The following is a 72089-nucleotide window of genomic DNA, read 5'->3' as shown; positions in this document are numbered from 1 at the left end:
CTTCTCCATAAAATTTTTTCAGTTACATACATGACTCCCTAACTCCTCCTCTCAGCCCATTCCCAGGCTTGGGAATCACTATCTGATATCAGTTCTTATTTTCCCCTTGTAGGTTTCTGTTTTTTATTGTTTCAAAGAGGTAACAATTCACTTCCATTTATCACTTTCTTCGCTAGTGATCCTATTTATGCTTAGAATATGCTCTGCTTTATTCCAAGGAACTCAAGAATTCCCTCTTCCATGTTTCTTTCTTTTCCAACATGCCAACAGACAAAATTCAGACTGTATAATAGTTATTTATTAAGTATATATATACAGATTTATTTAATGAGCTTCCATAATTTCTTCTGTATCATATCTTTGAATGTGACCGTCCCTTGATTCACCATCATAAAATGTTAGTGATTTGACAAATTCACAGTCCATAGTTGGTAGGGCAGCTCTCTTGAGCAGCTCTCTTACAAATGTTGACTCAGGAAGTTCCACTCTCTCAGATTCTTTGCTTACAGTGATGGGACAATGGAGAGAATGTATGAAAGATAGTGAAGGATCTTTAAGAAGCCAGGTCTGGGAAGTGACACAAATGGCTTCTGTCCATGTTCTATTTATCACCTCATATTGGTGCAATCTAGCTGATCTAACTTCAGGAGACACTATGAACTGTAGCATTTCCATGTGCCCAAAAGAAGGAAATAAGGTTAATGAGCATCCAGCCAATCCGCCTTTCTGGCCACTCAATATCCTTTCATTCATCTTCCAATGCATGAAACACATTCACCTCCATCACTATCCCAAAACTTTTAATCACTAACTGCATCAACTTGAAATCCAGGCTCTCAGGTTGCCATGTAGTCCTTCCCGTCTGATCAAGATGTGATGTCCCAGGCTCTGGAGACCTATTGAGCTAAAAAGACTAGGAAGTGACCCTCACCTAAACACATATCTAATTACAGTGGTGGAGTAGGGATAAGATAACCACAATCAATACTTCCATTTAGGAGACTAAGAAACACAGCAGTTGCTCATTTGAACCAATTTTGAAATCCCACTGGGCAGACACTGCCCTGGGGAGAGGGAAAATCTTGATTAGGCTCAATTATGTTTTCTGGGGAGAACTCCACTATCCAATGTTCTCAACCTCTGGAAGCCTCCTCCTTATCCATTACTTTCCTTGACTACATTGGGCTTGGGTATTGAGCAGCAAACCCTGTTTAGGGAATGTACAGATTTAAAAGCCTGCCTACTGCTGCAAATTTGGGGATCTGCAAGTTGTTTTAAATCCTAATATCAGAAATGTTTTTTATTGTACTTTTTTAGTTTCATTGGCAAATAATTTCTTCAAAAATTTAATACTTTTGGGGGCTTCTGGATAGCTCAGTTGGTTAATTAAGCAACTGACTTCAGCTCAGGTCATGATCTCATGGTTGGTGAGTTCAAGCCCCACATCAGGCTCTGTGCTGACAGCACATTCTGTGTCCCCCTCTCTCTCTGCCCCTCCCTGGCTTGAGCTCGGTCTACCTGTCTCAAAAATAAATAAATCTTGAAAAAAATTTTAATACTTTTCAATCTCTTTCCAATCAATTCCATGTGCCGGTGGCCACACCAATAGTTTTTTCTAGACATGATTTTGCAGTCTGACTTGTGTTGTTGCTTCACCCTATGATTTCCTTTTTCCTTAATGACAGCCACCTTGAATCTATCTTGAGCAAATTAAGGACATACTCATAATCTGATCTTTCCATGAGTCCCTTTATCCAACCATCAAGTTGTACTTAACTGTTTTCATTCACAACTTTTAGTAAGGCTAGCTCTGATTGTTTAGGGTTTAGACATTAGGACTTTCAGGCTTTTAAGGCCCTGAATTTCTATTCTCTCTTTCTCTTTCTTTCTTATCATTTCTACTTATCAGTTAGCCAATTTTCTCCTGGGATCATCTCTTTTTTTAACTATACTTTGCCAAATGAGCCAATAGTCTCCCAAAACACTGCCAACATTTGGTTTTCCAAATTCTTCCTGTAGAGTTTCCAAGCCCAATTGGCACATGGTCTGTCTTGTAAGGAAAAGCAGGTAACAAATGTACTGAAAATTTTGCCACCATATAACGTAGCTACCCAGTAACTATTTCTTCACTATCCAGAGCCAATAGCTGAATATTTTAGGGTTCTGTTATGGCAGTACCTCACTTCTGTTACCAATTACTGTGTTAAAAGGAGTTAACTAGGGGTGCCTCGGTGGCTCAGTTGGCTAAGCATCTGACTTCAGCTCAGGTCATGATCTCACAGTTCACAAGTTCGAGCCCCACATCAGGCTCTGTGCTGACAGTTCAAAGCCTGGAGCCTGCTTCAGATTCTGTGCCTCCCTCGCTCTCTGCCCCTCCCCCATGTGAGTGCACGCTTTCTCTCTCTCTCTCCTTCCCCTGCTCATGCTCTCTCTCTCTCTCCTCTCTCTCTCTCTCTCTCTCTCTCTCTCTCTCGGTCGCTCAAAAATAAATAAATCATTAAGAAAAAAATTTTTTTAAAAAAGAGTTAACTTGCCTCTTTGACAATAAACCTTCAAATAAGAGGAGCAGAACACAACAAAAATTGGTCTCCAGTTCATAATGTGCCCCAGGTAGCTCTTTCAGGTAACTCTACTCCAAATAATGACTCAGTTTTGGATTCCTTTCTTGGTTAGGGTCTTCAATCATACTTTAAGCCACTTGAACAGAAAGAGAATGTGAGGTAATAAAAAATACGTATATTGGACTCCACCCCCAATTCCTGGCAAAGAGCTCCTAAAACCCTTGTAATTTCCTAAGTGATAAGAACACTAGGTGCATCTCTTGTTGTAATATTTATCTTTGACCCTCTCCCTGACACAAGACTCCTAAAACTCTTGTAAAGTGATAAGAACACTGGGAGCATTTTTTGTTCTAGTGAGGCAACCCTGGGTGGGCTCGTAGATGGCTTCTGGATGGTGGTCATGACCAAGCCATGATTAGAAGCTTAGAATTTTCACTGCACACCCCCCCCCCCCCACACACACACCCTCTGCCTTCTTTAGAGAGAGGAGAAAGGCTGGAAATGGAGTTAATAATTGATCATGCTTATGTGAGAAAGCCTCCATAAAATCTTTATAGTGTGGGGTTCAGAAAGTTTCCAGGCTGGCAAAAACCACATGGGGTTAGTGATACACCCCAACTCCATGGGGATAGAAGCTCCTGTGCTCAGACATTCTCACACCTCACTCTGTGCATCTCTTCATCTGACTATTTATACACTTTATCATATCCTTTAATAAACTAGTAAACACAAGGAAGGGTTTCTCTGAGTTTTGTGAATGGTACTAGCAAATTAATCAAACCCAAGGAGAGAGGTATTGGGACCTCTGATCTATGGCTGGTTGGTCAGAATCACAGGTGATAACCCTGGGCTTGCAACCTGTATCTGAAGGTAGAGGGGGGAGAAGTCTTGGACTGAGGACTTTGCCTGTGAGATCTGATGCTATCTCCACATACATAGAGTCAGAACTGACAAATTGTAAGACACTCATCTGGTGTCACAGAGAATTTGCCTGATATTGGGAAAACCTCCACATATTTAATGACCAGAGTGTCAGAAGTAAATTGTTCTGTATGAATAATAAAGGAGACTCATAAAAGAGAAGCATATAATAGGGAAGAAATGGGTTTTTCATTACATAGGGGGAAAAAAAAACCCTAAGGTTTTCCCTTTAGAGAGTACATACAAGATTGAGGAGACAGTTTCGTGGCCAACACTGGAAGGGGCAAGCATCACCTTCACTCATTGTCCATAAATCGGTCACTTGGCCCCAATTAATGACAAGAGAGGCTGTGAAACGTAAGCTTCCTGTGTGCTTAGTAAAATGAAAAAGTATTGCTTAGCATGTAACCACACTATGATAAAAAGAAAAAGCCCTGGACTTAGAGCAGTTATATTTGAATCCTGGCTCTTAGTTCTTTCTAAATGTTTGATCTTAGCCAAGTTAATTAATGTCTCTTAATCTTTGTTTCCCAATATGTAAACACTATTCAGGAAACATATCTTTAGGGGTGCCTAGGTGGTTCAGTCAGTTAAATGTCTGACTTCAGCTCAGGTCATGATCTTGAAGTTTGTGGGTTTGAGCCCTGCATTGGGCTCTGTGCTGACTGCTTGGAGCCTGGAGCCTGCTTTGGATTTTCCCTCTCTCTGTCTCTCTCTCTGTCTCTCTCTCTCTCTCTGCCCCTCCCCCATTCACACTCTGTCTCTCTCAGTCTCTCAAAAATAAATAAACGTTAAAAAAATTAAAAAAAGAAAACCTATCTTTATAAGGTCATAAGGATATGTAATTTGATTCTATATTTTATTGGTCAGGGTTATTAATACCAGTAACAGAAACTGGCTCTAATTTTGGCAAAAAGTAATTTATTGAAAGGATTTTATATAGCTAAGAGAATTGCCAGGAAAACTAGAGCACCACAATCTGAAAGGGGGAAAGTACAAAGGATACTAGGCAGAAGTAAGACCAGGGACCTATGGGCCATGAGGATCCTATTCCCACCGGTGGTGAACATTGGATGCCACCACCCACACAGCCACCCACCTCTTGGCACTGGATGCCATATGCCACACTGGCTCTACTTCTACCAATGCCATAGAACAGGATGCTGCTGCCAATGTCACAGTAGATTCTTCACCCCTCCTGCCCTTTTGTGTCACTAGCTCCTGATGCAAAGTTGAGAGGATACAGCTAATTAGCTGAGCCCACAACATGCTCCTGTGCCATAGCTGAAAAGGAAGGTGGGATATAGAGCACGTGACTTTAGGGCTTCTGTCAAAGATGCATGTGGTGAATAATTCCCCAAGTATAAAAAGGGGATTTGCACTTGGGGCAAAGAGAACAACAAAAGATAAATATTTACTTAAGACACTTATTGAGCTATATCTGACAATTTCTGTGTTCAAGGGATAAAAGCCAATGAAATAGTTCCTGCCTCTAAAAAGCTGTATACGGAAGTATTTTATGAATTTGAAAGCTCTCAGAAACTGAAGATCCTGATGTTATTGTAATAATTTTAATATCAAGATTATACTAATAGATTCTGAAGATATTTTTAAAGATTTATGTTGACGTATCCATCTAATTTCAACATTACTTTATTCAAACATATAAGAGCCTCCAAAATTTGACTTCCTATGTACAACACTATTTTTAACTAACAGATTTTTTTTCTTAAATATGGAACCCTTCACGAATTTGAATGTCATCCTTGCACAGGGGCCATGCTAATCTTCTCTGTATCATTTCAATTATAGTATATGTGCTGCTGAAGCGAACACTAATAGATTTTGATGAAGGTTAGCCAATAGCAACTCCAAAGTTACAAAAATACACTATGTGAATGAGTTCTATGACTTATTTCTCTTTAGCCAGTGAAACTGCAATTCCTAATGTTATGCCCAGAATTCGTGATCCCCAAAGACCACCAGGGAGCTGAGTCTGATGCAAAAGCAAAGAACCTTTATTCAAGCTAGCTCGAGCTCAATCCCCTACCTGCACGACGCAGCGGTGAGATGCCAGAGAGAACCAGCGAGTTTCAAAAGCACAAAGGTTTTATAGGGGGTCTAGGGGCAGTTGGTGAGGTAATGGCTGTGGCCTCAGCCGATTGGCTGGGGAAGGGTCGTGGCCTCAGCCGATTGGCTGGGGAAGGGTCGGAGTCCCATTACGCAGGTCGCCGGGCATGTTTTGATCGGGAAGTTTGAACGGGTGAGCGGGAGGTTACTCAAGGGGAGGAGGTGTGGTCTGAGGTTTCTGTGATTTTCCCGGAAAGGGACCATGTCGGGGACATAGTCACTCAAGGTGGAGGACACAGAACAAGATGGAGTCGGCCGGTGTAGTTCCGCTCTTTCACTAATGTAGCAAAAGAATTGCCTATATTTATATGGAGTCATATAAGTCATATGACTTACATGAGTCATATAAGTTATAAGTCGAACAACTTAAGGGAGAAAAGGTGAACGAAATAGAAAATAATGTTGCTTGTTTTCTATTGTAAATAGAAACTTTGGAATTTCAGATGTTTCATTAAAGAACATAGTAGTTTTCCTACATTATGATATAAAAGAACTGTGGATCTCTGAAGAGTATTTCTTCCGACAGAGAGCAAAGGAAATGTTCCTCTCCCAGAGCAAAATTAGTAATTAACATTCAGTGAGTAGAAGAAGAAGCTTCTGAAAGTACTACCGGTTATTCTCAGTTACCTTGCCTATTATGGCAACGAACTAGGGAGTTTGTGACTTAGCCTGCCCCAGAAAGACGGATCAAAATGGGAGGTAGAACCAAGTCTCACAAATCCTACTTCTTTGGGAAACAAATCATAAGGAACAGCTAACAACAATCAGCAACCAGAAGGCAAATGCTGAGAAAAATAAGCAGGAGCTTCTAGTTCCAGCATGATCAGATCTGAAAGGGTTAGCTTGTTCATCTGTCTTTGGGTCAAAATAATCATTTTTGCAATCGCCAAATCATTTTGAAATGCAATATGTATAAAAATTCACATGAAATAACCAGAAAAATACACATAATTACAATGTACACATTGTACCCATGTACACATGTACATTGTGTACCCATTGTACACATAATTACAATGAAACTAGGAAAGCAGCAGTAGCAGCAGCATTTACAGAGTGACTGCAAATCAATTCACAATACTAATCAGTTTCATTAGGTAATCTTTCTGAATCTATTCCTTCTCAATCACCTGGTCAAAGAAATAACTAACCTAACCTTGTTCACTAGTTAGAAGGTGAAATAGGGGCGCCTGGGTGGCGCAGTCGGTTAAGCGTCCGACTTCAGCCAGGTCACGATCTCACGCTCCGTGAGTTCGAGCCCCACATCAGGCTCTGGGCTGATGGCTCGGAGCCTGGAGCCTGTTTCCGATTCTGTGTCTCCCTCTCTCTCTGCCCCTCCCCCGTTCATGCTCTGTCTCTCTCTGTCCCAAAAAAAATAAAAAAAATAAAAAAATAAAAAAAAAAGAAGGTGAAATAAACAGTTGACAGCTAAATTATAATGATCATGAAGTGATATAATAAGCTTTTTCTTTCTCAAATGGTAATGTCTGTATTTCCTCACCCCCCAAAACAAGCACATTCTTTTCTCTAAACTTTTGAAGCACTTTAATCTGCAGCCGAAGACATTCTTCAGATTCCCTCAGATGCAATTTGGCATTTTTCTCCATGACAAACATTCACTATCCCATCAATTAAGGAGCAATCAGTGATATTAAAACACATTGAATATAGTTATGCATTCTACATGGAAGCACAATATCCTCTTGATTTTTACATCCAACAGTTAAGAAAATGTTATTTCAGCTATTTCCTCTAATAGGCTGTGCTGTATATTCAATTGCCTTCTTTCTTTTATGATTGTTCAAAGGAAACAAGACAGTAAGAATACAGAGCACAGGGTAAGTGCAAGACAGATAATTTTGAGAGGCACTGAGCTCCAAAGAGAATCCTCATCCAAGGTCATTAATGATGATTAAAGAAAAATAAAATGATAGCTTCAACTTAAATAATTCTTAATGACAACACATTAAAGTCTGTTAATGCAGTTTAAGCCTCACTTATACCAATTAACAAGATAATTGCAAAGGAAATTCCTATTTTTTTCCTATGGAAAAAAAATCACCATATTTGTCATGGTAAAAGGTAAGGACTTTGATGAATATAGAACATCATTTTCTTTTTTCTACATTTATGTTTACTAATATAGATGCATCAGTTAGGGTTTTATAGCTTGTCCCATTATTATCACTTGCCAAACGAAAACCAGAATTAAAATGTAGCTACTGTGATATTTATTACCTTCCTCTAACCCTAAAAAGGATTTAAGAGCAGGGAATCATCAGAAGCTTAAGGATTAAATACGCTCATTTTCAACACTGATTTCCATATTCCCTCTCAAATGACCCTAGTCCTCATACCTCAGGTTCTACTATCAAGTTATTTTAGACTATCAAGTTCACAAAATGGAATTAATCACCCTCTCCATTTCACTGCACATTATCAGTATCTGTGCAATGCCTTTCTCTTCTTACTTGGCTACTTTTATTTTATTATTTTTTCCATTCATCTGTCATCTTCATCTCTCTCCCACTCTTGTATATTTAATATGTGCTTACTAGTCTGTCATTTCTGCTTATTTAGATACACGCATATCCTTAAAAATAAATGTAGTATTGTTTTCTAGGTGTGTGCATTTGATCTCCTTGACAGATATTCTCTTATAAATCTCATAGTTTCCTTTTTCCCACTTGTCATGATATTTAAATATCCACCTAGCTACATATTAATATAGAATACTAATTCTTAGTGCTGCATGTAACTTAATTATATGTCTATCTCTCACTTTACTTCCCATTTTCTTCCTGATAGACATTAGGCTCCCTCCATTCTTATTACCACAAACACTGCTATAAAAAGTATTCTTAGTGACAGTTGCAAAGACCTAGCATATAACTACTACATCATAGAGAGTACATAAGTATGGTTAATTTACCAAGTACTTCCAGGTTGCTCTCTGGAATGATTGCACCAGATAACTCTCCCTTAAGCTGTGTGGGAGGTTTCTTATTTCCCAACATCCTCACCATGACTTAATATTATTAGACTTTCTAATTACTATTCTAATTTGCATTTTTTGATTAGTAGTATGGGCAAATAACTCTTCAGGTGCTTATTAGCCCTCTGGGTTTCTCTATTTATTTATGTGTTTTCTCTTTTGACAGTAGAATGCAAACTTTATCAGTGCTATTATTGACTTCATCTTCTTTCCTGTTCGGTTTTATTAGAAACTTATCTAATTAATCTTTTCAAAGAAAAACTAACTCTGGATTTTTACAGCAATGCCTGGCACATGGATGTTCAATACATATTGAATGAATGATGAATAAGTGAACAGATGACAAATGAATGTCTTTTGCTGCATAATAAACAGCTGCAGAACTCAATGGCCCAAGAACAAATGTTTATTCCTCTCATGGGTGTGCAGACTGGTCTGCTGTACATTGTGGCTCTGCTGAGATCTACTGGGCTCGGCTCCAGACTGCAGTTTGGTTGAGGTCGGTGATGAGGAGAAACTCTCCTTTAGATTTTAAAAATATGTTGCTTAATAGGTTCCACGTTTTAAATTGCCTTTCTTTAAAGTATAAGAAATAGTACAGAACATTTACAACCCAGGAAGCCTAACAAAAAACCTTGCAGGCTTCCTTGTCAAGAAAATATCTTGCATAAGATCATAATTGATTTTTTTTATTATAACTTAATATTCCCTACTTACATATTCTGACTTCCAATGTAAAGAAGACTCTCCAGGGGCACCTGGGTGGTTCAGCCGGTTAAGCATCCAACTTCGGCTCAGGTTGTGATCTCATGGTGCATGAGTTCGAGCCTCAGTGCTGACAGCTCAGAGCCTGGAGCTTGCTTCAGATTCTGTCTCCTCCCTTGCTGCCCCTCCCCCACTCTCTCTCTCTTTCTCTCTCTCTCTCTCTCAAAAATAAACATTAAAAAAAAATTTTTAAGTAAAGAAGACTCTCCAATATGCCAAATTGTTTTACTACAGACTGTCTTAATCTCTAGGAATATAACATCTACCCAAGGTTTGTTATAAAAAGAGAAAACAAGTAAAGCATGTTTCAGGCATTTGTATGCAAGTCATCAAATGTGAAGGCATATCGCTATTCTGCCAGTATGCACGACCATACCAGTTGGTAACATTTTGACACAACTCCATTGGTAAATTGGCTCTACCCTGAGTCCCTCCCCATTGCCTCTCCACTGCCCCAGCCTGACCCAAATATACTCCTAATCCCCAGGTGAAAAAGCACAGCCCCCTCCCAGGACGTGCTGCAGCACTTCAGCTGGTGTCTGCACTGATTGGTCAGTGCACTGTGCTATACTGTCTAAATATTATTTTATTTTTCAAATGTTTATTTATTTAATTTGGGAGAGAGAAAGAGAGAGAGTGGGGGGAGGGGCAAATAGAGAGGGAGAGCTGGAGAAGACTAAGCAGCATAGAGCCCAACATTGGGCTTGATCTCAAAACCCTGGGATCATGACCTGAGCCAAAATCAAGAGTCCAATGCTCAGGGTACCTGGGTGGCTCAGTCAGTAAAGCATCCAACTTCAGCTCGGGTCACGATCTCACAGTTTGTGAGTTGGAGCCCCACATCTGCTGTCAGCACAGAGCCTGCTTTGGATCCTCTAACTCCTCTCTCTGCCCCCCCCCAAAACTAAACATTAAAAACAAAAAAAGTCTAACTCTTCACCAACTGAGCCACCCAGGTGCCCCTACTTATTATATATTTTAAATATCACCTCCGATTGGTAGGATATAGTGCATATTCACATGTACAACTTGAATTGTAAATAAATTCATGGTAGGTGTTTTTGGCCTTTGTTCCTCCGATAAATACACACATATACATATGACAAGTATGACACGTATGCTTACTCTCTGGCATCTCTGGGGTAAAGAAAACAGTCCAGTCTTGCTTTTCCCTAAAGTTGTTGGTATTAAAGATGCCTCTGGCAGTTTCTCTTCCAAACACAATGCAAAGCTTTGCTTCTTTCTTCCTTTCCACTCCTAGTTACCATCTGAATTCATTCCTTTTCTTGATCAAACACTTCCTCCTACCGTGTTTTCAAATAGTATCTTTGTGTGTCAGCCTTCTGAGGTCTTGTGTATCTTACAATAACTTATTCAGCCTTACATATAATTAATAGGATAAAAAGTTCTAGCTTCCAAGTTCTCTTATTTCAACACTTTCTCTGTGCTCTATCTACAAACTGATATTATTCTTTTTTCTTAATGTTTATTCATTTTTTTTTTTTTTTTGAGAGACTGAGAGACAGCACAAGTGAGGGAGGGGCAGAGAGAGAGAGAGAGGGAGACACAGAATCCAAAGCAGGCTCCAGGCTCTGATTTCTCAGCACAAAGCCGGATGAGGGCTCCAACTCAGGAACCATGAGATCATGGCCGGAGTCGGAGTCGGACGCTTAACCTACTCAGCCCAAGTGCCCCTATTATTTTTTAATCTCTCAAAATTCTGTCACTATGTCCTTTTTAAGTATTGTTATTTAGTTTATTTATGTATTTTGAGACAGACAGAGACAGTGTAAATGGGGGGAGGGACAGAGAGAGGGTGAGAGAGGCAATCCCAAGCAGGCTTCGTGCTGCCATCACAGAGCCCCATGCAAGGCTCAGACTCACAAACTGAGATCATGACCTGAGTTGAAACCAAGGGGGACACTTAACTGACTGAGCCAAACAGGCACCCCTGTCACTGTCTTAACTTCTCTTAGTTTTTCAGTACAACTTTGTAACTTCCTTTGTAATTTCCTTCTGGAAATTTTCATTGACCTGATCTCACTGCTTACTAATTTGTTTCAAGAACATTCAGTCTGATAAACAGTATCCACAAAACAGTAGCAAGGTATATCTGATAGTGCCTTTACTGTATTATTTCATCTAGCAGATTTTTCATATTCAATATCTTTAATTGGTCCTTCATAATTGATTTTCCTGATTCATGTTTCTAATGTTTTCCTTTAGTTCTCTATTATTTATTATGCTTTTTAAAAATTCTTATTTGGTCTGATCCATTCATTTGGTTTCCTCTTTTAAGGATTTATCCATTTGCTTACTTTCTTTTCATAGTACTTTCATTCCTTCTACTTTGTTATTTTTTTCCTGTACCCCTTAGGATCTGGAGTAATATCTAAATGATTTAATAACCAGATAGCATGGACACTAATCCTAATAGAATATTGAACTTATTGGAAGAGATAGATGCCCACTGTAACTACCTGATATAGTCTCAATGCTGAATGTTAGTCCAATGTGGGACTATCAGCTACCTTTGCTAGTTATACATACCTGATTAATATCTCCAGATTGCAAAGTTCTTGGTTAAGTACCAAAACTCTCTGCCCAATGACCTAATTCTGATGTTGATTTGTCCTAAGTTGGTTGGTAGCATATTTTTGAAATCTTCTCCCTGCAATAATTAAAATTCTATTCACATTTTATTATGAACAAGATTTTTTAAGATCATAAAACATTTAAGATGTTAAAACACTTTCAAGAAAAGCCTGCAGTTATGAATATTCTGTTTATTATCCGGCAAGGGTATTCTTTTTATTTCCAAATTAGATGACCTGACCCAATGTCAAAATTGTAATCATGGATTATTTCACATAGTGTGTTTGTTTGTTTGTTTGTTTGTTTGTTTTGTTGAGAGAGAGAAAGGGGGGAGAGGGGGAGAGGGGGAGAAGGGCAGAGGGAGAGAGAGAATCTTAAACCCCATGCAGAGCTCAATCCCATGACCCTGGGGTCATAACCTGAGCTGAAATCAAGAGTCAGAAGCTAGAGTTTTTATTTATGTCAAAATTTAGCAAAACAGTGGTGAGCTTTATTTGACACTACAACACTTACTGTTCTCTTTTAAAATATTTGGCACTTGACTATTGGATGTCAATAGTCAGACTATTGCTTCTTAGGAACTTGCTTTCAATTAGCCTATCTTGCCACTAGATGGAGAGTGATGACCTGTGTACAGTCTTGTGTAAATAGCCAGCCTTAAAGATAGCTATTTAGGGGTAATGCATATGTATGGAGTCTTGTTTCAATCTAGCAAAAAATTAAAATTCTAGTTTCAAGGGTGGATTTAAAACAAGTTCTTTCCCCTCTAAATCACTACATATGAATAAAACAAGGCTTCTTTTTAATTCCTCCTCTAAATCACCGTATATTTATGTGGGAAGAAAAGGGAGAATTGTTAGCCCCAGGCATAGTAAGTAATCAATCAATTGATGGATCGATCAATCAATCTCTTAATATTTCAGTCTGGATGCTGTACATGCTGCCTGCTAGGAGAAAAAGATGTGTGAACTGTTGTCCTGACAAGCCAAGGGGTCCCCAGAATTGATCCAGCCACATTAATCAGGAAAGGATAGTGACTCCATCAGCCAATTCTGGCAGATGGAATGACAGCTGTCTGTTTGGACCTTTCAGACCTTCCTGAATCAAAGAGCTCTTCCTTACAGAACTTCTCTCCTTTCAGAACTCTTACTGTTAGAGGCAAGACATTCAGAGCCTGGACTCATGCACAAGTAAACCACAGACCTCATCAAATTATACTGATAGATATTCAGACGCTTACCATTCAAGTCTAGCATTTCCACCCAAATTGAGGTGACTGCATCATAATCAAGTTACATACTCTTACTTTTAAGTTAAAGCCTATAGGGTCAATGAAGTTTAATTTTAGAGACAGTAAAAGAAGAAACTTTCCTTAATACTTACTTGAAAGACAGCCAAAGGATTGTCTACCTACCAATAACAGGGCTAAAGTAAGAGGTCACTAGATCTTAAAGTTACAATAAACATCCAAAATTTGTTTGGATGAGCAAAACAAATGTTACATTTCTCATTACTTCAGATAATGAATAAATGCATTGTTGAGAAATACTAGGGCAATGAGTGACTGTAATTCACTTATGGTGAGAATTAAAATGTTCAAACTCACTAGCAAAGGAAATTCTTAGTTAAGCTTTGTTTTTTGTTTAACTCTATCCCCAATGTGGGACTTGCACATTCGACCCTGAGATTAAGAGTCACATGCTCCATTGAATGAACCAGCCAGGCACTTCTGAAATTCTTAGTTTTTAATTGATGTGTCATTTTTCTTTTTAAAAGTACAAACTCATTAATCATGATTGACAAAGTTGGCTGTAAAGAATATAAACTGATATAAGTTTCCAAGAGGGCAATTTTGCAATAATTATGAAAAACTTCAACAGAATTCATACTGTTTGACGTAGAAATTTCACTTCTAGGAATTTATTTTAATTATCATAAAATGATAAATATGTATCAATATTTAAATTGTATACAAAATTGAAAATATGTATCAATCTAAAACCAAAATTCAAAGAATGGTTGAATAATTTATGATTCAGTGCTCTACTTCATATGAACCTACTTCTAATCTTTCTGTGTCTTTGAGGTTGGAAGGTAAAAACTACACTTCCCAGATGCCTTCACTGTTATGGCTGTGGATGGGTTTGTGTTCTACCAGTCACGGACACTGGATCCACAGACACAGGACTCACAGCAGGGGCTGTTTTTGATGCTGCAAACACAACGGGAGCCTGCATTATTCTGACTGTCTCTGCCTCTTAGTTTGATGACTTCCCGGTGTCAGTGCTGCCTCGGGAATCAGGAATTAGCGGGCAAGTGGAAGTTCTTATAAGAAGTTCACTTAGTTCCTGCCATTCCAAAGAGTTTAAGCCATCGCACACCCAGTAATAAATTTCTGCTTAACTTAGGTAGAACAGTCTGCAAGTGAACCATATCCAACAACTCATTATACGGTACAATTATGACACATCAATTTAAAAATCTCATTGTTGTGAGATTGTTGAGCACGATGGTCAAGAAAGAAATCTTTGGACATTTTGCAGTGCAATTTAGTAAATTTATTTAAGTAGCGCAGGGCAGGACTTGTGGGTAGTGATGAAGTTTTGGGGTGGTGGGGGGTCCAGAGCCAAAGGCCAAGAAAGAATTCTTGAAGACATCTTTGGTGCAAAAAGGCGATTTTATTACAGCACAGGGACAGGATCCATGGGCAGAAAAAGGTGCACTGCAAGTGTTGGGGGGGTAACCGTTTTAGGGAGTCGGGGGAGATAAAGTCTGGAGAGAGTTTCCAAAGAGACTTTCACATGCTAAAGACTTATCGGAGGCCTACCTACTTTCAAGCTAAGGTTGTTTTTCCCTCTAGCAAAGCATTAACATTAAGACAGTAGGGAGTTCCTGGACTTCAGACCACAGATGGGACTGCCTCTTTCTTGTAAACTGGTGGACACTCCTATAGTTTAACCTTTGTTTATTTGTCCTTTCCTGTTTTGGGGTAGCTGGGAGTGTCCAAGGAATATCATACATGTCCCACCTGGGCGGGGGTGCCGTTAGCCCGGACTTTGCCCTCTGCTTGCCTCACACTCCCTCATCAGGTAGAAAGAGCTGCACTTTTGCTGTATGTAGCTAGTGCTTATATGCTTAGTGTTCAAGGGGGAGGGGATATGCAGGGAGTATTAGATCTTAAATGTCTTCTTCAAATTTCTACTCGTAAAACTACTTTCGGAAGATTTCTCTGGTGCTTATCATTCAGTTCCATATTAACTATCAATGAGATTACGTAAACAGTCATGAGACCCTTTAAGACTGTAGCAACCAGTACATATTTGATCCTTATCGGATCTATGCAAGCTATAGGTCAGCCTTCTGGGCTAAAGGTGAACATTTTTCTGCTTCTATCCCTCATCAACATTGTCAAAATTAAGATTTAATGAGGTAGGAGTAAATGCCTAGCTTTTTTTTAACGGGCTCAATTTATTTTCCACTGATTTATCTATCATTACTTTCGCCAAAAACTGTTTTCTTAAAGGGCCTCTATGTCTTTAAGAGCAAACATTTAAATTTGTGTATTAAGTTCAACCTGGTTTGAGGGAAAATTACAAATGATTTTCTAACTCAGGGCACTAAAAAGATTTCCCTTCTGCTGTTCACCTTAAGCCACTATTGCTATTCTAACCAATTTCCCTCCAAAGCATTTGTTTTTAGGAGTAATGCGGGTAATCATCTGAGGGAGCCTGTCCTTCAATCTTAAAACAGATTTGCTCGGGGCGCCTGGGTGGCGCAGTCGGTTAAGCGCCGACTTCAGCCAGGTCACGATATCGCGGTCCGTGAGTTTGAGCCCCGCGTCAGGCTCTGGGCTGATGGCTCAGAGCCTGGAGCCTGTTTCCGATTCTGTGTCTCCCTCTCTCACTGCCCCTCCCCCGTTCATGCTCTGTCTCTCTCTGTCCCAAAAATAAATAAACGTTGAAAAAAAAATTAAAAAAAAAAAAAAAGACAGATTTGCTCAAACCCACACAAACGGTGCAAGACCCGCATATCTCCTGCTTCCAATTGTTCAGCGAATTCTTGGGAAGAAATGGAAAGTGGGAGGGTGGCTTTGTTTTTTTTTTTTTTTTTCATTTTTGTTAATCCTGAACAGTGAATCAAGTGGTCTTCTGCTTGTTATTTCCATTCCTTATAGGAGGATAAGGGAACAGTACAGAAATGCCTTTCCCTCTAATATAAATTACACTTGCCTGTGTCAAATGAATTAAACAAGAAGGCCATTAGACTGAGGTGGCTCTAAATGCCCTGTGGGCCCAGGTAAGCAAACCTAACCCTAAACTGGTAAATGCCTCAAGGTTACTAGGTCAAAAGCTAAAGACAACCAATCACAAACAACTCATTAGGCTTTAAGCTACAGACAGTCAATAATTTCCTTACATTGCTTCCGCTTTTTCCCTATAAAATCTCTCCCCAGCTCCTATGGATGGAGCACCCTACCTACTTTTGGCTTGGCACTACCCAAATTGAATTGATTTTTGCTCAAATAAACTCAAAATGTTTACTCAAATGTATCCATTCTACAAGATAATTCAGTCATCATATTTTCGTTTGAAAACTTTGTAAACCTGGGACCACACCAGTATGTTCTGAATATATTTGTAGACACCTTTGGGATAAAGACTATGCAATGTAGGGGCGCCTGTGTGGCTCAGTCAGTTGAGCGTCTGACTTCTGCCCAGGTCATGATCCCGTGCTTCCTGGGTTCGAGCCAAGCATCGGGCTCTGTGCTGACAGCTCATATCCTAGAACCTGCATCGGATTCTGGGTCTCTCTCTCTCTCTCTGCCCCTCCCCCACTTGCACACTGCCTCTCTCTCTCTCTTTCTCTCTCTCTCTCTCTCTCAAAAATAAATCAACCTTAAAAAAAAAAGACTGCGATGTAGATTAAAGCTAAGTTCAGTCATTCAGAGGATGGACTACAAGGACTGCAAGGCACCTTCTAAAAAATGTCACTTATTTTTTTTCTTCAACCTCTAGAAACGACTAGAGGTAAGAGTTAATCCTGTAAACCACTTTGTGGCCCTACCAGGTCTTTCCAGGCTGCCATGACTAGGAGGCAGTTTGGTATGCAGGCTAACATGAGATTAAGACTGGTTAGTTCTGGATTCAAGTTTCAGTTCTTCTACATACTTTTGTTTGGCCAAATAAGTTAACCTGTTTCAGTTTCTTCATCTTTAAATATGAGATTATATGAAAAACTGAGAACAAACTGAGGGTTGATGGGGGGTGGGAGGGAGGAGAGGGTGGGTGATGGGTATTGAGGAGGGCACCTTTTGGGATGAGCACTGGGTGTTGTATGGAAACCAATTTGTCAATAAATTTCAGAAAAAAAAAATATGAGATTATATGAATATCTTCCTCACATGGTTATTACAAGGATTCAGTGAAAAAATGCATGCAATTCCATTTTAGCATTTAAGAGTATAAGGTCCAGGGCACCTGGATGGCTCAGTCTGTTGAGCATCCAATTCTTGGTTTCAGGTCAGATCAGGGTTGTGGCATTGCGCTCCATGTCAGGGTCCACACAGAGCATAGAGGCTACTTAACATTCTCTCTCTCCCTCTGTCCCTCTCCCCTATTCATGCTCTCTCTCCCTCTCTTAAAAAAAGAAAAAAAAAGGGAATAAGGTCCTAGGTGTATGTAAGCGGTGAAGAATTTGGCCCAAATTGAATTTATATTACTTACAATCCTGATTTCTTCTTTTATAATCATTATCTCTGTTAATGACATCTTTTAGATGCTTGTCAAGAACAGATATTATTTCCTTCTCTGAGCTACATATAATTTTGGTTCTTTTAAAATAAGCAACAAGAGGGATGCCTGGGTGGCTCAGTCCTTAAAGCCTCTAACTTCGGCTCAGATCATGATCTCACAGTTCATGAATTCCAGCCCCGTGTCGGGCTCTGTGCTGACAGCGCGGAGCCTGAAACCCACTTCAGGTACTGTGTCTCCCTCTCTGCCCCTCCACTGCTTATGCTCTGTCTCTCTCTCAAAAATAAATAAACATTAAAAAAAATTTAAAATAAACTAAAATAAGCAACAAGAAGAAAATTTCAGAGCAGCAATAATGGTAGGACATGTTACACAGGGATTTAATAAGTAAATACAAGGGAAGTTTAAAATAAAATGACTAGTATTAACAAAATAAATCTCCACCTGATTTCTAGATACTAGAAGCAGTGTGAACTCTTTTCTCTTTCCACCCAAGTAAATATGTAGTCAGGCCCAAGAAGCCTGACCACTTATTGTGGGCAAACTTTATGTCCTACTCCTCTTCCCTCTAAAAAAACAAAGCCATGGTAAAACTACCACCAATAATAACTGCAAGAACAACAACACCAATAATAAGAACAATAATGTCTGGTTTTTGAGCACTTGCTACAGTGTGCTGGATACCACACGTGCTCTACTTGTGACACTTGCACAGTAACTCTCTGAGCTAAGTGTTCTGATTCCCACATACCCTCAGAGATTAAGACACAGAGTGGAAACAGGTTCATTTGGTCAATAGCTCCTAAATGGCGGAGTCTAGACTACAATAGAGAGCCTGATTCCAGAGTCTTAAAGAGGTCAAAATTTGCAGAGTTGGGTTGCCCACAAACCAAATTACTAGATACACGGAAGCCAATAGACGTATATCCGAACAATGCTGTTCTTTTGAATCACTTGAGATGCTAGCTAAAATGGCAGATTATCAGGCCTATGTCAAGCCCCTGAACATGATCTCTAAGATTAAGACTAAGAAGCTGCATTTTCAATAAAGTGTCCTTATGGATCTTATGCACAGTACAAGATTTGACTTTGGAAACTCCACATCAAGAGGATCAAGTCCAAACTTTGTATTTTGGCACAAAAGCCAATGTCTGCCACAAAATGAACGTTCAATAAATACTTGTGAAAAAAATAAAAACAAAACAAGGAGGCAGAGAGAGGAGGAAATGGAGAAGGTAGGACTGGCTGCTTAAACTTTAGATAAAATTAAGGCTTAAGACAGAAATAAGGAGAATAGACTAGATACCCTATAGAAATTCTGCCTGCCCGTATTAATTCCAACCTTTATTCTGCCTTCCACCTTGTTTTTCTTTCTCCAAAAGGTAACATAGCCCTGGAAAAACAAATGCAATGATTAACTAAGTATCAATTTGACTATTTACCTTTTGTTTTATTTCACTTATTTTATTTCTTTTGGGAGAATGCAAGTGGGGGAGGGGCAGAGAGAGGGGGACCGAGGATCCTAAACTGGCAGGCTGACAGCAGCCCAATGTGGGGCTTGAACTCAGGCACCATGAGATCAAGAGCTGAGCCGAAACCTGGCGCTCAGCCAACTAGCCACCCAGGCACCCCTAACTACTTAGGTTTGTAATGCTTTTTTTTCTTTCCTTCTCTTTATTATACCTTTCTCTGCTTACATGGGCATAAGAATGCTTGTTCTGGTCAAATCCCTTTAGATGGAAGCATTAATTTACAGCTTGTGTTGAGGTCCTTCATAGGCTACACAGCCACACATGCACAAAAGTAGTGGCTGCACGTTCCAGTTAGCCCGCAATTTTTTTTAAATGTTCCTGAAAATGTGGCCTGAATGCTACTTCAGAAAGCCTGGCACAATTGAAATCCAAACTTACCCAAGTAAGAAGTCTCCTAATGATATTTTCAAGAGCAGTTTTAGACTCACAGTAAAATAGAGAGAAAGGTACAGAGATTTCCCATGTACCCCCTGCCTCCACACATGGGTAGCCTCCCTCATCAACATCCCCCACCAGAGTGGCACATTTGTTACAAGTGATGAATCTACATTGACACAGTGTTATCACTCAGAGTCCATTGTTTACATCAGGGTTGACTTTTCACTACATTCTACAGGTTTGGACAAATGTATTTATCATTATAGTATCATGTGGAGTAGTTTCACTGCCTTAGAAATCCTCTGTGCTTCCCCTATTCATCCTTCTCCCCCCTCTACCCCCTGGCAACCACTGATTTTTTTACTGTCTTAATAGTTTTGCTTTTTACAGGTGTCATATATTTGGAATCATATGGTTTGTATCCTCTTCAGATTGGATTCTTTCAGTCAGCAATATGCATTTAAGTTTCCTCCATGTTTTTTCATGGTTTAATAGCTCATGTCTTTGTAGTGTCAACTGATATTCCATTGTTTGGATGTACCACAGTTTATTTATCCATTCAACTACTGAATGACATCTTGGTTGCTTCCAAATTTTGGCCATTATGAATAAAGCTGCTATAAACCTCTATGTGCAGGTTTTTGTCTGGACATAAGTTCTCAGCTCCTTTGGGTAAATACCAAGGAGCATGATTGCTGGATCATACAGTAAAAGTATGTTTTTAATTTTGTAGGAAATCGCCAAACTACCTTTCAAAGTGGCTATACAACTTTGCATTGTTACCAGTGTTAAAAAGATAAACTGAGGCATATTAAAAAATGTAAGAGTTTTTTGAGCAAAAATGAATTCAAAGAGGGCAGTGCCAAATTGGAAAGTGACTAAGAGACTTCCACTGATAGATGCTAGGGGAAAGACACGTAGAGAAAGTGTGGAAGCAAAGAAAGGAAGTTGTTTGATTGGCTATAGCTTAAAGACTAGTTGGTTGTTTGTGATTGGTTGTCCTAAGGTTTTGATTTGAAAGGCTTGAAGTGTTTACAGGCTTAGGTTTTGATTTGCTTATGAAAGCCACCATGGTGCTCGCGGTGCCTCAGTTTAATAGCCTCCCTGTTTGATTAATTTAACAGAAGATGAGGTTCTCTATCCACGTCCAAGGGTAAAATGCAGCCAGGCCTCAGGAAGAACTCCAATTGAAAACTAGATTACTATAGGTCTAACAAGATGTGTGTTTTCCCATTTCTGCTTTTCTCTTTGCATTTGTTCTTTTTTTGTTGTTGTTTATTTATTTTGAGAGAGAGAGAGAGGGATGCTGACTAATATTCTATAATTGTATAATATAAATGTGTATATATAGAGATGGAGAGTAATATTCCATTATATATCTATATCATCTATATCTATATCTACCTATATCTGATATACCACCTCTTTATCCATTGATTGATCAGTGGACATTTAGGCTCTTTCTCTAGTTTGGCTATTGTTGATAATGCTGCTACAAAATTCAGGGTGCATGCATCCCTTCAGATCAGTATTTTTGTATCCTGTGGGTAAATGAGGGTAAATACCTAATAGAACAGTTGCTGGGTTGTAGGATAGTTCCACTTTTAACTTTTTGAGGAACCTCCATACTGCTTGCCAGAGCGGCTGCACCAGTTTGCATTTCCACGAATAGGGTAAGAGGGTTCCCCTTTCTCAGCATCCTCACCAACATCTGTTGTTTCCTGTGTTGTTAATGTTAGCCATTCTGACAGGTGTGAGGTGGTATCTCATTGTGGTTTTGATTTGCACTTCCCTGATGTTGAGTCATATTGAGCATCTTTTCACGTGTCTTGGTCATTTGGATTTCTTCTTTGGAAAATGTTTATTCATGTCTTTGCCCATTTTTTAACTGGATTATTTGTTTTTTGGATGTTGAGTTTCCTAAGTTTTTAAGATATATTTTGGATACTAACCCTTTATTAGATATGTCACTTGTAAATATCTTCTCCCATCTGAAAGATTGCCTTTTAGTTTTGCTCATTGTTTCCTTCACTGTGCAGAAGATTTTTATCTTGACGAAGTCCCAATAGTTCATTTTTGCTTTTGTTTCCCTTGCCTCCAGAGATGTGTCTAGTAAGAAGTTGCTATAACCGATGTCAAAGAGGTTACTGCCTGTGTTCTCCTGTAGGATTTTGATGGTTTCCTGTCTTACATTTAGGTCTTTCACCCATTTTAACTTTATTTTTGTGTATGGTGTAAGAAGAAAGTGGTCCAGTTTCATTCTGTTGCATGTTGCTGTCCAGTTTTCCCAGCACAAGTTGCTGAAGAGATTGTCTTTTTTCCATTGGATATTCTTCTCCGCTTTGTTGAAGATTAGTTGACCATACAGCTGTGGGTCCATTTCTGGGTTTTCTCTTCTGTTCTATTGAGCCATGTATCTGCTTTTGTGCCAGTACTATACTGTCTTGATAACTACAGCTTTGTAGTATAACTCAAAGTCCAGAATTGTGATGTGTCCAGCTTTGCTTGCCTTTTTCAAAATTGCTTTGGCTATTCAGTGTCTTTTGTGGTTCCATATAAATTTTAATATTGTTTGCTCTAGTTCTGTGAAAAATGCTGGGATTGCATTAAATGTGTAGATTGCTTTGGGTAGTATAGACATTTTAAGAATATTTGGTTTTCCAATCCATGAGCATGGGAAGTTTTTCTATTTCTTTGTGTCATCTTTCATAGGTTTCTATAAGTTTCTATGTCTTTCATAAGTTTTCTATAGTTTTCAGAGTACAGACCTTTTACCTCTTTGGTTAGGTTTATTCCTAGGTATCTTACGGTTTCGGTGCAATTGTAAATGGGATCAATTCCTTGATTTCTTTTTCTGCTGCTTCATTATTGGTGTATAGAAATGCACCTGATTTCTGTACATTGATTTTGTATCCTGCAACTTTACTGAATTTGTGTATCAGTTCTAGCAATCTTTTGGTGGAGTCTTTTGGGTTTTTTACATAGAGTATCATGTAATCTGCACGTAGTAAAAGTTTGATCTCTTCCTTGCCGATTTAGATACCTTTTATTTCTTTTTGATGTCTGATTGTTGAGGCTAGGACTTCAAGTACTATGTTAAATAACAGCAGTGAAAGTGAACAACTCTGTCTTGTTCCGGACCATAGAGAAGAAACTCAGTTTTCCTCCATTGAGGATGATATTCACTGTGGGTCTTTCGTAAATGGCCTTTATGATGTTGAGGTATGTTCCTTCTATCCCTACTTTGTTGAGGGTTTTAATCAAGAATGGATGCTCTTCTTTGTCTTTGCTTCTTCTGCATCTATTGAGAGGATCATACGACTCTTATCCTTTCTTTTATTGATGTAGTGTATCATGTTGATTGACTTGTGAATATAGAACCACCCTTGTAAGTCAGGAATAAATCCCACATGATTGTGGTGACTAATTCTTTTAATGTACTGTTGGATTTGACTTGCTAGTATTTTGTCAAGAATTTTTGCATCCATGTTCATCAGGGATATTGGCCGGTAATTCTCTTTTTTAGTATGGTCCTAGTCTGGTTTTGGAATGAACGTAATGCTGCCCTTGTAGAATAAGTCTGGAAGTTTTCCTTCCGTTTCTATTTTTTGGAACAGTTTGAGGAAGAATAGGTATTAATTCTTATTAAATGTTTGGTAGAATTCCCTTGGGAAGCCATCTGGCCTTGGACTTTTGTTTGTTGGGAGATTTTTGATTCCTGATTCAATTTTTTGGCTGGTTATTAGTCTATTCAAGTTTTCTATTTCTTCCTGTTTCAATTTTGTTAGTTGATATGTCTCTAGGAATTTATCCATTTCTTCCAGATTGCCCAGTTTGTTGGCATATAATTTTTCATAGTATTCTCTAATTACTGTTTGTATTTCTGTGGTGTTAGTTGTGATCCCTCCTCTTTCATTTGTGATTTTACTTATTTGTGTCCTTTCTCTTTTCTTTTGGATAAGTCTAGCTAGGGGTATATCAGTTTTATTAATTTTTTCAAAGAACCAGATCCTGGTTTCATTGATCTGTTCTACTGGATTTTTGTTTGTTTGCTTCTATATCATTTATTTCATTTATTTCTGCTCTAATCTTTATTATTTCTCTTCTGCTGGCATTAAGCTTCATTTGTTGCTCTTTTTCTAGCACGTTTAGGTGTAATGTTAGGTTGCATGTTTGAGATTTTTCTTCCTTCTTGAGGTCGACCTATATTGCTATATACTTCCCTCTTATGATTGCTTTTGCTGTATCACAAAGGTTTTGGGACATATTGTTTTGGTCTTATCTGCTATTCAGTCCACATTATGGTCAAGAAATGTTTAGCTTTAAACATTCATGTTATAGCTTCAGTCATGCAGAGAAAATGATTCCCACTCTTATTCCTGAATTCCAAATCCTGATAGAAGTGACTTTGGACTTGTTCCTATTCCTACTTCATTTTCCTTAGCTGTGGCCAAGAGGTAACTATAACATACAAAAATGGGTACCAAGAGCTGTTTATCTGAGGGGCAGTTAAGGGCAGTAGGGTGCTGGAGCTGTCTTGTAATTGTTAGATTTTTAGAATTCTCAGAAATTCTGCATGCTGGTTGTTTAGCACAGGGATTTTTAAAAGTTAGATTATATAAAGGGACAGTTAAGTATATTACATTAAAAACAAAAGTAACAAATTCCAAAACTCACTATTTCCTAATTTTTCAATTAAAATTTAGTATTACCTATGTTCTTGAGGTTATTTATGTTTACAACCATTGCTTCTGCAGAGTGGAAATAATATATAATGGTATTACTGCATACTTCTCAACTATGTATTCAATGATGTGATGTCTCATTGGTAGCTTGAAATAGGTGATAGTGGAAGTATTTATGCCACAGAAGTTGGCAAACACTAGAAAGAAGGTTTCTGGTCTGGAGAGCCAGTTATTAAATATTTGCCAGCTCACCCCTGGTTAAAGGAGTCAAGATCCCCCCTTACCTTATTGTCTACTACTTCTACTGTACTAGAAGATAAATTCCTTCAAACTGGTATGACAGAATTGATTCCAATACAATAGTTTCTTCTATGAATTGTGATATTCATAGCATGATTAGAATTTTATTGTTTATGAAGCTTCAAAGACACCCACATACAAATATATTACTTATGGTAGAATTCGTTCTTCAAATGATTGACTTCCACCATTTTTCTAATCTTATTATCAGTGGCAATAAGGATAGAGGTGAAGTGCACAGATCCTAGAATCAAAAGAGACAGGTTCAGACTCTAGTTCTGCAATTTATTAGCTATGAACTTGTATCTAGTAATCTGTCAAATGAGGGTTAAATGCAAATGCACATAAAGCATTTTTTATAGTGTTTTTATCATTACTCAGTAAATATTGAATAGCTACCTTGGGACATTATTGTCCAAGTATCAGTTGCCTTCATCTGTAGTTTCCCTAACTGTCCCAACACGCATATATATGTATAAAACTCTCACCCATGTACAGCCTATAGCCTTGATATAATGGGCCTGTCCTCAATTTAGATTTTCAAGTTAGAATCTCAAATATATACTGAAAAAAATAAGTATTTTTGATTTCGTTTTCATGTTTATATTCAACAAATATTGGTTGAATAGCTCCTTGTTTAATACAATGGGAGGATAAAGCTATAGATAGTATAGGGACCAGACATTTCTAATTTTTCAAAAGATTTTAAAAATTGTTTATCATTTGTTTTCATAAACACTTTATAAAGGATTGTACCATTTTGTCACTCAAATTGTATGTATTCCAATTGGGTTCAAAAAATAGGATGGCGGTTTTAAAGGTGAGTTACTGTTTACCAAGAGATGGCTATGAGTTTGGACACAAGGAAAACCCAAGTGTCATGGGACAACAGAACAGGCAGTGGTCACATGAGACAAACTGGGTGATATCTCAAAAAAAAATACATAAATAGTTTTCCTTTCTACAAATATACATACTTATAGAACACTGAGTAAAATTGGAGTCAATTAAAGAAAGGTAGAAAGAAGATGTCATGGTTAGGAGGCATGTTGGAATCCTTACAAGGAGCAATGAGGTGCCCAACACACAGCCTTTTAGGCAAATGCCACAAACACAAAAAATAAACAACTGGAACATAATTTGGATATAAGAAATAGCTCTGATTGCTTCATAAGTGTCACTGACTTAATCAGTAGCAAATCAGTTACTGACTTAATCTCTAGCAAATATCTCTCAGAGGTGGAAGTTTCTCATTTCCTTCTCCTAGAATCAATCCATCATTATGGTGAGTTAGTGTTGTTTCATTTTTTTTTTTAACTTTGACTACTCTTTATGCCACTAACAGCACTTTGTCTTCCATTCTTGACCCTAGAGATTTTTTTTATTCATGGTCTTTGGCTTATCTATCACTTTTTCTGTGCTTCTGCATACTTTACTGTTTGTTGTTGTTGGTTTTTTTTTTTTTTTGAGAGATAATTGATAAATAACACTATATTCATTTTAGGTGTACAATCTAATGATTTGATATATGTATATACTGTGAAATTACAACCACAATAAATTTAGTTAATGTCTATCACCACACATAGTTACACACTTTTTTTTATTGTGATGAGAACTTTTAAGCTTTACTCTCTTGGCAATTTTTAAATATGCAATACAGTATTATTACATATAGTCACCATGATGTACATTACATCCTTAAGACTTTTTTGTCTTCCAACTGGACTGGAAGTTTGTACGTTTTGACCACCTGTCCTTATTTTTCCTACCCTCTCATTCCTTGCATCTGGTAACCATTAATCTGTGCTCTGTATTTATAAGTTCAGCTTTTTTTTTAGATTCCACATATAAATGATATCATACAGTATTTGTCTTTCTTTGCCTGACTTATTTTATTTTATTTATTTTTTATTTTTTTCAATGTGTATTTATTATTGAGAGACAGAGACAGAGTACGAGTTGGGGAGGGGCAGAGAAAGAGGGAGACACAGAATCTGAAGTAGGTTCCAGGCTCTGAGCTGTCAGCACAGAGCCTGACATGGTGCTCAAACTCACGAACTGTGAGATCATAACCTGAGCCGAAGTTGGACACTTAACTGAGCCACCCAGTGGCCCGTATTTTATTTATTTTAATAGCATAGTGTCTCAAAGGTCCATCCATGTTGTTGTAAATAGTAGGATTTTCTTCTTTTTTTATATAGCTGAATAATATTCTATTGTGTACACACACACACTTATACCCCATATTTTATTTATCCGTTCATTAATCCATGGACCCTTTGATTGCTTCTCCATCTTGGCTTTAGTAAATAATGTTGCAGTGAACACGGAGGTGCAGATATCTTTTCAAGATAATGTTTTCATTTCCTTCAGTTAAATACCTAGAGGCAGAATTGCTGGATTGTATGGTAGTATTATTTTTAATTTTTTGAGGAAACTCCATACTGTTTTCCATGATAGCTGCACCAATTTACATTCCCACCAACAATGCATAAATGTTCCCTTTTCTCTATATCTACCCAACATTTGTTATTTCTTGTCTTTTTGATAATAACTATTCTATTATGAGGTGTGAGGTGAAACCTCATTGTGATTTTGATTTGCATTTCCCTAATGATCAGTGATGTTGAGTACTTTTCCATGTACCTGTTGGCTATTTCTTTTGGAGAAATGTTTTTTTCAGTTCCACTGCCCATTTTCAGTTGGACTGGCTTTTTTTCTTTTTTCTTCCTTTCTTCTTCTTCTTCTTCTTCTTCTTCTTCTTCTGCTTCTGCTTCTGCTTCTGCTTCTTTTTCTGCTTCTGCTTCTCCTTCTATTGAATTGTATGCATTTTTTAAAATATATTTTTAATGTTAACTCCTTATGAGATATATGATTTTCCCATTTCATAGGTTACCTTTTCATTTTGTTGATAATTTCCTTTACTGTACAGAAGCTTTTTTAGTTTGGTGTAGTCCCACTCACTTATTTTTGTTTTTGTTGCTAAATCCAAAAAGTTATTGCCAAGACCAATGTCAAGGAGCTTACCCCTATGTTTTCTTCTAGGAGTTTTATGGTTCAGGTCTTACATTCAAGCCTTTAATCCATTCTGAGTTGATGTTTGTGTATGGTGTAAGATAGGTGCCCAATTTCATTCTTTGGCAAGTGGACATCTAGTTTTCCTAGCAGCATATGTTAAAGAGACTACCCATTCCCTGCTTTTTTGTTTATCTGTTTTTTAAAAGTAACAAATGTTTATTTAGAAATGGATAAGTAATACAAAGTCTCCTTCCTTATTGCTTCTTCCTCTCCTTTTGAGCAAAAGAGACACAGATGGGGAATGTCGGAGAGTGGTAGGTGGAGAGGGACATAAGGATTGGCTCCCCACATTCTCTTCCCTATTTCCCATGATGACATCCTGTTGGGCAGAGGAGAAAAAACAGGCTCCAGCCCCAGGCGTATCTTATGGCTATCCAGAGGACAATGTCCACACAGCCAGGCAGCTGCAGCTGGGCTCAATGAAACTCTGTAACGATGAAAGAAGCTGGCAAGGGAATAGGATGGAGCAGGGGAGGCTACATATTTACCATCCCTCCTTGAAACAGAGTCCAAGCAGTGATCCAGCTGTCCCCAGTACCTGAGTGACCAAGCACCACCTGTGGGTGCTGTCTCTGGCTAAGAGGGGGAAAGTGTAGGAGGAATGTCTTTCAGCTAAAGAGACCTAAATTTGTACCCATTCAAAGGGAAGGAAGGGGGGGGAAAGCAGCATTTTTAAAAAAGAACTGAAAAGTAGAACACCATCAGGTACAGTCCTTGAATTTCCCAGACCTGGGCAACCTCAGAGCTGGAGAACTGAGCTGGGCTCAAACCCTGGGTCTTTTTTGCTTCACAGATTTAATTCTGTGGAACCATGGGTTTCTAGGTTTTTCTTTTTCTCTGGGCTAGTCCAAGTGTGTCATGAGAGGGTCTTAGTACCTTAAGTCCCTTTTACTTTTAGTCTTGTGCCTTTCACAGCACTTGCTACTGGTTTTGTAGAACTCCCGAGTTCCAGCTCCCCAACTCGCTCCAGCTCTGTCAGCCTGGATTCCTATTATAGCCCCCCAAAACAAGCAAAATACTGAGAATGAATGACACTGAAGCAGAGACACTGGTATTCAGGGGCTGTCCCTGGGTTCTATGGACCCTATGTCCCAGTACACACGTTGGAGCATTTGAACTTCAACATAGGAGTTTTGGGGAACACAATTCAGTCCATAGCACGACCCTACACTAGAATGAGCAAATTGAGGATGGGGTTACCAGAACTCAGGATAGTATTGACAGCTAGGAATTGGGGCCGTGGATACAGGGACAGAGCTGACCTCTGGTAACCCTACATGAAGGGAGTCATGAAAATCAACAGTTCACTTCTTACTTTCCTCCTATTTTCAGATCTCATGCTTGTGCCTTCCATTGTTTAAAATCAACCAAAACCAAGGAAGGGAACCAACTGGGCAGTCCATATGGATCAGCTTTCGAAGGTACAAAGTAGGGTGGAGAGTGTGAAAAATGGGTTAGGACAGCCAGAGATATACAGCACATCCCTGTACCAAGATGCTATGAAGAAAAGAGAAGGAAAAAAGGGAAAAAAGCAAAAACCCTAAAGACAAAACATTACTTAAAAGAAACTTACCTTCTCAGTAAAATAAAGAAAACAGTAATGCCTCTGGGGTTAGATGAATTGAGGTAAAATATAGCCAGCATTCAGAACTGACCAGCACAGAGCCAGTACTCAGTAATGTGAGCTACCAATATTATTGAGAAGTAAGCAGAACAGTTTTGGAAGCCCAGATTTCTTTAAACATCCAAGGAGTAGATAATTATTTTTTTTAAAGCTGTGCAAAACTTTGTGTTTTTTTTTTAATACTTATATTTTGAAAATCTGTTTCCTATTGTGAGAATTAAATCAATATAATTTCTGTTAAAGGAGGCAAGGCTGCCTTCTGTGGGATGCATAAAAACTAAAAGAAACTTGATGTTGACATATGGATGCAGGAAAAAGTGTTCAGGTACCTGGTTTCAAATCAGAAGATTAATACATTTCAAAATGTAAAATGCCCTCAGTATTTAAATAGTATTCTTATTTTTATCGAGTTTTTTCTATTTAAAAATATAATTTTGCTCTTATTAAAAATGTTTATTGAATCTGATTCACAAGCTGGTTGTGAAGTTTAAATGACATAATACATGTGAAAGGTGAGTTCTAAGTAAATGCTAGTCAAGCATTATTTTAAGACTCTATAATATGCTGGATTGTGCCGGCGAGAACTTAGTGCTACACCAAGAACTCTGCTGCATACATTCAATAGCTCAGCAGCATTTACTGTGGTATAGTTAAGGTGATCCTTTTTCATTCTTTGGCAGTTCCAGAAGAGCCTTCAAGCAATTCTTTACCAGAAAAGACCTAGTCTTACTAGGAACCAGATATGAATTCAGTCAAATTCTAGAAGGGGGTGCAGAACACATATTTAAATATATTTAATGATTCCCATCAAGCTATCTTTGAATTTTTATAATACTACTTTGGATGGGTTCAGGACATTCCCTCTCTAAAGCTTTGCTTCTGATTCTCTTTTCTAGCTTTCTGCTCTCCTCCTGAGGATTTTCAAGTCTTTGGCCTTTCCTTTTTCTGGTCAGGCCAGAGAGACCCATTTTCCCTTGAAAGGCCTTTTTTTTTTTTTTTTAAACTTTGTTTTTCCCCAGCTTTGTTGAAGTATAATTGACAAATAAAACTTGTATATACTTAAGGTGTACAATGGGATATACATATATATTATAAATGGTTATCATAATCAAGTTAATATATACACATCCATCACCTCACACAGTTATGCTGTGTTTGTTTGGGTGTGGTAAGAAAACTTAAGATCAAGTCTCTTAGCAAATTTCAAGTATACAATAAAGTACTGTTTTTTAAAATATTTGTTGATTTTGAAAGAGAGTAAGAGAGTGCATGCTTATGAGTGGGGGAGAGTGCATGCTTATGAGAGGGAGAGAGAGAACCCCAAGCAGGCACAGAGCCTGACTCGGGGCTCAAACTCACAAACCATGAGATCATAGCCTAAGCTAAAATCAAGAGAGTTGCTTAACCGACTGAGCCCTCCAGGTGCCCCTACAATAAAGTGCTATTAACTATAATCACCATCCTGTATATTAGATTCCCTGAACTTATTCATCTTGTTACTGAATGTTTTTAGCTCTCCTGTTAATATTGTGTTCTGTTATGCTAAACTTCTTGATTGTGTTATTTTATAAAAAGACAAACTTACAAGGCATAAGTGAAGATTATTTTCAATTACTATTTAGCTCTGATAGGATAATTATGGATTAGGGAAAATGGCATTTTGATATAACCTCAATTTTTTTGGCTGTTTCTCTTGCTCTTTCTTTAAAATTATTACAGAAAATCTCAAATATATTTTTTAAAAAGTAGAGAGGAGAGTATGTCTGTCCATCACCCATCTTCAGCCCATGAGCAGACTTGTTTTATATATGACCCCCATCTATAACCCCTGCTCTTATATAGTGTATTTTGTAGCAAATTCTAGATACCATATCATTTCATCTGCAAATATTTTAGTATGTGTCATGAAATTGAAAGAAGTATTTTTTCAACATAACTTACTATAGCTAAAAAAATTAACAGCAAGTTTTTAAAATTATAATTCAAAGTTTTCAAAGCTTGTTGATAGGTACATGTGAGTATGAGTATATGTATGTGTGTGTACTCATGTATTCAAATTAGTCCCTAAATAAGGTCCAAGGTATTAGTTTCACAGAGCTGCTGTAGTAAAGTATGAGAAACTGGGTGGCTTAAGACAATAGAAATTTATTCTCACAGATCTGGAGGCTAGAAGTCTGAATCCAGGAGTGGACAGGGTTATTTATGCTCCTTCTGAAGCCTGTAGGGGAGAATCATTCTCTGGCTCATAGCTTCTGGTTTTTGCCTGTTACCCTTGAAGTTCCTTGGCCGCATCACCCAATCTCTGTCTCTGTTGTCACATGTTTCCTTGTGTGTCTCTATTACAGTGTCTCTTTTCCTTTTATATGAACACCAGTCATATTGGGTTAAGGGCATATTCCACTTTACTATTACCTTATTTTAATGAATTACATATGAAACAACCCTATATCAAAATAAGTTTGCATTCTGAGGTACTTCAGGTTAGATCTTCAAAATATTATTTTGGGGGACACAATTCAACCTATAACATTCATGAATTATAATTGTTTTATATTTTTAACATTTCTTATAATACTCCTGTAGAGTTTCTTTTTTTTAAAAAATTTTTTTTAACGTTTATTTATTTTTGAGACAGAGAATGAACGGGGGAGGGTCAGAGAGAGGGAGACACAGAATCCGAAACAGGCTCCAGGCTCTGAGCTGTCAGCACAGAGCCCAACGCGGGGCTCGAACTCACGGACCGCGAGATCATGACCTGAGCCGAAGTCGTTCGCTCAACCGACTGAGCCACCCAGGCGCCCCACTCCTGTAGAGTTTCTTACTGCTAATGGTATTTGCATGGGATGGCTTAAAATATTCACCTGTGCTTTGCCTATTCTCTGGAGCATGATTTTTCAGCATGAGCACTATTGGCATTTGGGTAAGATAGTTCTTTGTTAGTGGGTAGGGGCGTGTGGGGGAGTTTTATAGGTTTGTGTGCCCTATAGGATGTTTAACAGCATCCTCCTCGGCCTCTACCCATTACACGCTAATAGCGTGTCACACCTCTGTTGTGACAACCATAATTTTTTTTCAAAAATTGCCAAATATCCCATGGGGGAAGAATCATCCCTGGTTGAAAAATGCTGACAGACATTCTCCTGGGTTTCATTTTTTGGCAAGATTATTTCATAGATAATGTGTTTCCATCAAGAGGCACATAAGATCTGATTCTTTGTTATGTCAATTAGTAGCCTTTAATAATCATTGCCTTGATCTGTGCTTCATTAATGGTTGTAAAATTCTAATGTCCTAGTTCTGTGATTTTTCACTCTGGCCATGTATTAGCTGTAATTCTTCCACAGAGAAACTTTCCTTCATCAATTATTTGATTGGTAACCCCAAGATACAGTTCTAATTGGAAACAAGATCTATGAAGATTTCTCTTTGTTTACCAGTTTTCAAAACAATGAACTTGTTCCCTAGCATTATCTGAAGAGGACTGAGGGGTTTTTTGGAACTATTAGGGAATTTATGGATTGAAACATATTTCAATGCAGTTTTACCTTCACCTATGCTCAAAATGGCTCATACTTGGCCATTGGCCTATTGGCCAGGGGGAGCCACTTTAGTTAGCAACTCTTCTGAGTCATTTTGACAGGATCCTAGAATTCTTTGATTACTGCTTTCCGGTATAGCAAGATGTCGCAGGTTCATATTGTACATTTGCCGTCTCTAGATCCGTATTCTTTAAGACTTGGGACTGAGTCTCCCTTACTCCTCACTCTATATAACCTTCCCAGAGCAAAAGAATCCAACTGCCTCCATCCCCCTCCACCCCGCCCCTGAGTCCACACACTTAATACATAGACACTTCAATCAGTAATATTGGACAGGGGTAAGGCAACTGAGAGTGGTGGTGGAGGTCATGTCTAATTGAAAAGTGTCTGATTGAAAGCATTACACTTCAACAAAACCATACACTGTGTTGGTTCAAGGAAAGTCTTAGATCAGCAAGCACCAATTTGTAACCTGCGTTATAGGACCTAGACTTGGCCTGATTTAATGTTGAATATTGTGAAAAATATCTCAGAGACCCTAGATTTTATTGTCTTCCTCTGAAAGTGTTGATCACTTTGAAATTATGTATGCTTGGTTTTACATTTTGCAGGTGTGAATTTTTAGACAGCCCGAGGTGTTTTCATTCTACCCTCTCGTGGGCTCAACCTCGAAATTCTCTCTTCTCAAATCTTGTACTGCTTTTGTTTTAGGCTAGGTCCCGATTAGGCTTTTACTCCTAAGATGTGGGCTGTCCCTCAAACAATATCTCAGTCACTTGTCTTCTCATTATCCATTATCTGGACTCCAGCTCATTGGTGTTTTCTTTGGATCCTTGACTATAACATGGCTTCTTTCTCCCTCAGAGCCTTTGTATGTGCTGTTCTCTGCCTGGAAGACCTCTTATCTCCACCTCTTACTAGGTATCAGTTTCAACTTCAACTCCTCACCAAGGCCTTTCTAGTTTTTCTCATAGAAAGCTCTCCTCCCCAAGCTGGCCTCACCATAATAGCCTCTTACTTGTTTCTTGCATAGAATTCATCACGTTTTTTAATTTGTTTACTTATGCTTTGTCTCCCTAACTAGAATGTAGAGTCCAACTTCTTGAAGAGAGAAACAAGATTTTATACTAAATATATTTCTTAATACCAGCGTCTGTAACAATATTTGGGACTGAGTAGCATTTTAATGAATACTAGTTGACTGAATTAATAATTGAGTAGGGCATTATATAACTTATTTATTTATTTATTTATAAAGAGAGAGCACATGAGAATGGAGGAGGGACAGAGAGAGAGAGAGAGAGAGAGAGAGAGAAAGAGACAGAGAGATTGGAGAGAAGAGAGAATCCCAAGCAGGCTCCGCACTGTCAGTGCAGAGCCTGATGCAGGGCTTGAATTCACAAACCACAAGATCATGACCTGAGCTGAAATCAAGAGTCGGATGCTTAACTGACGGAATCACACAGGCACCCCTATAACACTTTTCTTGATTCAGCCTTTTCTTACCTATTTAATATCAACCTGAACCAAACCATTGGTAGCTCTGTTACGTAGGACCTTTTTTCCAGAAAAACATCCTTTTATCACCTTTGCCCTTTCTCTCCTCACCTAGACTATTAATAGTCTTTTAGTTTTCAAGTAGGCTTAATTCCTTCTCCAGGAAGCTTTCCTTGACTCTATTCTGCATCCCCACCAGTCTGAGTAACATGCCCCTGAAGGTTATAGTAACATTCTGAGTTTATTTGAGGGAGTATTATCAATTGGAGGGCTGGAGGTAAATCTCCTGAACTTGAGCCGTATTAATTACTGCTACTGGTGACCTTGGACACTTCAATTTCTTACTTCACTTTCCCTGTATGTAAAATAAGGTAATATAATCTAATTGGGGTTTTGGAAGATGAAATCAGATTGTGTAGGTCAAATTCTCAGAACAATACCTGGCGCACAGTAGGAACACACAATTTTCAGCAATTATCGTTAGAGTGTAATTTCTTGCTAACTTATTTCTTCCATATATTATACTGAAAATTCCTTAAAGGCAGAAATACCGTCCTGTTTACCCTTGATTCCTATGCATCTGATGATACATAGATGAGTTTTATATTTACTGTTTTTCTTTCGTTTTTTTTTTTCTACAAGCCCTCTTTAAATTCTTCCCATTGACTTTTCTCAATTTGTTACAATGGCCATCAAGAGCCAAGACTCTAGATTATTTGTCTTTGAACATGCTATTTGTTTTTATATAACAATGTTACTTTCTTTTCCCTCCAAATTTCCTTCCCGCGTAAACTCAGTTACCGAGCAGTAAAGCAAAATGACATTTTCAGTCCTTTGGTTCATAAACTTTATGCAAGTTTCCTTGCAGATTTTACCACATTATGTAGTTGAGTAATTTTTGGTCACTTCAGTAGTTTCAATTTCTCAATACTCTGTTTAAATCAACTGTGTACCCCAGCGCCTCAATAAATACCTAAATCAAATGTTATTACATGAATTACAAAGCTATACTAAAGTACAATAGAATTAATTTCCCCAATTAACAGCAAAACTAGTAGGCTTTTGTGACAAGTGAGCAGGTTGCATCCTGCGCTGCCTTTGGCTAACCCTAGGGCACCAACTATGAAAGTCTATTTGGCACTAAGAGTACAAAGTGGCGGCGGCAAAGGGACCCGCCCAGATTTATCCTAAGTCTCCGATTTCCAGAATTAGGAGATCCGCGCAACAACCAGAAGCATCTTTTGTCCTCGGGAAGGTCTGTCAGTAGGCTTTTCAGGTGAGAAAACAGCGCCACCAGGGTGTACGCATCGCTGCGGGGTGCTCAATAAACCGTAATTTCGGCGACCTAATCGCTGAAAAGAAGACTCAATCCGTGGACATCCGGGCTGTGGGAGACGAAGCGACGTGCTGACGTTATCACGTTTCCCTTGCCCACCCCGCGTTTCTCCCGCCCCTCTCCGCACTGTGACGGTCCCAGGGAGGAACGAAGCGTAAACAGCGCAGGGCATTTCGGGAGCGGGATTGTTTCAAGCAGGAAGCAGGCTCCATTTTAGCGCCGCCCGCCGTCGCCATCTGTTTCCCTTCCCTCCCCCTACCCCCTCCCGTACCCAAGCCCCAACGGGAAGGCCGGGCCTAGGGCGCCAGAGGCTGGAGTGAAAGGAGAAAAGGGAGAAAGGGAAGAAGCGAGGAGAAAAAGGGTGAGTTGAGAAAGGTGAGCGGTAGAGGCCAAGGTGGGAAGCGCGCAGCCCAGCGGACGGACTGACGGACGTGCCCGTGCTACGGCTGCCGCGGCTGCGGCGCCCGCGCGGGTCGCGTCGAAGCGGCGGCGGCGGCGGCGGCGGCGGCAGCAGCAGCAGCAACAGCGGAAACAGGAGGGGAGCAATGGCGGCCGACAGCCGGGAGGAGAAAGGTTAGTGCGGAGAAAGGTGACGGGCGGAGGCGACACTCGGGAATCGGTCGATGGAGCCGTGGTTGTCGTTGCGGGGTGGGGGTTGGGGAGGTTAGCCTGCCCCGCGCGGAGCCGATCCGTCCCAACCGAGCTCGACACTTGCACCCGCTGGAAGAGACTAGGCCTGCTCTTGCGTCCTCGATCTCCGAACCACCTAGCACTTCATCTCTCCTGGGTTTTTTTGTTTTGTTTTGTTTTGTGTTTTGATCCTAATTCTCTTTTTCCGTTCTGCAGTCCTGGGCGCGGCTGAGAGGGCCTGTTCTTAGTGGCAGGCCCTTGGGTTTATTTCCTGGTAGGATTATGCGGGTGTAATGCGTATTTTCAGAACGATCCTTTCTTTTAGGCAAAATTTCGAAAATCCTTAATGCCACGGCCAAAGCTGGTAGTCTAGTAAGTGAGCATTTTTAAGAAGTGGTACAGGTGGATTAGTAATCTCGAGAAATATCTACAAGTAATTTGTGGCTCTTCCTGTTAAATAGGCAAAGTGGCAAGAATTGCCCCTCTGGTTCCTCGAACACTTATTTTGGAAAACATGATGTTTGAAGCAATAATTATATGACTTAGACATGGCAAAAAAAAAAAAAATCCTAGCCACTATTTTGATAGAAACACGTTGTGTTAGCTCCCAGAAGGTACCACCAGGAATAAATGGGTGTAATTTATAGAGAGCTGAAGGAGTAGTACAGTTACAGTAAATATAGGAAAAACTGATGTTGGTAGAAAGGGATGTCATGTCTTTTGAAAAACCGACCTCCCAAGTGCTACAGATGTTTATGTATATCCTGGATCAATACCTGTCTGGAGAGTGGTCTAGTTTAGATGCTGCTTTTAGGGTCTTTTCTAACCTTAAGATTATCATGATTGTTTTGGGAAGGTTCTAGTTAACAAAAATATGGTGCTGCTGCTGCCCTGTATATACCTCACAGATCTCCTCTTCAGTGTGGCTAACCAACTTGGGGTGGGGATTTGTCGAATGGATTCTAGAGTCAAGTTGCACTAGGCCCACGATCTCTTTAGTTTTTCTCCTTAAGAGAAAGATGAGTCTTCATGCTTCATTAAACTGATCTAGGATAGGGACAAGCTTGGAGCCTGGAGTGTGTGGAAGTATCTTTAAGAAATTGGGGCTATCTTAAACCAATTCAGTGATTAGGTTGTCGTAGTTTGACCTAAGTCTTAAAAAATGCACCCCTTTGAGAAGCACGAAAAGAATGTGAAGGTCGGGTTGCAAGGTGTTAGTGACAAAAAAGGGACTGCTTTTAATTAGTAGTAAATTTAGTTATTACAATAGATCATTTCAATCAATAAGAATTCATTCAGTCGACATTTGATTGCATCAGAATGTAATCTATGAGCTCTGTGTTGGAGTGAGTGCTGGTTGTGATCGGTAAGGTAAACCAAATACAAAATGAGTTAAAAGTCCGTACTTCTCAAGAATTCATTGTTAAAATGAACACAGTTGTTAAATTAGTAATAGAGTAGATACAGTGAAGTGCATTTTGGAAGAAGAGTCATTTTTAAGTTTATTTATTTTGAGAGACAGAGAGAGAGAGAGAGAGAGAGAGAGAATCCCAAACAGGCTTTGCGTTGTCATTCAACGCAGAGCCCAAAGTGCCCATGTATCTCACGAACCGTGAGATCATGACCCGATCCAAAATCAAGAGTTGGACACTTAACCAACTGAGCCACCCAGGCGCCCCGAAAGTAGGTGATGTTTTAAAAATTGTTTTAGAGATGGATTTAATGATGAAAGTTCTTAAGAACATGTAATGCCACCTATTAGCAATACTTAGGGAAGTCATCCAACTTTTGAAAGAACTCACATTTTTGTAGTTTTTAAAAAAAGTTAATTCCCATAGTGGAGTTTATATGTCTTAAATCTTTGATATTAGTGCTTGTCTTTATAGATTAGCTCAAAGATGGTCTCTAGTGGGAAAGCTAGCAAATATAAAACCTATTGGAATTGCTTATTTAATTTTGTAATGGGAAGATTTCCAGAATAATTCATTTTGCAGATAAAGAAACTGAGTTCCAGGGTGTCTCACCTAACTTTATTTATCATTGTTACACAGCCAGAAAAATAGCCAGAATTAGAATACCTAATTCACTCTTCCTTATACTTCTGCAAGAAAAAGTGGGAAATGAAGTATTTGTCAGTAGTTACCTTATGCAAAACATTATGAAATTATAAACTTAAGCCCTCTAAGAATCTTAGACTTCTCACAGGCCTTAAATGATTTCATGAATGATGTAAAATCTTGATGAGAAATGAATTTAAATTGCAGACGTTTGCTGTTGGTCACAGAACAGTTAAAAGACTTGGTTATAGAGTCGTTGGATTATTGGGCTTTCTACATTGGCTATGTAATAAATAGACATTAACTTCTATTATACTTCTATAATACCCATATTTAGAACCTGAAGCCTATATAACTGGACAAATTGCCAACTCCCTCTGATTCCTGTGGTGATTATTTGTCCAAAAAATAGATTTGAATGATACTAATACTTTATGAGGAATACAAATCTTTTCTATTTTAAATACCTTGTATGCGTTTTATTTCTTAAGGTCTTATGAAGTTCTCTCCGAAAAACAGTGTAAAAGTTTATCCAAAATGTGGAAAGTGATTTACCACTTTCATAAGTAACATGTTTTTCTACATTACTGAACGGAAAGCTCCATGAGGGCTAAGAGTAGGTCTGTCTTACTCACCAGGTTCCTGACGTACAGTAATCATGACTCAGTGCCTTGAAGAAATGACTTGCAAGGTTGGACTTGGTTCATAACTGACCATGAGACATTTGCCTCTGCTATCCAAAGCCAAGGATTTTGTCAGTTTAAATTGTGTATGTATACACACAGTCACACAGGCAAGAGCACATAAATATGTACACACAGTTATATATACATACGCATATTTTATGAACATACTTCAGCCCTGTTTATAGTGAGTCCTTAGAAAAAGATTGACTTTCTTGGTTCACTTTAGTTAGGGCTTTAGAAAGCATAGAGTATGTATTTGATTACCCAATGTGTTTGTTTTACCCAAATAGAAATAGGATAAAAAAATTTAAAATACTCTCCTTAAACTTCAGATTGTACGCTTACTATGCTTAGAGCAGAAAATTTGGATGTGATGGGAAATGCAAGTCTCTACACTTCATTTAGAGGAATGACAGTTTTGAATGACAAAGTAACTGAGACTGGTCTAATGTAAAATGTAACAGAAGGGTAGGTTCCAGGAAATTTTGCTTCATTGTCAAAGCCGACTAAGACTATATTAAATGAATTAAAAGATAGAATCTACTTCGGTGTTCTGTGACGTAAAACAAAATGTGTAGTATACTTAACTGGCCAGTTTTCTTTAAATACTCTAGGTCTTTGTTCCCGACCCTCAAATAAATAGCACTTTGTATCTCCTGACCCAGAAGTTTCCAGGTCCAAAACAATGGGCTGCTTTCTCAGATAAAGGTTAATTTTCTACACTGATATCCCTGGAGTTAAGGCTTGTGGCCTTCCTGGGCCGGGAATTGCAAAATTAAAGTGTAATTCTGGTATAATGGAAAGAGCACTACATTTGTATGCATAGTTGTGAGATTTTTGTTATGTCACTTCAGTTCTGTGGGCTGCATTCTGGAATTCTTGTTATATACCTAACCTTCTGGTGGTTAAAGTACTTTGAAAGCCAGTTAGATTTCCATTTTCCCATGATTATGTAAAACAAACTGGGGTACCTGGGTGGCCCAGTAGGTTGGGTTTCTGGTTCTTGATTTCGGCTTGGGTCACGATCTCTTTCAGTGGGCTCTGTGTGACAGTGTGGAGCTTGCTTGGGATTCTCGGTCTCCCTCTCTCTATCCCTAACCCATGCACGCCTGCGTGTACTCACTCATGCGCATCCTCACTCACGCACTCTCAAAATAAATAAACTTAAAAAAAAATCCCCCAATAAAACAATAAAAAAGAAGTTTTGTTAGTCCTAACATCTTGAAAATTTTTGAACAAGCTTTAAAACAATGATTGTTTTTATTTTCTTTTGCCTCCTATATCCCTGGAAAACTCAGTTTGGTAATTGTGGCAGTAACTAAGATTGTGCTAGTTTGCACCAGTGATGATAATGAGGTTCATATACATCATATATTGTGAATGCAAAACATTCACAGATGATTGCACTTCTACAGAGGAGTCAAGCTAGCAGCAAGCCGCTTTGTGTTGTTTTTGAGACAATGTTTAAGTCCATCATTTAAGTCCACATGAAAATCTGAGTTTGGGAATCCTTGAAAATTTGGAAGATCTGACAACATGGTTCTTGAATTTTGTCAAGGCAGTTAATCAACTAGAGTTGAGTACGATTGTCCTCCTTACCGTTTCTACTCTTTCACAAAGTATCATGCATATTAAGTTTATTTGCAGTTATTTAACATTGTTATTCATGAGTTGCAGGCTTTTATGCATACTAGGGTCCAGCAGATAAAGTACTTCTTTAATAGTTAATTGTAGGTATTAGGTTAAACAAAAGGAAAAGAGCAAGCACGGTCTGTGTGCAAGCAGTATTTGTAAATGCACGTATTCATCCGGCATAAACCCAGATTGTCTCTTGCAAAGCCTTGACATGTTACTACCTCTCTGTGTCTTAACAGAAGACTATCAGGACTGCTCCAGCTGGTTGCTTTCAGGTGAGAATCTGGATCCCTAATGACCAAATAGTCCGTTCAAAAAATGCAAGGTCTGGATTTTTATATTAAATCCTTAAAGTTTTCAAAACAGTGTCCAAGAGCTAGATTCATACAAGTTGTTAGGGTATAACTTTGGATGGATTTGAGTTTTAGCTGTAAATAGAAATACTGTTTAATGAGTAATTTTGTTTCGTTTGAGCTAATTCATTGTGACAAAATTCATTCTGTTGTGAAACCTTGAACAGTTTTTGAGTTTTTAAAATAGCTTTAAAAAAATACCGTATTTATGTAGATTTTTCAAAAAACATTGTGAAGTGCTTTATCTCATAGAAGTATATACCTCTATGAGTTATTTTTGTAGTATATGAATTGTATGTTCATGGAACTCTTAATGACATTTACTAACCTTTGTTCATTTTAGTGTTAATATTCTTAGGTTGGGTGCTGTCAAGCTACTATGAAGGAATTGAATGTATATGAATATTTATACAGTATATTAGTGTATAATTTTAGGTCAAAGAGTGATTTAAAACTCTTTATTAAAGGTTTATTTAAAAAATTAAAATAAAAATTAAATTTGTTAAGGTAGTTTAAAGGTCATGCTAGAGAACTAGTGGGTGTTATTTTATGTTAGAACTATTTTTTTTTCCCAAAAGGATATGCCAGTGATGATTAGTATTCAGCAGTGGTAGTTTCTGAGAATATTTAAATAATCTTCATTTTCTTTATAATTAGTTCATTTTAGGGACGCCTGTGTGGCTCAGTCAGTTAAGTGTCCGACTCTTGGTTTTGGCTTAGGTCATGAACTCATGGTTTGAGAGCTCAAGCCCTGTGTTGGGCTCTGTGCTGACAGCATGGGACCTGCTTCGGATTCTCTCTCTCCCTTTTCCTCTGCCCTTCCTCACGTGCGTGTGCGCTCACGCGTGCTCTCTTTCTCTCTCTCTCTTTCAAAAAAACGTTAAAAAAATGTCATTTATATTAGGGGTTGGCAAACATTTTGTAAAGGGTTATATAATAAATGACATTTTAGGCTTTGTGGGCCACAGAAGGGTTTGTCATATTTTTTTGTGTGTGTCTGTCCCCCCCCCCCCCTTTTAAAACACAACCTTTAAGATGCAGAAACCATTCTTATTTTTACCTTACTGGTTAAAAAAAGCAAGCCATAGGCTGAATTTGTTCTGCAGGCCTTAGTTTGCCAATACTGTGATAAAACCACAGTTAGATTATTGATGTCACGGAGTATAATACATAAAAATTTGTAGACCATCAAGTGAGAATGTAGTGTTTGATCCTAAAGTAAATTTCAAGATGTTACAGTGTCACTCATACAGGGCTTTCTGGTGCATTAATTGAAATTAATCTAGTGCACATTACTTTTTAATAATATTTTGCATTTTTTTTTGTGCCCTTATATTTTGTTTAAAGATTTTACTACTACTTCCCTTCTAATTTAACTATAGATTTTAGAAAACCTGAACTGGAGGCTTGTACCCCCAACTGTTTCTAGACAAGTGAATTTGGTCACCTGGCACTTTTGAGCTTCCTTTTCTTTATCTGAAGTAATGGATGATAAAACATACCTTAGGTGATTCATTTATGTATATAGGATATATGTAAAAGTGGTAAAATGTTAAAAGGGAAAAAAAGGAAGCACTGGTTAATATTTGTTGTGTTAAAAATTTGTAGCTACTTAAAAAAAATTTTTTTTAATGTTTTTATTTATTTTTTGAGACAGAGAGAGACAGCATGAGCAGGGGAGGGGCAGAGAGAGAGGGAGACACAGAATCCGAAGCAGCCTCCAGGCTCTGAGCTGTCAGCACAGAGCCCAATGCAGGGCTCGAAGTCACAGTCTGTGAGTTCGTGATCTGAGCCGAGGCGGGATGCTCAACTGACTGAGCCACACAGGTGCCCCTGTAGCTGCTTTTTAAAACTGCAACCAGTCTCTACATTTGATTAATACACTTATTTGTTAAGGCTTTTTAAAACAGTAATGACCTTTTTTTTAATAGGGAAACCATGATCTAATTTCATGCCTGAAATTTATATTGATTTAAATTAACCTGTACAGTTCATTCTGTGTTAGGTTTAGCACATGTAAAGTATATAATTTAAGGTGAATGTTCAGGCTTTTGGGTTGTTCTTTCTACTAATGGAATTAGTGATTTCATGAAAAGATGTGTGTAGCACTATGTTTACTTAATTGCTTATTTCGTTGTGATAATTGTTGTTCAGAAATATAGTTAATTCTGTGAACATCTGTTGGATCCAGTGTTTTACTGATCAGAGAGCTAGAAGTAAATAAAAATTCATATGATGTATATATTTTAGAAAAACAGTAAAGTATACTCTTAACCACCCAAAGAAAGGAATTGCTATGCCATTCCAGGCAGTGTCACTTTTGATGTTCTTACACAGAAACTGTGTTTGACTCCAAATACTGAGATGTTACTTTTTCCTGTATCCTACGTAAGTAACCTTGCTTACTTTCCTATCATGCCTACATTGTGTTTTAGTTCTCTTCAGTCACTGATTTCTGTCTCCCTTTGGAGATATTTTAGTCTGATTTAATTGTTTATAGACCTCAGGTCAGGTTAATAACCCTTGCTATATATATAAAAAAGTAACCCTAGCTATACTTTTTTTTTTTAATTAAAAAAAAAATGTTTATTTTAGAGTGTGTGTGCACACACATGTGTGCGGGGGAGGGGCAGAGAGAGAAGGGGACAGAGGATCCAAAGGGGGAGATCTGTGCTGACAGAGAGCCCGATGTGGGGCTCGAGCTGTGAGATTATGACCTGAGAGGAAGTTGGACGCTTAACCAATTGAGCCATCCAGGTGGCTCCATGCTTGCTATACTTTTGAACGGGCTTTGCTTTTTGGCTTGAACCATAAATGTAATTGTCCTAACCCATCAACGTTTATGAGTTCACATTTCTCTTTACCATACCTTGAATTTGGAAAGATATTTTTGACGCCAGAATACTTAAGTGTTCAAAGCATTTACCATTAATTTTAGTGTATTATTTAAAAAAAAATCAATTTAAGGTGGTAAATATTTGCATGTATTTCTTAGAACTTACTTTGTCCTGTTGTATACATGGGAATGCAGTGACAAAACTGAGTTGTAGGTTTTCATGATCATTCAGCATGTTAATTGTAGTCAGTAGTTCTCTTGACTGAACAAGTTACACTTTTTAGAGTTGATACCAGCAGTTTCAAACGTTTTTGATTGTGTAGCACATCAATACTTTTTTTTACTTTTAATGTTATTTTGACATATTTTGGACAGAATAGATAAATGAATAGTACAAAAATTTTTTTATCTTTGAATTATATTCCACAAATGTTAACTTTTTACCACATCGTTTTTCTTGAATTCATTCTCTCTTCTCTCTTTCTGTGTATATATATGGATATATGCATATGCAGACACACTTTTTTCCTGAACTGTTTGCCAGTTTTAGACACGGTGCTTCTTCGTCCCTAATACTTGAGTGTGTATTTCCTAAGAAATAGGATTTTCTTTAATTTAACTATAGTAGTATCAAAATCAGGAAATTAACAGAGTGGTACCATACTCTACAGACCTTATTTAAATTTCACTAGTTTCCCAGTCGTGTGCCTTGTTCAGTTATTGTGTCTCTTAAGTCTTTTAATCTGGAGTAGTTTCTTGGTGGATTGGTATTAGCGGATTGGTATTATTTCATGACCCTTTGTTTCAGTTTGATGTTTCCTTAAGTATAGGTTCAGAGTTTGCATTTTTTTTGCATTTTTTAAATTTATTTATTTTTTTTTTTTTGAGAGAGAGAAAGAGCATGAGAGGGGGAGGAGCAGAAAGAGAGGGAGATGCAGGATCTAGGCTCTGAGCTGTCTGCACAGAGCCCGATGCGCGGCTCAAAACCCATGGACCTCAAGATTGTGACCTGAGTCGAAGTCGGATGCTTAACCGACTGAGCCACCCAGGCACCCCCAGAGTTTGCATTTTGGCTGGGAATATCACAGAATTGTTTTATTCTTAGTGCATCATGCCAAGTCTGTAATACTGATTTGACATACTGCTGGTGATGTTAATTTTGATTACTTGGTTAAGTTAGAATCTGCCAGGTTTCTCCACTGTAAAATTATTTTTTTCTTGGTAATCAATAAATAGGTTGTGAGGAGTACTCACCATCCTTGGTAGGTGTGTGTTTATGTTACACACAAGTATTTCTGTTCTAATTTTTTATGCACATTTTAAAGCAGTTACAAAAATGAGAAATTAGAGGTTGAAGTACAGATATAGAAGTTTTTAACGTTTTCTCTTGTACTCCACTATGTCCTTTCATACCCTATGGAGTGGGTGTACACTACTCCTGGCTTTGTAGTCCAGAGTTCTGTATCATGTCCTTTATCTTGTATGGTTTTATAGAATTACTGTCGTGTCTTGATCCTGAAATAAAAGATCTTTGACGGTTATGTTTCCATATTTACATAGACCCAACATAGTCAAAGATAAATGCTTAATGGTAATGATTTTTCCCTATTTTTAATTTCCTGCTTTCAGATGGAGAACTTAATGTTCTAGATGACATTTTGACTGAAGTACCAGAACAGGATGATGAACTGTATAATCCAGAGAGTGAACAAGATAAAAACGAGAAAAAGGGTATGCAATATTTTAAATTTTTTTGTTAAAATAAGGTTTTTTTTAATTAAAATTTTTTAAAAATGTTTTATTTATTTTGAGAGAGAGGGAGGGAGTGAGCCAGGGAGGGGCAGAGAGAGAGAGAGAGAGGAAGAGAGAAGGATCCAAGCAGGTTCAGTGTTGTCTGCTCAGAGCCTGACATGGTCTCAGACTCATGAACTGTGAGATCGTGCCCTGAGCCAAAATCAAGAGTCAGATGCTTACCCAACTGAGCTGCCCCGGTGTCCCTAAAAAGTTTAAATAGAGATTTAATTTATTAAGAAAGTGACTTTGCTTTTGCTCTTGTTCCTGGGGTCAGTTAACACCAAAAGTGTGCAATCATTACAAACTGTGGTACCCAGTTCAATATGAATAAAAGTAATCTATTTCTTTTCAAACGTGTGAAATTTCTCAAATACATGAATTTATTCCAGATTTGCAAACTATGGTTTCTTTATGATTAACTTTGCAGTAAAAATATTTCAGAAGACATTTTAAAGATAAGAGCTCTTTTTTCTCTCTGATACATACTCTCTGTTAATCTTTGGTGAAATAAATAGAAGACATAAAACACTTACATGTGTTCTTTAAATTGTATTTTTAAGGATCAAAAAGAAAAAGTGACCGAATGGAATCTACTGACATCAAGCGCCAAAAGCCTTCTCTTCATTCAAGACAGTTGATTTCTAAGCCACTGAGCTCATCTGTCAGCAATAACAAAAGAATAGTTAGTACCAAGGGAAAGTCAGTTGCAGAGTATAAAAATGAGGAATATCAAAGATCTGAAAGAAGCAAGCGTCTAGAAGCTGATCGGAAGATTCGTTTGTCAAGCAGTGCTTCTAGAGAACCTTACAAGAGTCAGCCTGAAAAAACTTGTCTCCGGAAAAGGGATCCCGAAAGGAGGACCAAATCCCCTACACCAGATGGTTCTGAGGTAGTAAATGTTATTGCAGATATAAAACAGAAAGCAATTCTTTTTGAGGCATTAGAACTATTTATTCAGTCTGACTTTATCTGTTATATGACTGCTGATTCCCTTTTTCTTTAAACATCAGAGAATTGGGCTTGAAGTGGATAGACGTGCAAGCAGATCCAGCCAATCTTCTAAGGAAGAAGTTAACTCTGAAGAATATGGCTCTGACCATGAGACTGGCAGCAGTGGTTCTTCTGATGAGCAAGGCAACAACACTGAGAATGAGGAGGAAGGGGTGGAAGATGTGGAAGAAGATGAAGAGGTAGAAGAAGATGCGGAGGAAGATGAAGAAGTGGACGAAGATGGAGAAGAGGAGGAGGAGGAGGAGGAGGAAGAGGAGGAGGAAGAAGAGGAGGAGGAGGAGGAAGAAGAAGAATATGAACAGGATGAGAGAGACCAGAAGGAAGAGGGAAATGATTATGACACTCGAAGTGAAGCTAGCGACTCTGATTCTGAATCCGTTTCCTTCACAGATGGATCTGTCAGATCTGGTTCAGGCACAGATGGATCAGGTACTACTCTTTGTATGTATAAGTTTCTCTTAAGAAAAAAAATTGACCTGATTTTATTTTTGAACATACTTAAATTGAATTATAAAATATTTAGAGATGTGGGATGTTAATAAGACTGTCTCATGATTTTTTTACAATTATATGCCTTTGAGTATTAGAAATACATTTGAGTAAGGTTTACATATCTTAGTAAATGTGTTTCCCAACTTCATATTGTATTCTAAATGAATGCAAGTCTGATTGTTTCTCTATGGAAATGTATTTCAGGTTTTAAGGTTATAAATTCTTAGGTTTTCATACCTGTCAGCAGTTTGTTTAAACACTGATACCTGATCTACTTGATACTGACATGGAACCTGTCTGGTTGGCATTACAGTATTTCTATATCTGATACCTGTAGATTTCTGTCATTTGGCAGTAGAAATCAAAACAACTTTCTTTTTCTCTTGGGAACACACACTGTTTTTCCAATTCTGTACCTGTGGATTGACAGACTTGCAGGGTCTCCCAAAGGCTGGTGTAAAAGTACAAGAGGTGGAAAATAAGAGTGTAAGATTCTTGTGGGGAGATTGGTTAAGAGTTGTCTTGGGTTATTCCTTCAATACTACATGTCCTACCACTTTATCCCTGTCTGATCAATGAGATGTAAATATAGGAATGGTAGGTAGTTGCAGTCATGAGGCTAAGAGGGGACCATCTTTTGGGGGAAAATTCAGAGTACAACAAGGAGAGGTCAGGGTACTTAAAAGAACCCTTGCCATTATATGATGGTTACACATACTGTCATGACTGTCTTATGTCAAAATGCAGCCAGATCTGCTATATATACTAAATGAACTAAACTTTGGAATATAAGAACAATTCTATTCTTTTGTTATTACAGAATAGTTACAGTTTCATTATTAATAGAGTTTTATCATTTTGATAGTACATTGTTAGTAAGTCACATTCTTAAAATTGTATAGGTGATAGAGCAAATGGCCAGCTATTTTCTAGTGATTGGCAACTGAAGTGCTTTCAACCTTTTGCTTACTGGAGTTCTAGGTTTCAGAGTTTAGACAGGATTTTAAGAGATTTAAAGAGTTAAACTGAATTGATGGGAAGTTAAGTTTGATATAAAAATTTGCAGAATCTTTTTTTTTTTTTTTTTAAGGTTTATTTATTTTTTGGAGACTTAGAGTGTGAGTGGGGGAGGAACAGAGAGAGGGAGGCACAGAATCTGAAGCAGGCTCTCCAGGCTCTAAGCTGTCAGCACAGAGCCCAACTCTGGGCTCATACTCACAAACTGTGAGGTCATGACCTGAGCTGAAGTCAGACACTTAACCCACTGAGCCACCCAGGGGCCCCAAAATTTGTAGAATCTTTAATTCTGTTCTCCCGTTATACTTTTTGCAAACTGATGAGATGATGTATTTTTTGTAATTTATAATAATGGATGGAAAACAAAAAGTGCATTGACAATATGAATGAATGTTTGTTCCTTTATTGTGACGACTGTAAGAAACATCTGTGGGGTAGAGGATATTTTATTATAGCCATCTTTGGTATCCATGTTATGAACAATATTTCTTGTATGTCTTATTTAAGTCAAACAAAGGTGACTTATTTAAATTGGGTAGGACTTGAAACAATCTGCAGTTTTAATAAGCTCTTAGATGCTGCTGATACTGTATCAAGGAGCTTAATAATCATATTTTTGTGGATAAGACATTTCAAATTCAGTGGTAACCAATAGTTTCATGAACCTTGATACCAAAACTATTTATAGAAGAGATTTATTATTATAAAAGAGATACCTGGAATTCTTACTTTCCTTATTAAAGGGAACTATTGTCTTTGGAAGATCCCTTATGTGGGACATGTTTCAGAGACTGTATTGTGGGCAGGAAGTTATTCTTTATCATGGAGTAGTTTCTCATCATAATGTGTGAAAGAAAAATGGGGGTGGATTTGGAATTCCCTAATTAGGAGATGTCTATTTTTAAACATGGGGGATCACAGTTTAGTTTCTGTGTCATGAATTTTCTAGATTCTAGTTTATTTTACCTTATTTTTTTCTCAGAATCTTTGGTAACTTCTTTATAAAAGTGACATTTGGTGGTCATTAAAGGTTTATTTGTTAGATGACTTTCATTGTTCTTTTGATCTGAAAATAGTACTTGGAAGAGGCGATCATAAACTCTTAAGAGCAGTGGGAGTTATTTCTAATGGTATTTATTTTAAAAGTTTAGAAGCTTTCTCTTAAAAAAAAGTAACAGTTGGGCAGGGTCTTAACTCTGCTTCTCTTTTTTCTTTTTTCCTGTATCATGTTAGTGAGATTGAACCATAAAGTATTGTTTTTAAGCAGCAGCAAGAGGTGTATTATCATTAGTGATCAGTTCATAATGCTTATTAGACTCCTACATATTCAAAGAGAAAAAAATGATAAAACATGTTAGACTTTTTAAATAAAAATTTAACAAGGTTTTACTTTTAATCTCTGTGAATTTCCTATTCATTGAGTCACCGAATTGGGTTTCTGCTGAGTGCCAGGCACTATGTAGGAATGTGTAGTCAGTGAACAAAACAGACATGTATGAGAGAGATTTAGGATTTGAACCTCCTGACTCTCATCTATTTGGGTGAGATTTTCAGCCATTTTATACTAAAAAGCTTCAGTCTGTTCAGTTGAAGTCTTCTAGTTTGCCCTGAGGGAAAGGATTCTTAAAACTTTTGAAAGTTGGGTATCATTTAAAGCAGGCAAGCCTGGAAACAAATGCTTTTATCTATAGCTGGTTATTTGAGATACCATTATGCCCCCGAGGGATGCTAGCTTTAAATGGGCTTGGCTTTGTAATTGTGCTTATATGTGCTGCTTTGCTCTTCTCTTTCAGCCCTCCAGTAGGAAAACCAGCCTCACTCACAAGCTTATTGTTATGTCTATTTGGAGAGGCCGCAGAACATAAAAAAAGGGAAAGATGCTTAAACTAAAAGAAAAGGAATTTAGAATGTCTTTGGGATTTTCCATCTCCAGACTAGTTAGATCTGGAAGCCCCATTCAGTAGTAAAATACTTTTTCTGTTTGCTCCTAAGAAGAGAGCTCAGGGCTTAAAGAGGACTTGCATTTGAACTAGGTTCTGCACCCAGAAACTGGGACCCTGGCCATGTTGCTTAACCACTCCTCTTTTCTGCTTCCTTTTCAATAAATGCGAATAATGGCTTTAAGTGTTGCATGAGTTTGTTATGAGGATTAAGGAGATAATTTAGCTAAATCTTTTTAAGTAGGTAACTCTTTATAGTCATTCTATAATATAAAATTTTATGCGGGATCATTGATCATTTTTCTGCTGTTTTTATACAAATAAATTCGTGCATTTTCTCTCCATATTTATTCCTTCTTATTTCCTAGCTGAAAAGTAAAAGAGCTTATAATGGTATAATTAAAATACCAATAAACAGAGACAGGAGAGCCTAATCCATTTTAGGTCTTTGTTTTTAAGCTTAATGAAGTTCCAAATTAAAATGGTTCTTAACTGACCGGTAATGTAAACTTTTTGGATCCACTGAAGATTCCTAGCTTTTTAGTAGAAATACATAGGCTATCAGTAAGATTTTAGGAATAAACTTTAAATTGAATTTGAAGAAAAGACCAGTAATCCAAGAAGGAAGTGGACAAGAAGAATGAACTCGAAGACACATGAGCAAGCAGTGGCAACCAGAAAAGCAATCACCGACTTACTCTAGTGTATTATTATTAATTTTTTTTACATTGAAAAGCTTTGGGTTCTAGGGCTCATCAGACACCTAAGAATCAGAGTTGGAATTGTAATGAAGAATGATAGTATACTTTTTAGAGAGAGACTTGGAACAGTGGTACCTGATATGTAGAAAGAAACAGTATATTTTACTGAAACAAAAGTTGTATTTGCAGATTTCCCCCCCTCTTGGAAAACTTTATTCAAAGGACTACCTTTATATATAGGATAAGTCATTCTCAGTTATGGCCATGTGTTTTTAATTTAAGTTGGTGGGAGAAACATGTTTCTGTGTTTGAACGATACCTTTGAAATGGAACACCTTCTGAAGAAATTGAGGGATCAGGGGAGAGATTAGCAATGACTATTAGAGATTGTGCAGAAACCAGCCACGTGATACGTTCTTGTTTGAGTACCTGTCTTGTAATGTTGTTAAAAATCTCATTTGAATTCTTTTTAGATGAGAAAAAGAAGGAAAGGAAGAGAGCTAGAGGCATCTCTCCAATTGTTTTTGATAGAAGTGGAAGCTCTGCATCAGAGTCCTATGCAGGTATCCTCATTTTACTTTCATTTGTGGTCATATCTGACTGATTCTGATGTAATTTGCGGTAGAAAGTGTGGAGGCTGTAGTTTAGTGTGAACTTGTTGATGTTCATTAGTATTGATTTTTGGCATGTTCAGTGTAATAATTCTAGAGAAAACTAAGCTTTTTCTTATTATTTTAATCCTGTTCTGTTACTGCTTAAGTGGAATTTCACTTTTTTTTTTTTCTTGGAAGATGATGATTCAGTGACTAGTTTTCTGAGTGGGAAACTGTTCAAATATACATTATTTTTAAAAAATCCAAACAACCCAAAAAACAAAACACTCGTACACATTGAGAAGTATTTTTTTGTGTGTGTGGGTGCGCCAGGAAGAATAATTTGTCTTGAATGAGAACTTTATGTGACAAGACTGTAGAAATTTTGTCTTATCTCTATTAAAGCTCAATCTGAACAAATGTACTTTGGCTAAATACAGGTTCAGAAAAGAAGCATGAGAAATTATCATCTTCCGTTCGTGCTGTCCGAAAAGGTATCATTTAAATTTGAAATTGTTTTCATTGCATGCTGCATAAAGTCATTATTTTGCCTTATTAGTTCTCCATTAATAGTTGGTTTAATGTAGTAATGTTCTGATATATTGCATTAAAGAAAAAATTAATGATGTAGTTTTACATAGAGACAGCTCCACATTTACTTCTTACTGCATACCTTTTAGAACAGTAACAAAAATCTCAGGATATTTTATGGTTTTGGACACCGTGGATAGTATATATGTTTTTAATAGCATAATCGTCTATTTAAATGAATGATTTTGGAAAAGAAATCTATAAAATTTGTAGCCTTTTTCATACTTAAATATGAATCTGATATATCGGAACATCACTAGATTAGGTTTAACTTCTTGCAGAATGCTGGTGTCTTTTCTTAGCTTTGCTCTATTATGTGTTGTGGCTTAGCTTTCCAGGTTGAATGGGTGATTATGAATTTTAAAAGTTTAGCTGGGTTGTAGAGGGCTAATTTCAGTTAGTACAGCTTACACGTCTGTGATAATGGCTTCTGGTTAATTAATCAGTTTGGGTTTCTTTTTTTCAGATCAAACCAGTAAACTCAAATATGTCCTACAGGATGCAAGATTTTTTCTCATAAAGAGTAACAACCATGAGAATGTGTCTCTTGCCAAAGCTAAGGTATTAGCATCAGTTCTGTTGAAACTATCCCAGTCTTGAAAGTTTTAAGTGTGAAGGTAGACTTGAGTATCTTGAGTGGTATACTGTGATTTTCATTAGAGCTTTAAAGATCCACAGCCCACTTGCCACTTAAGGTCTGCTTTGTGGCCATGTAAGCGACCTAATAGTAATTTGAGTTTTCTTTTCAGTCTTGAAGGTGATTTTAGAAGTCAGAATATTTGATGTTGAAGAATTATGTATGTTTTATACTTCGTACTGTAAAAGAGTATTTTTTTTGGATTTTTGTGTTTCTGTTTTCAAATGCTAACTTACTGAAGTAACGTTTTAAAAGTTTCTACAACCATTTTTTGTTTTATATTGATGCTGGTTTTACACCTTGATGTTGTTGAAAAGAAATCATTCTTTTATGGGGAGTTTCTTTTATTTTTAGAAGTGATATCACTTGGACTTATTTTATTTATTTATTTTATATCACTTGGATTTAGAAGAAAAGAGAAAGAGTTAGCTAAAAGGCCCACCCAAGCAAGGCTTTACAAAAAAGATATGTCCAGTTGCTGTTAGGATGTTGTAAGATACGAATTTTCTTTTAAAATACCTATATTTGTTACACCTTTACAAAATTTTCCTTTTCTTGATTTAAAATGAATCATTATAGCCTCTACTGATTTTTAGAAAGTTAATAATTTTTCAAACCATATTTTGTCAGTATTACTGTCTAATATTTGTCATTATCCATCAAACTAGATGGAATAATATACCAAATAGCTATCCCGTGGAAGTTTATTCTGTTTCTCTGCTAGAGTGAATTTAGGCAGAAGTAATTAAGCACTTAGTGTGAATGAGATCTAGTTGTAAGACTAGACTGACTGAATTAGAGCTTCTGCCTTACCTTACCATGCTATTTCTTTTGATCTTTTCACGAACAAGTAATAGATTACAATGCTTTAGAAATTAGTAGCTTTGTTCTTGCTCTGTGTACAACGGAGGCTTTTTTTAGTCAAACTATTAATGTCTAAAAATTTGAACTTAAATAGGAAAAATGAGAAATGCTAGAAACCAGACAGAAATTTTCCACTTATAATTTACCAATATAGTATTTTTAATTATTTTGATTAAGCAGTTTAAGGAGAAAAATGTACATGCTGTGATTCACCTTCAAACATGTTTTTACCCACAGTAAATCGTTGTGATAATTAAAATAATTCTAGGTGATTGTTTCTATTATGTAGAATTCTATCTCATAAGATTTGACCTCCTTCCCCCAAAATCTTTAATGATTTTGTTAAGGTTGGGAATTTTCTCCGTATTTTTCTTGAGTTTTTAATAAATTAGCACATTTTGACAGCTGATAAGTAAGACCTTTCTTAATTATAGCTTACTTAAATTTAAAATACAACAGTATCAGTAGCCTTGGTCTTTTGCAGATACAATTGCAGTGGTGAAAGATTTGCATTAATTTCAGTCTGTGATCTTTATGTTATTTGTGTAGGGTGTTTGGTCCACGCTGCCAGTAAATGAGAAGAAATTAAATGCTGCATTCAGATCTGCAAGGAGTGTTATCTTAATATTTTCTGTCAGAGAGAGTGGAAAATTTCAAGGTAAGGATAAAAATAATTTGGATATATAAAAACATCATTTATATTAGGCACCTATTTATTGTGATTTGATCCCCTTAGGATTTGCAAGACTTTCTTCAGAGTCACATCATGGAGGATCTCCTATACATTGGGTGCTTCCAGCAGGAATGAATGCTAAAATGTTGGGAGGAGTTTTTAAAATTGACTGGATTTGCAGGTAAATTATACATTCTAGTGTAGATAATTAAATCTGCACTAAATGGCTGCCAATTGGGACTAATGTTAAAACTCCACAGTTTTTTAGCTTTAATTTATTCTCTCTGATGATTACACTCTTTTTTCGGACTCATTCCTAGGCTGATTTGGATCCAAAAAAATTAACAGTGTTAAAGTAAAGTTAAACATCAATATGTTTTGTTTATCTTGTTCACTGTCTTTATATCTCCTATAGGATGTAAAGGCAAAGGTTTATGTAGTCAGGAGTTTAACTTGGCTCATATTTTGGAGGTAACTAATTTAGTTGTGAACAAGTACTTTTTCTTAAGGAAATAGCAAAACATGTTTAGTTGGTATTATATTTTGAAAATGGTAATTAAGATTTAAATATGTTTATTAGAAATAACTGAGTTATTACAACTATTGTTATGTCCTTACTGAATATGCATTGTTAGAAAGTGATAAAAGAAGTAAATTTAGGTGATACAAACTTTAACACTTCATGAAATGGACACTCTCCTGTGGAGAGCTGCAAAATGGGGCAGAAGGCAGAAAGCTTTTAATTTTTTTTAATGTTTATTTTTTTTTTTTTTTAAATTTTTTTTTTTTTTTTCAATGTTTATTTATTTTTGGGACAGAGAGAGACAGAGCATGAACGGGGGAGGGGCAGAGAGAGAGGGAGACACAGAATCGGAAACAGGCTCCAGGCTCTGAGCCATCAGCCCAGAGCCTGACGCGGGGCTCGAACTCACGGGCGGCGAGATCGTGACCTGGCTGAAGTCGGGCGCTTAACCGACTGCGCCACCCAGGCGCCCCTTTAATGTTTATTTTTGAGAGAGAGGCAGAGTGCAAGCAGAGGAGGGGCAGAGAGAGGGAGAAGTACAGAATCTGAAGCAGGCTCCAGGCTCTGAGCTGTCAGCAGAGAGCCTCATGCAGAGCTCAAACTGAAGAATCTTGAGATCATGCATGACTTGAGCCAAAGTGGGACACTTAACTGAGCCACCCAGGCATCCCAGAAAGCTTTTATAGGATAAAGAACAAGAGAGAGACAAATAGAAAATGTCTTACTAGCTAGGGCTACGTTGTCAACCTCATTTGGGGTGAGAAAGCCCAGACTCAGGGTGGCTTGGTGTTTGGGGATTGGCTGATTGGATATACTGCATTTCTGGTCAAGCTGAGCACATACAGGGACACAAAAGTTAGACCTAAGCTTCTGTTTGTTGACATGACACATCCAGCAGGAGCGGCTACATCTTGGGCCTAGAAAGTTATTTTAACATAAAAAACTAAGTATTTGAGTGAACTTTATATGGCATGTACACATCTATTGCCTATAAAATTAATGTCAGTAAAAAAATATTACTTGAAACAGACCATATGTATTTTTTATAAGTTGAAATTAGCTTAGGTGTCGGATTTTGATGAGGATGGAAGAATTGGATAAGAGTGAAAAATGCTATTCATATCTGGTCTGGAAGGCAGACTAGGAAGAGCATGGAAACACAAGCAGAAGCCATGGGGCTTAGGAGATGGTAAAGCGGGGGGGGGGGGGGAGGGGAAGGTATGTGAGTGGGGTAGGGAGTCCCTTTTTTTTTTTTTTTTTTTTTTTTAATGAAAGAGATGATAAAAGATAGAGATGAACAGTAATGTGGGCCAGCCAAAGGAGTTAAACTTTTCTGTATGGGAAAGTGAAGAACTGTGAACATACATAAGCAATAATACAGTGAAAATAGTATATTAGGTTGATTGTTGATAGAGTAGCAAGACTGCATAAAAATATATCATCATTACTTCTCATCCTATCATTACTTTCTATAGGGAAACATTGGAAGCAATCTAAATTCTTCCATATAGGAAACTGGTTAAGTGAATTATGGTTTGTCGCTTAAATGTAATACACAGAAGTAATTATCCATGTGACAACATGGAAAAAACAAATGAAAAATTGCATAATTATAATGTTGGAATGCAGTGTTGGGTTGGTGAGGGTGTCGGTGATAATTCCCCTACTCCATTATACCCAGGATTTTTAAATAAAAATTTATGGCTCTTTAGAAATTAAGGTTATAATTAAGTTATACTTCTATTATAATCAAATTAAGATTATAAAATTTAAAGATCTGGTGGCAGTTTTTTGGGAAAACAAGGTGCTTGCTATTTCTTAGCAGAGATAGACTTATTTATTTGGATGTCTATAACTGTATAAAAACCAAAGAAGTTTGTTAGTCTGTGGTTTTATGACTAGAAACATTATTGGTGTTACTGGAAAGTATTTGGTGATAATGTTGTCTTAGGATTAGTAGACAAAATAATTACCCATTTTAAATTGGTTGCAGCTAATTTTGTTTTGAATGTTACTTGTTCTATTAACCTTCATTTCCCGATTCTTGATAAGGAAATTTGTTTTTTAATTTCAGAAGGTGAGCTTAATTTATTCACGTATTGTCTTCCTCACTGACTTATTGGCTATTTTACCAACTTGTTTGATATGTGTTCACTAACAAGAGGTACAAACCCAAAATACTAACGTTTTGTACAGAATTTTGGGTAGTAAAGTTTCTTTATTGTAATTAAGTTTATGTTGACCTGGAAAGAATTTTCTTTTTCTTTTTTCTTTTTCCTTTTTCTCTTTCTTTCTCTTTTTCTTTTTGAGAGCATGTGTGCAGGAGGGGCAGAGGGAGAGTGAGAGAGAGAATCTTAAGCAGACACCATGCCCAGCACAGAGCCCCATGCGGGGCTTGATCTCATGACAGTGAGATTATGACCTGAGCCAAAATCAAGAGTTGCATACTTAACCACCTGAGCCACCCAGGTGCCCCAAGAATATTCTTTTCTTTTTTTTTTTTCATGTTTATTTATTGAGAGAGAGGGGGAAAGCGAGCGAGTGTGCACCAGTGGGAGGAGGGGCAAAGGGAAAGGGAGAGAGAGACTCTTAAGCAGGCTCCATGCCAACGCAGATGCTGATGCAGGGCTCGTTCCCACAAACCATGAGATCATGCATGACCTGAGCTGGATTCAAGAGTCAGACACTTAACTGACTAAACCACCCACGTACCTCAAGAATGTACCTCGAGAATATTCTTTTTTTTTCTCTTTATTGAGGATTTATTTATTTATTTATTTGCTTATTTATTTATTTAAATATATGAAATTTATTGTCAAATTGGTTTCCATACAACACCCAGTGCTTATCCCAAAAGATGCCCTCTTCAGTACCCATCATCCACCCCCCATCAGCCCTCAGTTTGTTCTCATTTTTTAAGAGTCTCTTATGCTTTGGCTCTCTCCCACTCTAACCTCTCTCTTTTTTTTTTTTCCCTTCCCCTCCCCCATCGGTTCTTGTTAAGTTTCTCAGGATCCACATAAAAGTGAAAACATATGGTATCTGTCTTTCTCTATATGACTTACTTCACTTAGCATAACCCTCTCCAGTTCCAACCACATTGCTACAAAAGGCCATATTTCATTCTTTCTCAGTGCCACGTAGTACTCAATTGTGTATATAAACCACAATTTCTTTATCCATTCATCAGTTGATGGACATTTAGGCTCTTTCCATAATTTGGCTATTGTTGAGAGTGCTGCTATAAACATTGGGGTACAAGTGCCCCTATGCATCAGTACTCCTGTATCCTCAAGAATATTCTTAAAGAAAAACTACAACTTTAATTTTTAAAATACTCATCACTTAGTTCAAGAGTAGTTTTATAATGAAGAATTCTGAGGGCATGTAATATTACGTTGGTATTTCCTTGGGTAAGTCTATTGTATTCTTAAGTTTTGTGTATAAAATGAGAATTACATTTGGTTCAGTTAAGAGGATCAAACTTTAAATATAAATGCTGAAGGCTTTCTATCAGTAATAGTAATTGTTATCAATATTTTTTCTTTTCAGATATGATAGTTTTGATAGACTTATTTAAGCACCCTTTGGATTTAATAATAACTAGACTTAAGTTTATTTAGGTGTGGTCTTTCGACCACTTGTGTCAGTAGTATCTGATCGTTAAAATGCAGAATCTTAAGACACACCTCAAACCTCTTGAATTTCTGATGGCTCATGTATTTTGTAGGCACACTGAAGTTTAAGATCACATGGTGCGTGTTAGCAGATAGGAGAGGAGCCATAAAAAGTGACTTAAGTTATCACTGGGAATTACCTCTAAATAAGGCTATACTCTATAAAATGTCATTTGTCCAGAATTAAATTAGCATCTACTGATGCCATTTTATACTCACCCCTTCCATGTTCATTCCAATTAGCCCATTTTCTCTTTTCTTTTAGAATTTCTCCATTATTTCTTTTAACTTTAGTAGCCAAACCTCTATATAGTACATAAGAGCCTTTGTACAGTTGTATGTTCTTTTGTTAAATTTGTCCCACTTAACCAAACCCCTTAAATCAGCGAGTTACTTCCATGTTCTTTGGATTACTCACAATAAAGCTGGTCATCTGTAGTTGTCTTCATTACACATGTCAGTTTAAAAGGTAACTTTTAGGATGTTTATTCTATAACTACGATGACTGTGGTCCTGTAGTTTCTTTAAATACATTCTGAGTCCTATTTTGCTTAGGGCCTCATAGTTCTTGGTGATACTCTGGTAGGTATGTATTTGTCAACACACACACAAAAATATCTGTAGAATCTAGTTAGAACCAATGCCATCGAGAAGCTTAATCCCAAGTGACTCAACCCAACTCAGTGTGTGGTTTTATGTTGGTCCTTCAGTATTTCATTGCTAATATTTAAATAACAGTGATAACTTTCTGCAGGAACAATTTGTAACTTCCTGTATTTTGGTGGCTTGTAGGTTATTTATTCCTCTCCTGTAACTGTTTTTTAACTGGCAATTTAGAGGGAAAATCTAAGAAAGTATTAAAGTACAAAGAATTGTTACTAGAGATTTCCCTCTGGATACCCTAGGCTTTGGTATAGACTTGTTTCTTTTAACTTCTGAGAGCTGAAAAGTTAAAAAAAAAAAAAAAGTGTGTGTATATATTTTGTATACATATAGGTATACATTCTTGAGCCACTTTTGGTGTGTGAAGTAAGATGTATATTATTACACTAAGAATTCAAGCTTTTTAGTAATATCTAGTGGGTATTTCCATCATTCATAGCCCACTTCCCCCATATATTCACATGATCACCACCACAGAGCATGCCACTGTGTTAACTTTAGATACACTTTACTCTTCCCCAAAGTTTAAAGAAGTTATAAAATTTCAGCATCCTATGTTCATCTTTAAGAAAATTGGTGTGGGGCGCCTGGGTGGCGCAGTCGGTTAGGCGTCCGACTTCAGCCAGGTCACGATCTCGCGGTCCGTGAGTTCGAGCCCCGCGTCAGGCTCTGGGCTGATGGCTCGGAGCCTGGAGCCTGTTTCCGATTCTGTGTCTCCCTCTCTCTCTGCCCCTCCCCCGTTCATGCTCTGTCTCTCTCTGTCCCAAAAATAAATAAACGTTGAAAAAAAAATTAAAAAAAAAAAAGAAAAAAAAAGAAAATTGGTTTAAGAGTAGAACAAATGGCTATATAGCTTATCCACTAGACCAGGTTGTTTGTGTTTTTTCTTCTCCATTATACCTTTGCTCAAGCTCTCTCATTGCTTCAAATGTAACCCTTCCTTAGCTCTTTACATTTGGCTTTTCCTGGGTCACTTTTCTTTCAGGCATATTCCATATGCTACTTCTTCCAGGAAGCATTTTTTGATTATTTTCTTTCTTTCCAAAATAGATGTGACCAGCAAAACTTTCATGTGCTCGTTTATTCTTCTTTGATAGCTGTGGAAGAAATTTACAAATGCAAGCAGCTCTTTATCTTACTCATCTTTGTATGTCTTTGGGCTGAGCAGTTTCATGTGTATTGTAGATACAATAAATAATTCTTTAACGCATTTATTTAATTTGGCATTACTTTGCACACACATAGATAAAGCCTTGTTAAGTGCTGTTAACTTGATTATTCCTTGATAATTAATAAGAATTAATTGCATTTAGCATTATGCTAGGTTGATAAAGAATATAAAAATACAGGCTGTCTCTTTTAAGTTGGTGAGACCATTTTGCCCTGTGGCTCAGAGTTTAGCGCCTGAGTTTCTTTAAGTTATATAAGTACTCACCTAAGTGGAGGGCATAATTCATATGTGCAGACATACGAATTTGTACGTATAAACATTTGTATTGTCAAGAGCCATTCCATGGGTGATAGGGAACTATTGTCTTCCTGAAAAGGAGAGGACATTGGAATCCGGAAGAGAGTTCTGAACGAAGGATAGGGGACACTTACTTTCATTTGGTATTAACTATCTGATGAAGGTTCAGCTCTTTGTTGATTAGTTAGTAGAAAATGCGGTTTGTTTACACAGAAACGAGCTGACTAAACATGTTATATGTCGTTCCATTTGCACACTATTAAAAACAGGTATGAAGTGTAGGTGGTGATACCATTGTTTATAAGCTGAAGAATTCAGCTCAGGCTCAGAGGAGGGAGAGAGAGAGCGCGTGAGAGCGAGCGAGCACGCGCTGGGGTTTAAACCCAAACTGTCTTGGTTTCCAAGCTCATGTTCTTACACACTGTATTATTTAGCTTATTTTTGAGAACACTGGAGAATGTGGAAAGAACCCTTCTCTTAAAGGTGCTCCCTCTCTGGGGAATGAATGCTTCTAGCCTAAGTAATTCTTTAAATTTTAGTCACGTTTAAATCAGGATTAACTGCTGAAGTAATATAAGGTCCCTAAAGGATTCTGCAAAAGATTATAATTGGTATTACTTTGTATTTAGGCGTGAATTACCCTTCACTAAGTCAGCTCATCTCACCAATCCTTGGAATGAACATAAGCCAGTAAAGATTGGACGTGATGGACAGGTTTGTTGTCTTACTTGATTATTTAAAACACATACATTTAATCATTGCTTTTAGAGAATTTTATTGAAGGACATTTTTAAGCCATTTTTGAAAGAATTCGTGTGAAAGATTAAGGGAAAATATTCTTATTTGGAATTCACAATCACTGTGGTTTTGACCAATTAGTAAGACCTCCATAAATGTTGAAAGATAGGTAGCTTTATATGGTACTTAATACAATTGAAAGAAAAGTTTTTGATGAGAAATTCTGGTCCTGATTTTAAATTGTTTTTCATTATGTTATTTACTGCACTTTGTATAATTTTAGAAATGCCATTTAACATCTTTGCTGAAGTTTTCTAATCAGAAGGAAGCTATATGAAAAGTATATGTACCCAGGTTTTCAAGTCTGCAAATGAAATTATAAGTGTAGTGATTTAAACCCGAATCTTCTACATGTAACTTTGAACCAGAAGCGGTGTGCTTTCATTACTCATAAATGAAATTGGTGGTGGTTGAAAATAAATCTTCATTTTAAAAAGCCATACATTAGTCTCCCTTTGTAGTTATTGTAATGTAGTTTTTGTAATGTAGTTTTGTAATGTATTTTGGCACACTAACATGTTTTTCCTCCGCTGGGTTAAGGTAGATAACTTTGTCCTGATATTTTTGTATTTTGCACAAAGAAACATTCCTTTGTTTGCAGAGGATGATTGTCATAGAGTTTTAAGCAACTGCATTTGTGTATTTAACTTTGCAGATTATATACTTTTAGTTTTTACCCGTATATAAATACATAAAACACTTTTGAAAGGTTTTTTAAAACCTTTCAAGGAAGTTTATTGGAATCCTGTATGATCATCAGCTTTGAGAAGGAAGTCTTCAAGTCGGTTTTTGTTCTTGTACTTCAGGAAAATACAAGAAGTCTATTGAAAATTTCTCCTGTTTTCGTCTTGTAAATTACTACTTTCCTGTTCTAGGAAATTGAACTTGAATGTGGAACCCAGCTTTGTCTTCTATTTCCCCCCGATGAAAGTATTGACTTGTATCAGGTCATTCATAAAATGCGTCACAAGAGAAGAATGCATTCTCAGCCCCGATCAAGAGGACGTCCATCCCGTCGAGAACCAGTCCGGGATGTGGGAAGGTTAGAAACGTTCTTTGGACTGATAATAGGCACATGTATCAGAATAACATGATGGAGGAATGTGATTCGTCAAAAGTTTGTCCTGCGGTAAAGAAGAAAGAGAAAATCCTCAAATCAAGCTGCATGGACTAGTTTGTGGCTTCATTGAGGATTTCACATGGTCACCTTGGTCTCAGTCATTTTTCAAGAGGAAAATGGGGATCTTTCCTTAAGCAGAAAAAAATTATTTGCTAAAGAGTGATAACCAGTTTAAATTAGATAGTTTTCTGATAATACAATGTATGCAATTGCAATGAGGTAGGCCTTTGTTGCTCAGAACAGGCTAGAAAGGAGGAAGAGAGAAGGAAGTCTTTATTTGCAAAAATTGTTAATATTTTGTAAAAAGCCTTTTCTTTCAGGTGTGTCTCTGGATAAGCCTTATCAGATATGGGACTTTTATAAAGGATCACTAATGTTTTTTCAGAAGATGACGCCTCATTTAGAGGATAAAATATTTTAAGTTATTTTGATATTCAAGAGGAGCATTATTGGGACTGTTTCAAATTTTATCACCGTGATGTGTTAACCCCATTGCCAAATATTCTCTAACATGTACCCAGTGAATTCACACATCTTGCTGAGCTTCTGAAAACAATAGGTTCTTTCCAAAGGGGATCAAGTGGCCCTGGGAGACCCGGCAACAAACCGAAAAGAAGGGCTGTTGCTGTGTCTGTTTACAACTTTTCCAGATGCTGGCAGTACCTGTGGACTTAAAATGTTTTTTAGAGGATCGTCATGGTTATTGATCACTACTTTATGAACTAAGCAGCATTTTCCAGGAAAAGGGGGTTTAACTTGTTACAGAATTGGAGAAGTCTTTGCAAAGGACTGATTTAAGCCCTTCTACCCAACACCTTCCCCTGTGTAGATTTGCATACAGCTAAATCTAAAATATTCTGCTAAAGACTGTTGGATGTATGGTTGATGGGATGAAACCTTTGGTTAAGTTTCCTTTTGGTGGAAACATCCTGTGGTAGGTACAGATAATCCAACAAGAGTCCCCATTTCTTTGAGCTTAAAAAGGACACTGTCAAGTAGGTAGGAGGACACCTGGCAGAGCCCCCTTACTTTTGGCCTTAAAGGACTGAACACCAAGATGTCTTTTGAAGTTTAAGCTAAGAGGTTTCCAGTGCAATACAATATATACAAGTGAAGTTTTTACCTCAGTTTTGCAATGGACTGCAAACTATACTTATTACACCACTACACCTTCTCTCAAGCCTGCCAGGGCCTCCATATATGTATGGCTTACAGCTTAAAGTCAGTAGTTGGACTACTATATGAACTGTTTCTATCATGTTTTATACCGGTCGTAAATGCACTCCCCAAACTACAAGAAAGCGGTATGTTTATTTTTTAAACCAGCTTTTAATTTTCTTAGTCTTATTTATTGTAGATGCAACTGTTTTTATTTTGTTGGGGAGGGCGGGGGCTTGGGGTAATTGCACTTTGCAGTTTGAGTGAACTTGTCTTGGAAAAGTTAATGAAAGCAGTTGATAACTCAAAGAAATAGCTGGAAAACTAGTGATGCCAGGTTATTATATAGACTTTTTATTTGACAGTAAGGGTAAAAAGATACATTTATTGCCAAAAAAACTTGGAATTCTTGTTTTTATTTTGTGTAGCTCTTTATTAAATGCTAAATAAAGTGAAGTGTACTTAATGATGTATTACATTAGCCATTGAGATTTATGGGAGACCATAAAGAGCAGCTCTCAGCAGACAGTAAAATTTCACTTTCTAAAGAATATATACTTTGAACTCGTTTTATGAACTCTGTTAAATTGCTCCATTACTTTCCAGTTTTATTTTAAGGCATTGTCTCTGGAAAAAATTCCCTTAGTTTTTAAATGTTATTAACTATAGAAATTAGTTTTTCCAAGTATTAAGATTATCAAAACTTTCCTGTAAAGTCACTTGGAATAAGTATCAAATTTTCTGTATGATCATGTGAAAAGCATAATTTTGTGCAAAACAAAAGAAGCAAGAAATAATTAATTCTGTGTAGATGTCTTCTAAGATGGTATTAATAAGTTTGAATATATAGATTTTAGAGTTACCTATTGTGTAATGGTGATAGTTTTTTTTTTTTTCTTTGTTTTTTCACGTGAATGGAGACTTTATTTGGGAAAGTGTTAAATTGGATGTTTACGTTAGTTTGAGAGCAGCTCATTTACTTTTGTTTAGAATACTAAAATGTGATTTACATATTTTGAGCAGACCGCTCTTTCCAAGTTTTTCATGATAGCATGAGATTATAGAGCATATCTACTTCCAGCAATACATTCAAGGATTGATTTATATAGTAATTAGAGGAATTAAAATTTAGAAATTTTAAGATTTGCTCACCAGAAATTAGGATGTTATTTTAAAGGAAATAATGGGCTATTCTTTGTACTTATTTCTGTCAGAAACTCTTGCATTGCTGTTTGTTCTCCCAGCAGTTTTTGGTTTAATTTCTAATGTGTCTAATTTGTGTAGGCGTCGACCAGAAGATTATGATATTCATAACAGCAGAAAGAAACCAAGGATTGACTATGCCCCTGAGTTTCACCAGAGACCAGGTTAATATTTTATAATCCTGCAGATATTTGACTTAAAATTATGAAACAACAACAAAAACAACAACAACGACACAAAAACATTTATTGTAATCCTGTAGTTCTAAAAGTGAGAAAACTTTAGGACATGACTGCTTAAATCATAGGAAATTATCAATAGTTGTCACTTAAATTCTACTTCGTGAAGGTTATCTATTTTAGTGTGACTCATCATCATCTGTTAATTACCTGATGTTGCTAATTTACAATTATTTCACAAATGGAAACTGCACGTGTGTTTTAAGATTAAAGATGATTAGGGAAAGCAGCCATCTTACACTTTATTATGTTTTTCATTTTCTATAATACTTAGTATTTCATGTGGTATATAGCTTTATTTGGAAACTGAAGTTATGCTATGTTTTTTTTAAATAAAAATCTTTCACATGTTTTTAGAGAGGAATGAGAAATATTTGGTTTATGATCTAGAAAGCAGCTTTCAGCTAGTCTTATCAGAATTTAAAAAGACAGAGTTTAAGAGACGGTACTTATAATACACTTACAAAAATTAGGCAATTTGGAAGTTGGTATTAGTGAACATTACAGCATTTTTTGGCTTGATAAACCTCATTCTTCTCCAAAATGGATATTCCTGAGAGTGAAATTAGTTTTTCCTCAGAAACATGAGCACTCAAATGTTTTTACATTTTAATTTGCTGAGTCCTTCCATCTTTTAAGATGGGGAGAAAGAATATTTCTTTTTTTGTCATGGTTCTTTCACTTAAAATGTATACATCTTCATTTTTGGGACTTGTTTTTCTCCCCCTTAAGTTTGCATTTTTAAAAACTGTCTGTGGTTGACTTAGCAGAGCTTGTGAATACCTAAGGTGGAAAGTAAACGTTTGTTTTTAAGGAAGTCCTATTACAGTGTCCTCAAGATAATTCCTCTGCCCTTACTTTTCTTATGGAGCAGAATGAAGAAATTTTCTATCTAGCGAGAATTGGGGTGTGGATTTAGAAGATTCATATGAAAACCTCTCTAGCAGTTTATAATTCTGTGGTATCAGTAAGTTATTAGTTACTTTCTAGATTATCTTGTAATCTAAGAAGAAAATCTGAAAATGGAATAATACAATAATAGCATCACTTAATAGCATCACTATATTTCATGGAAAGAATTGAAATGAGTGGTAAGGAAGGTTTAATTATAATGCCATAATAAAAAATATAAATTTGATTTACTAAAATGCTTGATGTTTGAACAGGGTATTTAAAGGATCCACGATACCAGGAAGTAGACAGGTAAGTTGGGTTCACTCTTGCTTAGTTTCAAATTACATTCTTAGAACTAGTTTATGAATTACCTGAATTTAGTTTCACAAATCTTATTCCCAACAGACGATTTTCAGGAGTTCGCCGAGATGTGTTTTTAAATGGGGTAAGCATTTCATTTTATACATTTAATGTTCATAAAACCAGGATCTGATTTATTTTATAGTTCTGGGTTTGATTTTTATTATTATTGACATTGTTATTTTTCATTTTAGTCCTACAATGATTATGTGAGGGAATTTCATAACATGGGACCACCACCACCTTGGCAAGGAATGGTTTGTATTTTTTTTTTTTTTTTTTGCAAATTATTTCACTTCATTTGCAGTTTCATATATTTTGAATGCTTATTTGGAAGATGACTGTTACAGTTACCCATTAAATAAATTGTTGGAATCTATTTTTACAACTAAAAACTAGTGAGTAATTTGATTTGTGTTAGTAGTACAAGTTTAATTAGTAAGTGTTATAGTTTATTTTTGTAGTAGCTAGTACTGCAAACTGCCTGGGTTCAGATACCTTCCCTTCTTAACTCTGTGATCTTGGGTAAGTTTCATAATAGGTTTCTTTCTTAGTTTTTCTTTATCGGTAAAACTCAGAGGGTATTTGTCCATTCTTTGGCTCATCAAATTAATGTACTCATTCTGTGCAAGGCACTCTGCGTTAGGCTTGGTTGGTGAATGAAATCGACATTGTGCCTGTCCTTTTGTGGCTTGAAATTTAATGAATATCAGTGTTTACTCTATGGGATTGTCAAAATAATTTATAAAATACATGTGAAGTTTAGTAAAGTGCTTGATCCCAACACTCATTAATTTTTTTTCTGTAAAATAAGGTTAATTAAATGCTGTTCATAACTATTAAATTCTTTTTCCTGTAAGAAAGCTGAATATTCTTCTTAAGAGTATCTTTTAAGGTATTGAGGATAGCTGAAGAATTAATTCCCAAGAAATAAAAAACTTAGAAGTTTAAACAGTTCTTACCTTTTTTTTTTTTTTAATGCTGCCTGTAATGTGGCTTCTTCATCTGACTTGTTGCACTTAAGGTACTGTGTACAAGATAGATGGATTAATAAGATTGCTTTCCTTAGATTCTGTGAAAATTTTTAAATGTCAAAATACTCTCTTGGCACTAACTAGGAAAGTAACCTTTGATTTGCTCTTACACATTTTATAACGGCATTTAAAAGTTCCTTAGGTTCTGGAGATTTTGTTTTTGTTTTTTTTTTTTTTAAGGGTAGATGTTAAGATTAAGATGATTGATTCTGGATCCAGGATGCCTGATTATGGTGTCCAGCTCCACCTTTTTACTAGCAGTGTGATCCTAAGTTACTTAACCAGTTGTTGGTGCCTCCCTCTGCTTAGGACAGTGCCTGGCTCATTGTAAGCACTGATTAAGGGTTTACTATGTTCTATTAGTATTTAAATGACACGACATGAAAGTGTAAACATATTAAATCTTCTTTTTTTAAGATGGTGTATTTATTTTGAGAGAGAGGGAGAGAAGAGTGCACGGTGGGTGCGTGGTGTGTGCACCAGCAGGGGAGGGGGAGAGAGAATCACAAGCATGCTCCACACTGTGAGCATGGAACCCTCAGGCAGGGCTCGCACTGACGAACCGGGAGATCATGACCTGAGTGGAAATGAAGAGTCAGATGATTAACCGACTGAGCCATCCAGGAGCCCCAAACATGTTAAATCTTCAAGGATGTGTAATTAGTTTGTTATGCACATATTTCCAACAAGCACAACTAGAGGGTATTCTGACAAACCCTAATTCTGTGGAAGTAAATGGGTAGTACAGATTATTAAATTATTTGTTTGGATAGTGGAATTCTAAAAATGGTTTATTTACACGGATATTTGGTAGATGCTTATGGAAGTGGTTTCTTTTCTTAGGCTCCTTATCCTGGAATGGAACAACCTCCACACCATCCTTACTATCAGCACCATGCTCCACCTCCTCAAGCTCATCCCCCTTACTCAGGACATCACCCAGTACCACATGAAGCAAGATACAGAGATAAACGAGTAGTAAGTGAACGAGAAGGCAAAAGTGTGAAGGAACTACCTTGAATTCTGTAGATAATTTAAATGTGGGGATATTCTTACTCCATACTGTTTTGGAGTAATTCACAACTTGTTTTTATTAAGAATGGGTAATTCCTTTGGATTATTTAAATAGACTTATTTCTTTCACTGATCAAACAAACTGCTCAAGTGGAGGCAACTTCTACATATAACTCTTAGGTAATAGTGTCCTAGGGATATGGTGAATTAGATTTTCTTTCTGTACTGGGGTCTTCAGTTATAAATAATTGTGTAATTTTTATTGTAAATAGGTATTTTTAAGCTTTCTGTATATTCTGACTCAATTTTCATAGATTGGATGGTATGTATTAAGTTAGTTAACCGATCGTCTCTGGTCTTATTTAGTTACTTGTTTCTCTGATAAATTTTGTCAATTCACCTCCTCTATCTGACTCTTAAGAGAATGCTAACAAATAACAAACAGATGTTAGGAAAGGCAGATGGATAATTTTCCTTTAGTAATTACTGGTTCTAATAATTTGATATGGTTGATATGAAAAGCATTTTTTGATCTCTTCAAAACAGTGAATGAAAGACAGTTCTAGTTTGAGATTTATGGAATTTTTTTTCCATTATACTAGTTGGGTTGAGTTTGTTTATTAAATGGTTGATACTCCTTTTTTTTTTTCCTTTCCCTAATAATACTTTCATTTTTTAAACTGAAATTGTCTCCTGGCACTTGTTAGCATGATTCCTTTGTATATAAGTTTGGTAGTCTTACGTAGTTAGGTTGTTAAAGTAGGATGTACAGTTTGGACACCTTCTTCAACCCTCTGTCATCCCCCCGCCCCCAACCAATTTGAGGTGATGAGTCTTTTGGCTGAGCCAAATAAACATTATCTTCCCACTTAGATGAAGAGCATGCATATTTGAGAGGGCCAGTCAGAGCAGTAGTGGCCTAGCCCGTTTTTGAGATAACTTTTTGTCTGTTATTTATTTTCTTATTCTCATAAAGACAGTAACTTTTCAAAATCAAATCCTATTAGGATCTTTAATATTCAGTGAAACAATCTGAGAATCCTAACTGACTAATAGATGTTAATAGTTTTTTTTTTTTCAGTAATACAGGAAGAAATATACGGCTTATGTATGATGAAAACTTAGTTGGCTAGATGGGTTGTGGTACTTTTTATAAATGATTACATAATTTTCAAAATAGGAGTTCTTTCTAAGATTCTTTTACGAAAAGGTATTATTGTCCTTTTAAGTTCTATGCATCTGTATGTAATTTTTTGGTTAGTGTATATATTTTATGCTAGTATAATATTCATGTATTCAAGGTATGTGAGGGTGGAATTGTGTTTTTGAACACAATAATCTGAATATTTAAGCTGACTTTTGGAAAAAGACCAAGTTCAGTAAGTAAAGGTGAGTTGAGAACTAAGAGTAGAAAGCTAGAGCAGGGATTAAGCTTAGAAGTAGTCACAATGACACCTTGCACCTCACTTAGACAGTTGCTCATCTTACCCTCTCTTGTTCTCCCCAGCCTTTCATGTATATTTAGATCTATGTGGAGTAGACCTCACAATCTTACTAAAGTACATATTTTCTTAAAATTCTAATTTTTTTAAATAAAAATTTTTTTGTATTTTTTGAGAGAGAGCGAGCCAGAGAGGGGCAGAGGACTCCATACCCAGCATGGAGCCCGATGTGGCGCTCGATCCCACAACAGTGAGATCATGACCTGAGCTGAAATCAGGAGTCAGATGCTTAACCAGCTGAGCCACCCAGATGTCCCTCTTCTCTTAAAAGTCTATCAAATTTCGAAACTTGCTTGTCATTAACAATGGTTTAGTTTGAAAGAAAATCTGGAATGTAACAACTCCTAGTTTTACCTTAAGAGGGCAGACTTGGTTCAGGTTGTAGAGTCAAAGGAGGAAAAAAAGTAGGGTTCACCTGTTGGAGAAAAACATGGATGATATTTAGCATAGTTGGCATCAGGCTTGCATCCATGATAGTTGATCGTCATCACTAGGTGATTATTTTGGCTTAAATCTTAGTAAAAAGAATTGGCTAGAAAAGTCATTAGAGTTGTATAAGAAACTTCCTGAAGTGAGTTGTTGCAACAAGGTTTGAATAATCACTGTTGTGGGTGACTAGTTAGGTGTCACAATCTTTTTCTAAGCAGTGTCAAAATTACATTCTGTGAATTAATGCATTAGTACATTTCTGTAGATTGTTTCTCCATACTATACAGTAATTACAGTATGGGGACTCATAAGTTCCGTTTGATTTTTGACATACCTAATCCATTTCTTATTTTCTAGCATGATTATGACATGAGAGTGGATGATTTCCTTCGTCGCACACAAGCTGTTGTCAGTGGTCGGAGAAGTAGACCCCGTGAAAGAGATCGGGAGCGGGAGCGAGACCGCCCTAGAGATAACAGAAGAGACAGAGAACGAGATAGAGGACGTGATAGAGAGAGAGAAAGAGAGCGATTGTGTGACCGGGACAGAGACCGAGGGGAGAGAGGTCGATATAGAAGATAATGCGCTTTTGGAAGCACTGATTGTTTAAAGATAAAGAAAATCTTGTATTTTTTTTTTTTTGTGTGTGTTTACAAGTAGTAAATTTATTTTCAGCGGTCTACTTAAAAGTTCATTGTGTAGAAGGGTTTATTATATCCCTTTTTGTTCCAAGCATGCAGTATAATACGAACTGGAAAAACTCAAATCCTCCAAAAATGCACAGTTGACAATTTGAGTTGACACTTTTATTAAAGGAGCAGATGGAACAGTCCAAGAATGTAGATATTGATTCATTCTCCATAAATGTTCATCTACTTATAGTGTGTTCATCCTAGAGTTATTTTTTGTTTGTTTTCTTTTGGATCTTGATTGATGACTGCCATGATATTTTGCTTTGATGTGTTTCTAAATGTAGTTGCACACGGTTCAGTAAAAATAATGCTGCTATCAAGTATGCAAATATTGAAGTATGATGGTTTGACAGTATGGCAGTGTTGTAGCAGCCTCTTTGTTTCTCCCTTTCCCTCTTTTTTTAATCTTAAAAAGTCACTTTTTATTTTTCTTCGGTCTTCAATGATGAGAGCAATATTAAGAAGACATTGCTATCTAATTTTTAATCTTTTTAAATAAAAAAATTCCTATGTTCAGTAGCATGGTTGATGCTATCGTTAGCCTTCCCCTCCAACTGTATACATTGGCTTGGAATGTTCACAACTTATGTGTGTGGCAGCGGAAGATATTCCATATTCTACATTGCTACTGTTTTGTATAAAATAAATTGGTAAAGATTGACACTTACCTGTTGTACTTCATTTTTGTCTGGATGCCAGTTTGTGTTCTTATGAATTACTGGACATAAAATGATGCTTTATGTTTGGGTACTATAAGAACCCTGATTGCCACCCTCCCATTTTTTGCATATTTTAGCAGAAATGATTGATCTGGGCCAATTAATTTTAAAAGCCTACTTCTGTTTCTAATATAAGAACTGATGGTGTGTGATTGAGTTAGTATTTGATTAAGTATTTATTCATCTGATAACATTTTTGGATCTAGTCTGGTCGTAGGATTGTTTTCTTATTTCAGGTTTTTCTGTTTTCATCTTTGATGAATAAATTATTTTACAGATGTTTTTCTGTTTTACTTTTAAAATACACTTGTAATTTAACTTCTTACAGTTACATACTTTAAATTAACCATCAATCCTTCCTAGTGGTAACAAGCTATATAAAACAGAGGGCCACACA

General features: G+C 37.0%; 1 protein-coding gene and 1 non-coding gene across 9 annotated transcripts; one reads left to right on the top strand and one right to left on the bottom strand.

Moving 5' to 3' along the window:
• Positions 1 to 5211: 5211 nt before the first annotated feature.
• Positions 5212 to 5318, bottom strand: LOC122479190. Its single transcript, XR_006296258.1, has one exon. It is a non-coding gene; the product is annotated as a U6 spliceosomal RNA (small nuclear RNA).
• Positions 5319 to 35860: 30542 nt separating this feature from the next.
• YTHDC1 (YTH domain containing 1) lies at positions 35861 to 71640 on the top strand. 8 transcript variants are annotated; one of them, XM_043572551.1, is made up of 18 exons: positions 35891 to 36262; positions 40937 to 40972; positions 45516 to 45617; positions 46241 to 46569; positions 46691 to 47120; positions 51315 to 51404; positions 51875 to 51928; positions 52492 to 52586; positions 54076 to 54184; positions 54263 to 54380; positions 61160 to 61244; positions 62204 to 62370; positions 64891 to 64973; positions 66215 to 66251; positions 66348 to 66387; positions 66497 to 66559; positions 68180 to 68314; positions 70639 to 71640. In XM_043572551.1, the coding sequence occupies exons 1-18, from the start codon at positions 36235 to 36237 to the stop codon at positions 70861 to 70863; spliced, it is 2226 nt and encodes a 741-aa protein (XP_043428486.1). In that variant the 5' UTR covers positions 35891 to 36234; the 3' UTR covers positions 70864 to 71640. The 8 variants fall into 8 exon arrangements, with proteins under 8 accessions (XP_043428489.1, XP_043428487.1, XP_043428486.1 ...); XM_043572549.1 differs by having other exon boundaries at positions 66324 to 66387; XM_043572554.1 differs by lacking the exon at positions 40937 to 40972 and having other exon boundaries at positions 35861 to 36262.
• Positions 71641 to 72089: the final 449 nt, after the last annotated feature.

This window comes from Prionailurus bengalensis, chromosome B1 (genome assembly GCF_016509475.1).
Source record: "Prionailurus bengalensis isolate Pbe53 chromosome B1, Fcat_Pben_1.1_paternal_pri, whole genome shotgun sequence".
In the NCBI taxonomy this organism is placed as follows: domain Eukaryota; kingdom Metazoa; phylum Chordata; class Mammalia; order Carnivora; family Felidae; genus Prionailurus; species Prionailurus bengalensis.
Note: the sequence above shows the minus strand (reverse complement) of the source record. Positions and strands in the feature narration are given on the sequence as shown.

What these genes read in the sequence shown, in the direction of transcription:
- YTHDC1 (XM_043572549.1), top strand. Translation starts at nt 36,235, where the DNA reads ATGGCGGCCGACAGCCGGGAGGAGAAAG. An exon ending in TGCATCAGAGTCCTATGCAG is followed by an intron (nt 51,405 to 51,874) that starts GTATCCTCATTT and finishes GGCTAAATACAG; the next exon opens with GTTCAGAAAAGAAGCATGAG. An exon ending in AAAATTGACTGGATTTGCAG is followed by an intron (nt 54,381 to 61,159) that starts GTAAATTATACA and finishes CTTTGTATTTAG; the next exon opens with GCGTGAATTACCCTTCACTA.